Here is a 72089-nt window from a genome sequence, read left to right as displayed (position 1 = left end):
GGTTATCAAAAGTTTATTTAATGAAAATTGGTTTTGAAATGGCTAAGATATCCAAAAACAAGGTGAAACAAAGAGATCCTAATAAAAGGCGTGGCCTGTCGCCTTTTATTATTATTACTTTTTTGGATATCTCAGCCATTTGAAAACCAATTTTCATCAAATAAACGTTGAATCCTTCTAAACATTACATGCTCTTTCATATTTCATAAGAGGTTTCTCATTATCTCACTTAGGAATGTTATAAACCTGAATCCCCACCTCAACCGGTACTGTACAGTCCCTTTAAAGGGGAAGGCTAGTAACCGATCAGTGGGAATCAGTGGAAATGCTGTGAGATGATTGTTCCAATCCTTATGGGATTTATTCAAGAGTTCATTGTATATCTATTGTTGTGTGAAAATTATTTGCTTCAGAATGGTCTCATATTCAAGTAATGTGCAGTTTAATGCTTCCAGGTTAGCGTCCCTGGTCAGTGACGGAGCATTAATCTGCACATTACTTGAATATGAGACCGTTCGGAAGCAAATCATTTTCACACAACAATAGATATACAATGAACTCTTGAATGAATCCCATAAGGATTAGAACAATCATCTCCCAGCATTTCCACTGATTCCCACTGATCAGTTACTAGCCTTCCCCTTTAAGGTTGAGGTTGATGTTTACAGGCAAACTGCTGATGGCACATTCACAGGGTTTTTTTGTGGGTTTTTTATTTTTTTGGAATGATCTTTATATTTCCCCATCCTCCACCAGCCTCTCCAGCAGACATGGGAAAAAGTTTGTTGTGTTCATGGCAGAGTGAACAATGCCTTTGTTTGGCCAACAATAGCTTTTTGTATGAATGGCCTTGGAGGAAACTCACTGACAGGGTTATGATCAAAACATGAAGAGGAGAAAGTTGGAGGCCTTTTGGCCAAAAAACTGGCCTCCTATAAAAAACAGAAAAAGGAAAAAGTTGTCCAGAAAATGAAATCAAACACAAGCACTGGAATTTTATGCAATCATATTATAAGACTTCGTAAGACAGCTTCCAAACACAATTTTAAAAAAGCCTAAACCAAAGCCAAATTATTGTTTTTAGTTTCATGGAGATGGGATAATCATAATATGAACATATATTATTATTTAAACCTGTTGAGGATGGACTGTTGGAATGTTGTCAGTGTTGTTTGCTTTGATTTGATAAATCCACTTCCAATATGTTCAACCCCCAATAAAAAACAACAACAACAAAACTACGAACTGGTACAAATTTATGTTTAATTTGTAAATATCTAATGATTACTTATCTGTAATTCATGTAGTGTCTTTACAGTTTTTGCTGATTTAAGCACAATAATGATAGGATTGAATTCCATTCCAAATGCCATATTGAGTTTCATTACCTAGAATAAATAATATTTTATTTTCAGGGTTTCACACAGAATCAGGTCAAATATGCAGCTCTGTTTGTATGAGTAGTGCAGGGGAAATGTGACGATAGTTTCATCGTACTGGCTAAAGTAGAATGTTTGCCAATGTGAAGCTGAAAATATGTAAGTACAGGAAACGCAGGAGAAGAAGACATATCCTATGCCAGCCTTTGAAATATGTGGCTGATATTTAGGAACCAAACACTGCATCATGCTGTAAAAATCAGTAATATGCAAGAATGCTCTGTAATTTCATCATTTCAAGAAATGTGCAGTCAAACTGGAATTTTTTGTCGGCTACCACACACACCAATCCCTAATTCCTGTTTTTTTGATTTACTTGCTGCTTTGGGCAACCTAATGTTACCGGCAGGCACATTTATCTGCCAGCTGATGATAGGGTGGAGATAAAAAGATTAGGTGCATTGATAAAAGATGCATACGGTCGTGGATGCAGAGCTTACGGGAAAACATTGAAAGGGGAAGACTCGCGAGCGAGACTCGAGACATGACGGCCGTGCAGCCGCTGCCAGGGAAGCTATTATGTGAGGCATGAAACATTCATGTGTTACTTGACAAGACAAAAAAAAAAAAAGAAGAAGAAGCCCAGCACTGGGTTCACAGACAGGTCAGGCCACCCTTTAATGGAGGAATCGAAAGAAATTGAATGTGCCAGGAATATCGCCTGCCTAAAGAGAGAGAGCGAAAAAAAGAAAGAACGTTGCGTGAATTTGACGAACGTCGATTTCCTTCAGGCCATGACCATTGCTGCAAGGTAGTGATCGAACGATGATCGCAGGCTGGAAGTGTTCCGACAGGTTTTGAGCCTAAAATTGAGGGAAAGGGGTTATATCTTGAGGACAAATACGTGGGCTATATAGTGCAACTGGTACTGTGACCCATTTATCAGGCAACGAGCTAAAAAAAAAAATAGAACTAAAATCTGAAAATACCACGAAAATCGATGAGACATTGCCTGAATTCGGTTTCCTTGACATTTCCTGTTTTCTGAGAGGATATTAAGAGAGCTGACTGAAACACAATGTGGTAGAAAGGCACTGTGCAGTTTCTCCCAAGTTTTTTTCATCCAAGAAGGAAATGGAAGATGGGGGAATTCACAAATGAATGGCAAAGGAAGAAGATTCCATTTCTTGAAGAGAGGACAGCGACAGAAAAGGGGGAAAATTGAATGAAATGAACGCACTTGCAAATGTTGATGGGGGATGGACAGAGAGCTTTAATTCAAGGTAAAATTCCATGATGTAAGATGGACGAAAAGGCCCATTGTCTGCAATTTGTACAGTATCTTTTTTGAGAGTCGGACATGAGATTTTAAGTGAATGGATGTGTCTTGTGCCACGCCGCCTGATCTTGGATGAAAAACACTCTGTACAGACTCATCATCATGTCCCTGGATTTACCCTTCAGATGTTCTTCGTGTAATGAAATGTTCGATCAGATTTGATTGGTGTGAAACGCCTCTTGATATATTGCACTCCGTGTGCCGAAAGCATGGAGACATTCTGACGAAGCGGTAAAGTGATATGTTTTTATAGGGTATATTAGTCTGAGAAATTGAGTGTTTCATTGTGTCAGTGGAGAGTTCGAGAATGTTGAACTCCTGGTGACCTATAGGGATCTGTGCAAACAAGAGCATAAGGAGAACAAAGAGGGGAGAGAGAGAGAGAGAGAGAGTTGCACAGTGTACAGCGGTGCGCTCGTGTCTGCTTACCATTGTTGTCGACGCGAAAGGCTCCAACGGTGCGCACAATGGCGGATTATTGATCTCAATAATTCATACATCACATTCACCCCTCCTATTTATGATTGAGCTTTCTATTTACAACATTGTTGCCCCCGTACCGCTGGTAATTTAGTCTTGCGGCTGGGTTCCCCCCCCCCCCCCTCCTTTTCAAGTGCAGATTCCTGTGCCCAGAAGAAAAATCACTGTGGTGTAGGCAGGAAGGGAGAAAATTGCAAAGTGCGTTGTTGAAGAAACGTAGCGAGCTATAATGGCGTAGATGGAGGTAGAAAAAAATGGAAGAGAATACGTTTGTGTAAGGGGAAATTTTTCAAGGTGAATCGTGACTACCTCATTAGGCACAAGTGATTGATTGGTGTTAGCCCCCTGTTAAAATGTAATTTGTGGGTTGGATTTGTTGGAAGAGCTGGTAGAATATAGCCATCATCCTTCCTTTTCATGCGAAATGAAGAAAAGTATGGCAGAGAGAGAGAGAGAGGTCAAAACCTACAAGGTTAGAGCCCTTATCATCTGTAGAGGGGCTGGTTTCAAGAAGGACCTAGACAATTGTAGCTTAAAGGACAAGTTGTCTCATGAACCCATAATGATGCTCTCTTTGGCCCTGCAAGCACTGTACCCATTGTGTGACTGAAAGTGCATGTTGCATCAGGGGGTTTGAATCCATGAACCTTGAAAGGAAATGTGTCTCCCATACCACAGAGCTACAACCTCTGTTTTGAATCATCATGTCAGAAATAGGTTTTCTGCTCTTTTTTTTTTTTTTTACTTGAGAAAATGTGGACTTTTTTATGTCGTGTGTGAATAATTCTACTCTTCATGGAATGGACATGGCAGTAGTTTACAAACACTAAGAATCTGCTTCAAAGTGCAATAATCTACTTCCTGCTATGTTACAAATCAAAGAGTGAAGTGGTTGTATTAGAAAAGAAATAAAATGAAACAACATTTTGATGCTTTGCCCTGTGCCTGCAAGGATGAACATTAATAATTTCTCCCAAGGCTGTTGTCAAAATATTTGAGGGAAATTTCTCCCCCCCCCCTCCTCCTCTCTCTACTATTGCTTTGCATGCCAAAGGAAAGGTAACAATGTGCCCTAATTTTTGGTTCGATAAGCTTCGGGTGTTGGATGACTTTGATTTGTGGCGAGCAGAGCTCATCTCCGCATCCTGCAGCTGTTATATGTAGGGTGCGACTGGCCCGGAGAGGGTGCTTTTGAGATGGGTCCCTTGCCTCATTCGCAGTCAGCAGTTGTAGACGTGCTAGGAATTGAGCCCCAGTGGAGTACGCTAACAACACAAAACAAAACATTCCTTTTCATACTCTTGACATTTATGCTTTACTCTTGTATGCTTTACCGTGAAGAATGTTTGTTTGTGGGGGTGGAAGAATGCAATTTTCATGACCCATTTTGAAGATGCTGAAAAAAAAGAAGGTATGAAGTGCAAAACAAAGACAAATTATATGAGAATAGAAAAGCATGTGTTTGTAGGGTGTTTTTTTTTCACTGTTATTTGGCCTGTCTGTAATAAGGGAAGCATGCCAAAGGAACAATATCACAATGTCCTTTTTCTTATGACTGTGCATGGTCTGTCAGTCAGAGCAGGGAGGTGCACCTCCCTGGTCAGTGCAAAAGTATCATCTTCATCATCTTCCATCCTCAAAGGGTTAACCCATTGAGGATGGACTGATTTTGCTGTAACACTCATTTCCCATAGACACCTTCCCGAGTATACTCCGGGACTTGTCCTCAACAATAGGGTAACAATCCATTTTCTGATTATATAACTGGCTGTGATTGTCACTGTGGCTGACTTTTCCTTTGCTAGGTCACATTATGGCTTGATTTATCATTTCAAGACACCAACTTTAAAGGGGATGGCTAGTAACCGATCAGTGGGAATCAGTGGGAATGCTGAGGGATGATTGTTCCAATCTTGTGGGATTCATTTAAGAGTACATTATATCTACTGTTGTGTGAAAATTCAGAACGGTCTCATATTCAACTAATGTGCAGATTAATGCCCCGTCACTGACCAGGGACGCTTACCTGGAAACATTAAACTGCACATTACTTGAATATGAGACCATTCTGAAGCAAATAATTTTCACACAAGAATAGATATATAATGTACTCTTAAATGAATCCCACAAGGATTGGAACAATCACCCCTCAGCATTCCCACTGATTCCCACTGATCAGTTACTAGCCTTCCCCTTTAAAATACCATTTGCTCTGTTTGCTATGTAGAGGCAGGTAATGGTGATCCGAGGTAGCAATGATTAACTTGGCACTGAAACTTTTAAAGGGACCGACTAGTTATTTTCATCATCTAGAAGAAGCCAAATGATATCTCCCCTCTTTTCTGTTCCAATGAAACTGTTACACTCAAGAGACCGCCTCCACTCAATGTCATACATATTTTTAAATGTTATGTCTTTCAGACCGCAGCCCCTCTATGCATGATTACCCGCGTGAAAATTTCACAAATGCTACTCTGACAATGCGTGTAGGTAGATTTTTGTGCACTCAAGGTTTTCAAGGAATAGAGTGGTGTGTGGACATCTATTTTTAGTATTTCAGGGTTCTTTTTTTTTTTTTCTTTTTTAATTAATTAGTGGTTGGCTAGTCGTAATAAAGCAATCAGCTGCCTCTGTGATTTTTTATTAAGCTTCTCTTTTCTTTACGTTTTTTCTCTTTCTCTACAGCCGTCCCGAAACCTCCTTCCTCTGGATCACTTCCCCATGGAAGTCTCTCAAGTACATCATTTGGCACAACTACAAGTGGTACATCTTAGGGTTCCTCCTCCTCCTCCTCCTTGTCGCTTTCATCGTCCTCATCATCTACAACGTTCCCGGGGCCGGGGTCAACAGGATCTTCGGCAACATATAGCCAGAGTCGTCCAGCTGGAACATGAGTCTCGCTCGATCCGACGCTTCCTCTTTGCATTGTGCCTCGGAAGTAAGAGAACAAGGGAAAAAAAAAGACTCAAATTCTGGGGACTTGCAAAAGAAGAGTGAGTCTCTTGGGCGAGGCTGAAAGCTGGCATAAAAAGCAGACTAGCTTGGCAAGAGCATGACTGGTCTGTCATCAAGTCTCGGCATAGGTTCGCGATGGATGTTGCGGATGTCAGGAGTAGGGGGCGGCTGCCCCGTACAGGTACTCATGAGTAGCTGTTTGATACGAAGTCTAGACGAAGGGAAGAAGTGGCTATTTGTTACTTAAAAACAAGAAGACGCGGTCGGTGTAAACATGGTGGTGGGATGTACATGTCGATTAGATTTCATTGCGCAACAGCGTGATTCTGTTTGGGTGTCGCGCATGTTGTGATGACCGCCTCTGGCAGCGCTTCATTTAGAACGATATTAGGAGTGATTGATGGCGTAGTTCAGTGGTGAATCAATTCTTGTGTTGTGATGCAGGATAATAAGAGTATGAATGGAGCATGATTGTCATTGATGGCATAATCGCATGGCTATAATAAGCTCTCACTTTTGAACATTGATAGTCTTCCAACAATAGGAGGATCAATCATCTTATAAGAATTGACATTAATGATGATTACCCATATGATAACAAAAGCTTGCTAAGGGATCGGTTCAAGTTGTACACTGAGAAAATATTGCAGAGATTTTATTTGGACTCAAATGATGAATGAGGAGATAGTTAAAGTATAGTTGACTATGATTCAGGTATCAAGAATAGAATAAAAAAGCATTTATCGAGTTGTGATTACTTTTAATTTTTTCGTGCATTTAACCTTCTACATGATTCTATGGAGTGTCAACAGCATTTCATACATTATTAGTGGTAGAGACTTCTACCAGGCTTGATAATAGAGACAAAAGCCTTGTGCTACATGTACAAGAAAGAATACACTATGACTGGAAGGTGTAAGAATAGAATAGCTCCTGAGGGAATCCACCATATCCATTATTGAGTATGTAATATTAATTATTGTCATAGTGCAACTGCCATACGATTCAGATAATCTTGGGAGAGCCTCTGCTTCAATGAAAGTTGTCTTCATGTGCATAAATGATGTCACAGGGCAATGTTCTCTTCTCATTACAAATGTGAATGTACTCTATTTTTTGTCCTTTATCTAAACCAGCCAGATAATACAATTGAATGGTCATAATGAGATCGGTATCCACGAAGAAGATGATATCGTCAATCAGACTCTGCCAAGAATAAGGAACCTCTGTTTCTGTTTGGTTGTTGGGGACTACTGCACTTCTTCTCATGAATCACCGTAGAATTTCTGCTTACCAAACTTGTAGTTACCATGGCAGTAGTCTACCAACAACCATTCAACTGTGTTCGTTGCATTGTACTCAGTGCCGCGAAAGCTAGAGTGATAAAATAGTAGAATAATTGCACGATGTCTGTGTAAAACAGGGCTCTTGTGTGTCTGCCTGTTAGATGTGGGACTGTCATGAAAGGTCCATTGTTCAGAGAGTCACTAGGTGATTCTTTAAACATGTACCTAGCAAAGTTGATAGGGGTGTTCAAAAAACTGTGCCTACGTAAATGAAGAAGCAATTATCAAATACCGAAAGCAATATTTGAATTGTCACTGCCCTATGCATGACTCACAAAAGTCACCGATGGCCAAAGAAGCATGTGACAGATTTTTGGGTGGTTTTGTTGCTTTTTTACAGCATGTGTGCCTTCTACTTGCATCAGTTTAATGTCACCATGTATAGAAACTCCATGTGGGAGATATTCAGCGTTTAGTTTACATCCACACAGCATAAGCTGCAGCGAATCAGATTTTCATTTGTCATTTCAATGGATAAACTATGTTTTGATTTCCAAATCATGTTTCAGCAAGACATTAAGAAATTTCTCAATCAGAGCTTATGAAGTAGAAGTGTACAAGATAGCAAGTGTAATATAGTGTTTATCGTGTTGCCTAAATATGTTATATTTTTGTGAATTGAACTCTACTTTCTATGCCACAAAAGAATTAGACAAAATCTAATGACAGTGTGATAATCTGAGATCTTCCAATCATCGATGTGGCATTTGTCCCTAATCTATCTACTTTTTCCGACAAGGAAGTGAGAATTGAGAGTATGTGTTGCTTGAATGTTTGCATGGTGAAGTAAATGAGCTAGAAAGGGTTGCGGTAACACCATGCACACGTAGTCCTTGTGAGGATCGTTGCTTGACGGAAGAAGGGCCTATAGAAAGAAGAGAGTTTAAGAGAAAAGCGACATCGTGAGACTGTGAGGAAGGCTTATAGAGACAAGGGGAGGGGGCAGCGGTGAGCTGGAAGTTGAAGTTGCACTAGTGGAGACAGGAGAAAAGGGGACAGAAAGAGTCGTAAGGAAGACTGGAGTGAAAAACTTTTTAAGTTCGATCTCTTGCTCTGTTTTATCTAACACTCTTTGCTCAGTCATTTTCACTCCACTTCTTTCTTTCTCATATACCATAGTCTGTTTCTCCTCCATGTATCTCTTTCCTTCTTCTTTTATTTCTTGTCCTTTTCAGGACCACCTCATTATTTGACAGTTTCTTCACACTTTATTTCTCAGTGCTTTCTACTCCTCAGAACTAAACTTGAACTTTATATTCTCTCCCATTTCCTTTCTTCCACATGAACATTTTCAGGACTTAACTTTCTTCATTATTATTTTTTCCCTTTCTCTCTCACAGCATTAACTCCTAGCATCCACTCAACCCCCTCCCCTTCACTTTCTCAACTTTAATTCCTTTTCTTCTTCTTTCCTTTTTCTTACTCTCTAGTTTCATCTCTCCATGACTTCTTTCCTTTCTGATTTATGTCTTCTCACCGTTCACCGATTTTGTTTCTCTCCCTTGGTTTCGTCACACTTCACATCTCTCTCCCATCTCCATGATTTTCCAACCTTTAATCTCTCCCTCTCCCCTCTCCTTTCTATTTCATCTTTCTCCTGTCAATGATTTCTGAACCTTTTTTCCCCCCCTGATTTTCACTCTTTTCTTCCCAACAACTCTTTCTGTCCCCCTTTCCTCCAGTCTCCGCTAGTGCAACTTCAACTTCCGTCCCACTGTTACCCCCCCCCCCCCACTTATCTCTATTTGCCTCCCTTACACGCTCCCTATGTTTCTTCCCTCTTCAACTCTCCTCTTTCTAGGCTCTTCTTCTGCCAAGCAACGGTCCCAACTGAGACCACATACACATGGTGTTACCGCAAATCTTTCTTCCTCGAGTGGAGAGTAATTTTGCATCTTGAAAAAGAATGTGAATGAATTTCAATTGATAAATTCAAATTGTGATATGTATACTGTGTATAATCATCCTTTTTTTTTATTATTATTTTAGTTGTGGATATGTTGTGCGTAGCAACCATGCTGTGAGCTTTCATTTTTGATTGCACAAATATGCAGTGAATAATGTTTGATTTTGCAGAAAACATTTGTGGATTTTGAACAACATTATGGTAGAAAACTTAGACATTTGAATGTGCAGGTTGAAGAAGGTATAGATCACAGAAATCCTGTGTATAAACAGCACGACTTGTGGTTGAGTATGCTTGTAGATATAATTTTGGATGCTTGTATCCAAATGTATAGTTTTAGTTCTCTATTCAGGAACAAAAGTGTATCAGCAATCGTTAAGTCCTTATGATATTAGAACCGGTAGTGTGCTTCATATGAGGGAAGTTTATTGATAGCTGTTCTTTTTTCTTTTCTTTTTTTAAAGTTATTTGAGACATACTGAATGAATTTTGAGTAGACATGAATTTGTGTACAGTGACTGGTTTAATCGTCTTGATAAGGTCACAGTTCTTTGTTTTGGAAATGATGAAGTGACTAATTCGCTGACATATTGAATGAACTGACAGAATGATTAGATTACTTGCTACCCTTATTTACTCATTATCATGCAAAAGAAGTGATGATAATGATAGCGCTCCTGGCTTAGTTTTCTTTGGATGAAGCATGCAAGCATTTTATATTAAATATAAAATTTTGTTCATTTATAGGAGAGTATGAATTAGAGTGGAAACAAAGGATTGAGATCTGAAATCCAGATTCATAATGAGCAAGACACTTACGCACTGCTGTAGCAGTGACTAATATTCATGAAATGGCATATTTCTGAGTAGCCTCAATCATGCCTTGATTTATCACATGCCTTAGCAGAAACATTTCATATATATTCTGAATATAATCATGCACGTTTATGATTCACAGATAACAATATCAACAATTGTGTGTGTCGCATAATTGCAATATTCAACAATAGAAAATACAAGGGCCAAAGTTTGTATATTTACTATGAAATTACCACATTTTTCAAATACTCTATGTATCCCCATGTTTTTATTCAACCCATAGCTTATACGTAAACTATGCTATATAATCAGTTGATCAGCCGTTAGAATAAGCGGCAAAGGTTTAAAGAGGAGTAGAAAAATTCTTGGCTGAGGGATGCTGTACTGCAGACATGTGTTACAGAGTTTTATTTATTCGAATACCGTGGTGGACCTACACTCTGCAAGAATTCTCTCTTTGATTTACGTACGTTTCCTTCCTTGAAAAGAAAAAAGCAGTTTATTTTGTAATGATTAAGTAGCCCATGTGGTAATAATGCTCTCCAAGATGGAAAGCAACAATAATTATGGAGTTTGAAGACTGTATGTAGAATGTATTTTTTTATATCGTTCATGTATGTGTCATTTACGTACAATATAGTTTGTCTGTTGTTGGGTTGTAGAGGCCAACTTTAGTCTGGAACGGGTATAGACTGTTACTGTCTTTGTTCTTTGTACTTTCATTTGTAGATCACAACTTGGTCCATTAAAGAGAGAGAGAGAGAAAAAAAAAACAACCTTTCTTTCAGTATGATTTGTGTGTGTTTGTGTGTGTGTGTTTGTGTGTGTGTGTGTGTGTGTGTGTGTGTGTGTGTATCTCCCTGCATAGGAGGTGTGTTGAGAATGAATGTTGAATGTGTGGATACAGAGAACTGAGTGAATCCGTGGTGGACATGTTTGAGACGGAATTCAATCTCCAGAAAAACTTTTTCATCACCTTTTACATGCACGTGGGAATGACAACCTCAATATCATGATTTTTGTTTTCTGTTGGATACTCGTACCACGTAGAAACCTGCATTTAAACACAGTAAAATCAACAGAATAATCGCATGAGGTTGATAGTGATTACGACTGTGGTATATAACCATTCATTGGTGCCACTTGTTTTTGTTTATTCATAATTTTAATGTTAAGGGAATAATGTCAGAAGTAAGGAACCTATAAATCACAGGAAAACATATTTCTGTATTCAAGATTATTTTGATGGAAGTACGTGTAATCAGAGTACATCAGGAAGAAGGGTATTATTAAGTTTGTATACATAAATATTGCAGACTCTAATGGAATTCTTGAAAATCCCGAACAGAAAACACGGGTAAACTCGGGGAAAATAAGTTGACTTTAATATAATACGTATTCCTCGTTATTGTAATTTGTGCATTCGATCAATATCTACTGTATATTAGAAGTGAAGCCACACAAAATATAAATTATGTGGTGAGATCAAAGTATGATATAACATTTTAAGAACATTTTTAGGGAGGTACTGTAATTTATGCAAAACCCACATATCTTTAAATATGGTGCTGGCTATTTGATCAATAGAATTATTCCAGGATAATCTTTAATCTATGATTACTCCTAAAAATTTCGTTCCTAAAATATCAATTTTCTTATTCTTAAAACATAATCGCAAATTATAATCTATCATAGTTCCGTATCAAATGAAATGTAATTAGTTTGATCTATGTTCAAATTAAACTTTGTAACTTCCATCCAATCACTGGAATTGATTAATTGACAATTTACACATTCATATAATTCACTTGGATCTGAGCCTTTACAAAATACACTGGTGTCATCTGCAAATGAAATGAAATAATGATGATGAGTTGCAAGAGACAAATTATTTACAAATATCGAAAAAAAAAAGAAGAAGATGGCCTAAAATTGATCCTTTTGGCACACCACAAATAATTGTTTTGATATAGGATTCAATTCCACGTACTACAGTTAATTGTTGACGATCTTTAAGATAACTACTTCAAAGTTTAAGTGGAGGGCTACGCACACCACAATAATGCAATTTCTTTTTTTTTAAATAAACTGAAATCTATAACTTCAAAAGCCTTCGTAAGATTGCTCAAGTGTATCATTTATTATCTATTGCATCATTTTCTTTGATTACAAGGTCTAATATTGCTGTAGCTGTTGTATTGCCCCGCCCAAATCCAAAGTGACTTAAAATCAAAATAATTTATTTATCTGTAAGTTTAATCTATTAGACATACATTTATCTAATCTTTGAAAATATAATTAAACTGATGTTGGTCTGTCATCATTAACATCATTGCGGCTACCATTTTTTATGAATAGTTGTTACACGTGCAGCTTTAATTTTTGATGAAAGAACAACAACAAACGTACAATCATTAAAAAGAAAACGTAATGGTTCATATATCATAGGGATTACAAACTTTACACATATATATTTATACCATCTCTGCCGAAGCTGATATCACTTTTTATTTCTTGTATAATTCTTTTTTTTTTAATATTTGCTCAACAATACTATTTTCGTTTGGAAATTTCAAATATGGAAGTGTTTTGGCAATGCCTAAAGATAATTTCATAACGCTTGGTGTATATATATATATATATATATATATATATATATATAATATGTATATATATAATATGTGTGTGTGTGTGTGTATATGAAGAGTTTGTTTGCAAAAACCGATAAGTCCATATTTGCCAAATGGAGATATTTGCGATTAAAGGTCAAGAAAAATAAAGAGAATAATAAGAACATTTTTGCTTCTTTTGACCATAACTTCAAAAATGTACCTTTATATGTAGTGACCAATATATCATTTAAAAGGTATTATTTTGTACTTTATGACAGAGACTGTATCATACTTCAAAATTTTCAAAAATGGACTTATCGGTTTTTGCGAACAAACTCTTCATATATATATATATATATATATATATATATATATATATATATATATATATATAGATATATATAGTTATACAAATCCCTCAACATAAGTTCTGCAATTAAAATTTGATATAACATATTTCTCCAATACCGGCATTATCTTCGTTGAATATGTCATCATATTAAAAAACCTGATTATCTGTAAAATGACACCTAGCTTGCTATGATTGGTGAGTATGGGGAAAGATCAAAAGTGAAAAGTCGCAGCAATTGTTGTGCTTATTGATATAAGCCATGAATAAGCAATGCTGAAATAAAAGCACTTTCAAAAACTCCCATTTCATAAACATTAGATGACTGTTTTATCAACCTTTATGTTTAATTTCAATCTGTAGCTACTATTGCAGTTTTTTTTATTTCATGCATGAAGCCTGGAATCTAATGGCAATCTCACAATGCAATCTTTTCAAGCACATGCCTTCCCTGAAAAGACAAAACAAATGGGGATTATACTGTTTGACATAACACGTTTTCTCCATTTTGCAACATTTCACATTTGACCTTTCCTCATACTCGGTCGTACTATGCATTCAAGGAATGTATAATGTAAAAAAGTGAATTGTCATTGTAAAGAAAATGAATCACATTTTCTTATGATGTCACATTTGAATGAAATGTTATCGTTTTAAGAGAGAAATTTTGGGCCATATGGGCTTAAAGGTTAAAGGTGAAGTGAAAATGTTCTTTCTCCATATCTAGAAAGTGGGTCAAGATATTAGGCCCTACTACATATACAATATGCCTGATGATGATTTTCGTGGGAATTTTTTAATCATAGATTATACTGCCAAAAAAATGGTGTGTTGTATATATAACCAGATAGTAATTATTAAGAGAAAGTTGTTGACTATAAGGGGTCATTGGTCAAATGAAACTTTGTGCAAGAAATGGATATATAATCACTCAACACAAATATTAGGGTTGTGCCATCAATCTTTCAAGCATGTTATTTCATTTTCTTGCCAATCGTGTGAAAGTGTCGTCTCATATTGTCAAGATGTGCTGTAGGCCTATGAGGAGAGTAACGCGATATAGCGGAGGCACATACTCAGTCGCCATAACGTCATTTCTAGTTTTCAGTAATTAAGAGATATCACATTTCCTAACCTTTAAGAGACACGTCGATGCTAAATCAGACTAGTACATAAGCATTATGTAGATATGAATAAATAATGACCAAGCGTTCCCCGAAATAGTTTTTATCATCGTCATACGATGTTCGTGTTTTGTTTTCAGAGGAGAACAAACGAGCACCTAAGCAAACAAACAAGAAAGCAGTTAACTAGGTTATAGATGTTTGGTCGAAGTGCTACTGGTTTGCACGCACTTCCGTCATGAGTGTGCAACGCATGGAATAATTTCCGTTACTTACAACAAAATTTCCTTTCATTGTATAATCTACCGCTGGTCATCCGGATGGTGTTCGTTATTCCCGAGGTTCGTAAATGCAAAAGTGAAATAACTTTTCCGAACTGAATTCCGAAGGTTCGTTCTTTTGAAACACACAAATTCCCTATACACAGAGGTTCGTTAATCCGAAAATGAAAAAAAAAAAGGTTCATTAATCTGAACATTATTTTGACGTTTTTCCAAATGTTCGTTATGCCCGAATGTTAGTTAAGTCCGAAAATTGAAAAAGGGTTCGTTAATCTAAACATTAGCAGCGTTATTCTGGAGGCTCGTTAATCCGAAAATGAAATAAACTTCGTTATTTCGAAGGTTCGTTTATCCGAAATGTGCATGAAGACGGTAACGAACATTTGGAATTGAAACCTAATTTCGTTTTCGGATTAACGAACCTTCGAAATAACGAACTTTATTTAACTTTCAGCTTTATGAACTTTCAGTATAACGAACTGTAACCGGTCATCCAATAGTCTAGCAAATCTTATCAAAAAAAAAAAAAAAGAACGAAAAGGAAACTGACAAAGTAACACGCAATAGGAACACCTAAGTGTCGACAACGAGGTAGGTAGCCTCTATTCTGCTGAAATCGTTTGATCAATTTATTTGTTCCCGTTAAGAAAAATTAATCTCAAGGGTGGGGGGGGGGGGAATCCAAAGAAAGAATAAAAGTATCACATATATATATATATATATATATATATATAATATAATATAATATAAAATAAAAATATTGACGAAATACAGAACTACGAAAGAATTTTTTTTTTTTTTTACAAGGATATCACTTTACATGATGAGCCAGATCGTTTTCCAATGTCCTAGAAACAGAGCAACCTTAATAACGTGACTGATTAGGTCTTCATTCTTAACATGAACTCCGCATCTATTATGTATATGAAATTGCATTTATCATCTCAAAGTAATTGTCAACTGTTGACTTGCCTCGTTACGAGACAACCTTTCCGACAGATTAAGTCGTTTCCTTAACCCTATAAAGCCCAAGGGGGGGGGGGGGGCACATTGTGCCCCCTAACATATTTTCGTTTGCCACTCCTACACCCTTTACCCGATTTCAACCAAATTTGGTGACTTTTCCTAAAATCTTATTTCAAACATTTTGACGTATAATTTAGCTATGTACGATATTGCTGGTTGCCATGGCAACCGTAAACTGACAACAATGTTCGTCAGATTTTGCATGATTTTCTGTTCCAATTTCAGTTAACAATATAATAATTGATGAAATGGGAGTTTTCTTGGCTGTAATTTGCCAAAGGACCAAATGGGGAAGTAATTATGGTTGTGAATTACTCTGAAATGGTTTTCTTATTATTTCCTTTATTTTTATATGACATACTTGTAGGCATCAAACAATGGATATAATAGAAATAATCGAAAATACAGCATTTTCCAAAGACTACCCTTTTATTTTGTGTTATCTTTACAGAAGCTTTACTTGTAATATCATTTGTTTATCATATTATCAATCTGCAAACTCAAAATTTCAATATTTTGGAAATATGAAATGTGATACTGATATATAATGTATTTATTCCAAGCAATACATCATAGGTTTCATATATTTCTTTATATTGTAGTGAATAGCGCCCCCATATGTTGACTTTGAGAAATTTCAACCACGACAAATAGTGAAGGTTGACTTACTTTTCCTTTGTGGTAAATATGAAAATGATTGATATGAAATAAAAACATTTATGCTTGGGATAAAGAAATACAAAGAAAAAACATGATTTCAGCGTATTTCCCATGTATTTCTTTATATTTTGGTAGATAGTGCCCTCAGTGAATGACCTTGAGAAATTTCAAATATTGGGTCATGTAGAGTATGAGTTGCTCTATCCATGTGCCAAATATGACGGTCATACATCATATAATAAAGAAGTTATATAGGGGGCACAATGTGCCCCCCCCCCCCTTGGGCCTGGAAGGGGTCAAAATAGCTTGGGCTTTATAGGGTTAAAAACACACACACATACACACACACACACGTTCTTGTCACAGCATACTCTTGTAGGACACCCACAGTATAAAAATTCGTCCCATAAACGTATACTAAATAAAGCCAAAATCTATTCTTTGCAGTTGTGGGACCATTATTTACTCTTTGTGGGACCATTATTCTGAGGAATTTCTTTTGTTGCTTGTCCTACAACAGTATGTCATGCCAACCCACACACACACAAGTACATGTACACACACATCTATAAATGCATAAAATATTTTGCTATCAATTACAGGTGACGTTTTAGAGTTAAAGCAAAAAATAGCGTTATGAAAGATGCGATACCGCAGTAACGTGATCAAGATATATGGCACCTGTGTTTCGAGGTGACCATTCGAATGCAACACCAAATAAATTAGTTCACCAGGTCAAAACTTTCCTACAAAAGCTTCTTCGTTAATCTGTTGCCTACAATAATTATTTATGCTGACTTAGTTCATGTTTTTAGACTGTGTCCTTGCTGTAAGTCGTCCTTCAAGTGAGAAGGGAGCGAAAGGAAATTTGATTAACATTATTATTTCTCATTTCTACACCACAAGGGGCTTTGATATGAAACCTGGCACGTCCTGTTACGCTGCTGCAGTTGCAAGCGACAAATGAAATGTCATGGCAATTTCTACAGCTTTATACAAAATACGCACAAAAAAAAAAGGAAGAAGAGAAAATGTTTTTCACACAGATGTTAAACGCGTATCACGGAAGACTTGGAAAGGGAGGTTCAAAGATCAGAAGGGAGGGAACGTAGGGACTTTCCAACTAAACCAAAGTACATTAGCTCACGTTTGCGCAATAAATCTTTTTTTTTTTTTTTTTTTTTTGGTCCATAAAAATATTACCTTCTCTGATCATTCAGTCTTTCACGTTGTGGACGACAACAAGTATTGCTATATTGTGTCAGTCTATCTAGCTATTTATATACAATATGTCTAGAGACGCGATGTTCCCCCAACATAGAATTGTTCAAAAGGAGCCTATGATATATGTGTTTTATTATCGAGATTTTTTTTTTTTTTAATCAATGACGAACACTTTCACAGTTTTATCGGTTGTTTGAATTGTGCAATGAATGCTATTGTTGTAGTTTTTCCCAATTCATTTTTTTTTTTCATTTAGAAACGTTGTAGTATTTACATGTCTTTGAAATTGTTCTATAAGCGTTATATGTTTGATTTTGATTGTATTGAATGTATATAATATTTTTTTTTCTTTTTCTTTGTTTGTTAGTAACTGTAATTCTGGAATGTTTTATGTGTTGTGTTTTTAAAGGGCCCCGATGAAAACCAGCCAGTGCTGACTTGGGCTACCCTTTTTAAAGATGTGAAATAAATAAATAAATAAATAAATAAATAAATACGGTCTCGATGTACTGGAAAAACAAACAACAGAAAGAAAGATTATAAGATTTCATAAAGTGGTATTGCAATGTTATGATTAATCGTGCTTCGTTTTAGCACCGCGTAAGTTCATATTAATTGCAGGAGACGTATTCCTGATTCTTCTATACCGGTTGCCACGAGAAATACATTTCTTTGTAGGTACCAAAGCCTACTATACGTAGTCCCGATTACTAGTATTTTCCCCCAGAAATCAGATCATTGTCGCTCAGAAATTACCCGTATTTCGAATCTATGCCAGACCTGACCTTATTCCCTTTTATTTTATAGGTGGAACACATCTGCGCTTACTCTTGGGTATACTTTGGAGGGGCATTAGCTGTTATTAACTACAGTATACAAGCAAAGAGAGGACATTAAATTGGCATTCATAGACGTTTGATGTGTCCTCTTTTCATTTCTTATCTTCTGATTTCATCGATTATGACTTGGTGATTTGGGTTAGATATGTAGGTGCTAGGTCGTAGTAAAACGCTTTCGGCAAGTACACAAACACTCTGTTGTTAACGTTGCCATACTGCACTGCGCTTTCATTATTATTCACATCGAGCATAAAAAGCAGGCGACAAAAGGATGTCAAATTGTGTGCTCTTACTTAATCGGGCATATGTGTTGAAAAATGGAATAAATCGCAGGCATATACATCATGATGAGATCCTATTTAACAGGTCGCGTTTTTCTGAACACGAGTTAATTTGACCGTATTTCTCTGTCTATTAGAGTGCATCAATGACATTATTAAAAGTATCGTAAGTATTCAAAGTGCACGTGCATTTCTATGACCTTCATCCCATGAGTAATAATACCTCTGTATGGCGGCCACTCGCTTTACTGATATTTGTTTAATGTTCAGCTTGTGTGTGTATAGAGTGGCCATTCGAATAATTGACCCTCAAGTGGATAGTCTGAACAACCTGTTTATACATGTATATGGCGGCCTATATAGAACGTGAATAACATCCGAATAATTGTATAGCGACCAAAACAGAGTTACCGCTGCAGACATGGACAGCAATTTAAAGAAACGCTGCAAGAAATATATTGTAACCCGGCAAGGACAACACTGGAGAATAATTGAACCGACAACCGACCCAAAATATTATGTCCGTTTGTGTTGTCGACCAATGCTTCGAGGTTGTCCTTTTGATATTTCGACGCTGACATCCAAGTGGTTCTTATTTCCGCAAAATAGTAAATCCCTCAGAGATAATAGCATTTCACGCAGGGACCATCTCCCTGCCACTAACAAGTACACTCACATACTCTCACCCTCTCTCCCTCTTCCGCGCTTAACTTTACGTGAACTCTATCATATCCGTTGTCATTAATATTGCAGGGGCGACCACGATACACGAAAGGGAAAAACCGACTATTTTCCCTGACTCATCTAATAAGAATGCCATTGTATGTCACAGGGTAATAACTTGCCCATCCTGCTATTTCAACACAATGTGTTGTTCTAGAAAATATTTTCGAATTCCAGCAGGCAAGTTATTTTCCAACTTGATTTAAAGAGGACACGTGATATTAAATTTATGTGTCCAATTTTGGCGTCCTATTATACAGATCGAGAGACATTTCCATTTTCTCCCAGAGTTCAGGCATCGCCATGAAGTTCACGGGCAAAAAAAAAATAAATCTCATTCTCAATTGAATGTTGCAAGTTGAAAGATGGTAATAAAATGTAATGAAGCGTATGAAATGATTATTCCTGAGAGCGTGCGTTTACGAAGTCCCCCCCCCCCCCCACACACACACACACACCCACCCACCCAAGGTAAATGAAGAGGCATCACGGGGAATACCATACCACACGGTACAGTACCTTTACACTTCCCTCCGTTTTGATGTAGAAAAAGCGCTCTTATTATTAGCTATTTCTGAAAAAAAAATCTCAGTGGGTATATGAAATCAAAAACTATTAGCTATTATTAGTTATTTCAGTAAAATATCTGTGGTATTTGAAATCAAAAACTATTAGCTATTTCAGAAAAAAAAATATCTCTGTGGTATTTGAAATCAAACGTTAAAACGTGACTAACAGCATCTCAGGAATGTTGGAATTTAAAGAAATTTTTGATGTAAATATTCGTTCCAGAGCCCGCTGATATTCTATATATTTTAAAGCAGTTGGACATATTTACAAACATTGCTTTCATTATTTAATTTTACATCCATTAGTCACACAACTCAGATGTATACAGCCACATCCTCACACAAACATACACACGCAGTAGGCACACACGCAATATGACATCCTCTTTAAAAATTAGTAAAAAAAAAAAAAAGCAAACAACAATGCATTATACCCAAGAAGAAAGAAATGCCCATTCCGAGAGAAAATTTTCACACAGTGACTGACTGTTAATATGCATAAATATTTTACTGAATAAAAATGATAGAAATATATGATACATGAATGTTCAAAACACAACTGTCCAAAATATACAGAATTATAATGATATTCTTACGATTAGTATATGATAATACCTCTAGCTGAACACCATAGATATGTCCCCTGGTCGCAGAGAGACCTATAGGGTGACACATATTCAATAAAGCTCAAGCCCAAATTTAACATGATTGTAGAATCACAAACAAGTTCATATAGATATATCGATAATATATTACATATAACATGTGCTAAAATCACTACTATATAACTTTTACAGGAAAAATAAACTTCTTAAATATCTATTTCGTTCACCTCAAAATCAACCGGTTTATCGCTTCGCTGGAAACAACATGCTTCAGGTTTCGGCTGACTTTTAGGATGATATAAATATAACAGACTTTAACGACTTGCATCTGGGTTAAGAAAATCCTGTAGTCGAGTGAATAACATTATTCTTCAGGAATCTTAATTCGTTGAAATAAATACTAGTTCGTTGGCTTTTTATTATGTCATTCAGGGCAGAGGCATAAATATTGCTCTTGCAAATTTTTCTAAATCAACTTTGTTGAAAATCTCTCGTTTGGAGATATAATATAAATCGTTCACTAAAGCATTCATTAAGATATTTATACTTTAAAAACCAAAATCATTTTTACAATACGTGGGAGTTTCACCCTAGACGGACATATTTCCAAAGATATATCTAAGCAAAAAAGACTCTTTTTAAGTTCAAACAGTCTTTCAAGCTTTTGTTTTTGTCTCTTTTTATTTTCCCCTTTTTTGCCAATTTGTTTGATACGTTTGACGCTGCTATTTTCGCTTTTGGAATTTTACCTCACGAAAATGTAAAATCATTCCATAAATTTCCTAGAAGTTCAAGTCATAAAGGGCAATTAGATCACAAAGACAATTTTACGATACACATTTGACTAAAAGACGTCTTTGGATTTAAATCCTCCTTTAAAACAATCACAATAATTATCATTATTGTGTATAAAGTTAAAAATCATAAACAAATTACAAATACTTTGGTTCCCAGCTCCAATCATAAATACAGCTCACAGCAACTGTGAAAAGACGGTGTCGATTTCTCTTATAATCAAAAGGAAAATAAGTTAATTTTAAATATTTTTTGTAAGTCATTTTGTCTTCATTCTGTAGTTGCAATCACAATTCATAAACTAAAGTCTTTCATCACAAATATTGAAAACCAAGCGTTCGTCAACCTAGGCAATTTCGATTGGTAGGATTTCAAAACATGAGGCAATGATTTGCCCAAGCAACGGAAAGCAAAAGCCACACGAGTAAAACGAGGTCGAACTTAAATATAATAAATGGCGCACGTTGGACTAGGTAGTTTCTGTCGGTATATAGAGATACTCACTAATAAGCAGGAACTCCCCAGCTTCTGTAATTAATTTCAGCCCATCATTACAGCTGAAATGTCTTCACTACGACTTGAAAAATGGCCAAGAGGTAAATACAGCCGACCCACTATTCATAATTCCAGGCAAGGCTTTCCTTATCGCCCAAGAGCACGATTAGCCCTGCGCTGTATCATCGGAGCTTAAAAGAATTACACTAGGATACTGAGCACACAATAATATATCGATATATCACGGAAAACACCACAAAACGTTCTTTCGACTTTATCCCTGCAATAAAATACACCTCAATTCAAATCACTATACTTGTATCATATTCAGTGCATATCATTCAAATCAATACTGCAAGTTTCTGAAAAAAAAAATAACGAACGTGTCCAAACATTAAGTAAACAACATCTCATCTTCGGCAACGAATCCTTGTAAAATCTCAGTAAAAAAATCACATCTCTCAAATAATGCATGACACACCTTAGTCTTAAGGTCACTTCATCATCATCCAATTCTTGAATGATTTTTACCCAATATTAAAATGACAAACATCATATCAATGCATTCTATACTTTCACGCCTAAACGTATAGCGACGCCCTTTACCTACCGCAAGCCATGTTACATTTGAAGTGATCCTACCACGTCCTACACATAACAGAAGTCAAGAGCACTAAGATACACTTTCAAATAACCACGCGTATGGATTATTGGTAATGAGTGAACAGAGTTACATTTCTTTTTCACTCCACACCACTTCTTTTCACTTTTTTTCTCTCCTCAAAAAATACATATGACATTACAAGAAATGATGATCATGATATATCTTACCATGCCGTGATGAAACTGTTTCGGAATATCTGAAACTACTATATCAAGAACACAAGTCCGAGGTGCGGAAAAGTACCAATCATATGCTAAAAAGTTTGTTGCTGCTGTTGCCTAATTACAGCAATCGCAGGTGACATGCCTGAAGTGGTATTTGTCGTACAGTACCCTCTGAAAAGAAGCCCTAAAGGCTGATATGGACCGCATCGCATTATGCCTTAGACATAAAGAGTTCAGTTTTGAAACAGTCTATTAAAATTCCTTGATTTTAAATACACAAGACAGTCTTATTCGAAATTTTGTGTCTCTTTCACATAGGACAATGAGAATCATTCTGCTATGAACTTATGCAAGGTCAATTCGAAATCAATTCTAACAATACAAGTCTCGAGGAAACTGAACTACCTACACCAAAGAGAACCTGCCTACATAGCGACATAAATGCATTTCTCCATTACACCAAAAACTACCATAACTTGATAACAAGTCTAGCCTACCGTTTCAGAAGGAAAACATTCGAATGACCACTTGTAAATACCCGTTTTGTCTGCAAACACACTTAAAGAATCTTTTCAATGTCTCTTAAAAACTAAACATGAATAATCATCTTACGTTTCGTTCTTTTACGTTTGGCAATATCTGTACATCTTCACGCACTTTGAAGTCAATAAACGTCGTACACCGCCTTATTCCCATGCAATTATGACGGGAATCAGTGGTTGAGATAGATAACAAATTTCAGCACTTTTTTTGAAAAACTACAGAAATACGACAAAATGCAATTCTTCCGAGCTTTGATAAAAATAAAGCTTGAATCTGACTGGCATTTGAAAATCAACAGCCACATACAACTAATGAACAAATTACAACCAAACCCAAACAAACAAGACAAATTTCTTGTAAAACAACATGAGAAAAAAAAAAAAAACTCAACCGAAGTCGGTAAAGACTTTTTCAAAATTATCACCTGCATTATCAGGTCCGTTTCTTACCAACTGTAGTACATAAATATATGATTTTTTTTTCAAAATATTGCTAATACAGCATACCTCAGTGAACATCGTTCAATGTCACACAACACTCAAAAAATCTTCTGTGGGTTGTTGACAACGTCAAAACCTGCGGTTTGGATTTACGTAAAGAGGTGTCCATAGTGACTTATTCTGTCGACAAATCCGATTGGACCATTATGTAGCTGGATGGGCTTTCATTCTCTTGTGGCGATCCTAGGAGCAAATGAGGCTCGAGCAAGAACTCTTTGAAAATATGAATATGGGATCATAAAGAATAAGAGGAAGAACAGAAAATAACGAGCAAATAAAAACAAGAAAATTAATAAACAAATAGTTAGCTTCTCAAACACACGTTCCCTCTTGAAGAAAATTCACGATACGCAAACTAGAAAAGAATATTGCAAATGCATAAAGAGTCTCACTTCGAATTCTTCCCCCTTTCTGCTGAAAAGGGAGCCGACTCAAACGAGCCTGTTTCATTTATTCATGCTCCGCTTATGGGGGGAAGTTAGATATGCAAAACCACTCTCATCACAGACCTCAATTACACAAGACACACCACTATTCAGCCGTTATCCACAAGCAGAATCATTCAATAACCGTAACTGGAAAGACGTCGAAGATATGAATCTATGTACAGTGTCTACACATCAGTGACATCATTTAGTGAAATACGTTCATGTTTGAATGGTACATTTCTGAATTCACTTTCTGCAATGAATACACTGCTAACATTTAAGTATATCTTGCTCTTTTCGCATTTAATTCCTGTGAAACGAAACGGAAAGGTGACATATTGTTTATTTAAAAATCGCTAGCGCATCATTATCAGTTGTGTGTAGTACGGCTAGACTATCAATGATTAAGCAGAAAATTATAACCTACTGTCTTCAACAGGTACTAATGTGATATTGGAACAGATAACAGTGTACATTTCAATTATGTATAGTAAACAACAAAATGTAATGAATTTGTGCTATTCTTATTCCATCAGTACAGTATCTCATTAGACAAAGACAATACTTCATAATGTAGTATATTCTCATAAATTCACACTTCTCAGGCAATGCCGAAAGATGAATGTACAACAGGCAGTTTAACACACATCCATTACGATACGTATGCCTCTGTATGACGGCAACGAGATGTACATGTATGTTCTGCTCATTATAGTCCATGGTTTCTCGCTGTGAAAGCACACGTTCACGCCGCCTGACAAGTCAGACTTCTCTGCCCGACGCAGTCGGGCGACTGACAGTTCGCCGAACTGGATGCCGAGTCGGCTGTGCACTCGTTCTCGTTCTGGTCTACCAGTTTTAATCTCCTGAACCGCGTGGCCATACCGCACTTTGGCATCGGGGAGGGTATCCACGAGAATTTGATGTTTTCCAAGTCCAAAACTTTGAAGTCGCACATGCGCGCCAGCTCGATGAGGAGGATGCGCAACGTGAGCATAGCAAAGTTCTGACCGATGCAACTCCGTGGGCCCTGGCCGAACACGGGCATCGCGAAGCGACCGTTGATCTTGTCCTCCTGACGCTCCGGTGAGAATCGGTCGGGGTCGAATGTATGTGTGTCGGTAAAGGTGTCGGATAAGTGAATCGTTTCCCTCACACTCCAAAATATGGTCCAGCCCTTTGGAATTTGTTTACCCTATGGGAAAAAATGAAAGATGGCAAGTGTATACATGGTAAACCATGTTACTGCTTCAAACGTGTACGGCGTGCCTTCTTCATAATAGGGCCTGTAGAATTATTCAAGAGCAGCCAAAGCTCTGAATAAATGCTTGACTACACACTCCATGGGTTGGAATAATAATTAAGTCTGACAATGAACGAGATGGGATTTCATGGCTTTGTAAATTTATGGCCCTGAGGGCAGTTTATCTCTGTATACAGTGCACATCACGTTGATAAGGTGTACACGAAGAGCAACGAGAAATTTACAGCTGTATGTTTTAAGTAACTTGATAGAAATCTAAACAATGCTTACGATAACAATACTGTATGAAAGCTTTCTATGATTCCCACTGGGAATTCCAGCAAGAAACGCCACGAGATGCTACCTTAAATTGTAAGTTCGCTCTTTTTATGGACAGGCTGTAGGCCGGGAGAGAAACAAGAAGTCATATCATATGTTTCCATAGATACGCATTCTTCTCCTATATTAAAACATTTTAACGTCTTAATCTTCACTCCCATAATCCACCACTCTTGAGAAAAGTGAGCAAAACGTTAGGGAGGCCAAAAATGTGTAAAAAAGGGAAACAATCTGTGGCCATATACTGTACTTACGTCTAGTTCGAATGTCTTCAGAGCTGTCCTGAACGAGGCGCCCGTAGGAGGCACTATTCGGAGACTCTCTTTCACCACTTGCATCACGTAGCGACACTGGTTGATCTTCTGCAGGGTCAGAGGTGAATAGTCGGTCAACAACCCTTGCTCGTCCAGCTCCTCACGCACTTTCTGTAGGACGCGCGGATTCCGCGCGAGGTGGTAGAGCATGGTGTTTGCCGCCGAGCTCTGCGACGCCATGCCACTCAGGAGGAATTCAACCTGTGCACAAGGATACCGGGGTAAAACACAAGATGGCTTAAAATATTTTTCACACAAACGAAAAAAAGAAAATAGGACTCCCTGCAATTCCGCATCTATTTTATCACGAAGGTTAACGAAGGTTCATTTGGCTCAAAGCTGTTCTTTGGATGTCAACAGCCAACTGTTCCGTTCCGTGACAATGAGGCTTTATATTGAATTCCGTACGTTTGACTGATTTGACCGAACGGCTCACGCATGACCTTCCCCATGCACGTAAGACACGTATCGACACACGCACGTGATCTCACGAGGTACGGTATTTTCTTTTGACTCGATGATGAACGATTTTGCCGTTTCTCTATAGGGTCCTAACTAACAAACAATCACACCGTTTCAGGGTATTTTCTTTTGTTTTGTTGAATATGTGTGCAAATTCGAGGCTTACGTGCAAACTGTACATCATCAAGCACATTTCAGACATAATATTTTCGCTAGACGACACGCACCACTTGGTTTTTAATGGCCTTGTAGTACGTCTCCTTGTCGCATTGGTCGGCGAGGTTCATGAGGATTCGGACGGCATCTTGAGTGTCCTGGCTCGGGTCCAGGCTCGCCTTACGCATCACGTTTTCGTGCATCGTCTTCTTGATGTACTCACATGCTTTCAGCGCCTACATTACGTTGAAAAAAAAAGTACAGCAAAAAACAATAGTCAATCGTTAGAAGGGTAGCTGGATGACTAACATAAGATTCGATGTTTACAACATCGTATCCACAATCAGATTCCAAGTAGATCATTCAGTGGTATCCAAGATCCTGCACTAAATTTCAGAACACTTCACAAAGTTTCTTTTTAAATTAATCTTATATCTTTCCAGGAATTAAAGCAACAAGTATCACGCATAACGTTTGAAGGACAGTTGTCAAATGTGCTACATATCTGCATCCAGGAGAGGTTTATGATGCTATTTACAAACGCGAGAAATACGTATTTCACTCCTACGCTAATTGATGTGTCGGGGAGGGGGTAGGCCTCACTGACATTTGTCCATTCCTTCACCCCATGCTTGATTTTGCCTTTTTTTAATTCTCCCATTTGTGTAAACGCAATGTCATGTTTTAACATTAAACATTATTTTTCCCCTTTTAAATAAGCACTGAACTCAAAGTTGAAATAATGACACTGGCCGAACATTGACGAGAAAAGTGCCACCTCACTTAAGTGAATATCTGGTGCACATTGCATCTAAGCTTTCGTGTGCGTGTTGTTGTGCCAATGATATGCCAATGTGTTTCACACAGCTGTTTCTACGGTACGAATACGCAAGGCAAAGGAAGCCGCCAAGTTTGTCGTTTAATGTATACAAGGCGCATGAAGGATTGGTATAAATTGGTTTCAAGGAGGTACGTGTCTCGTTAAAACAGGCGGCGCCATGCGATCACTCGATTTGGAGTAGGCCTACATTGAGGAGAGGGGGAAAAGTGCGCACTCACTCTTCTGAAGGGCGTGAAGGGAAGGTCGAAGGGAATACTCATGAAGCCATTGAGGATGTCCTCGAACTTCTGACACAACGTGGTCACTTCCTCATCGGTGTAGTCGAACCCGCAGAGCACGTCAGAGGCAACGCGGAAAGACAGGTGGTGGAGGGCGGTCCCCGCCAAGACCTGGTCCCGCTGGCACCACTTCTCGATGGCCTGACGAACCGGTTTCTGCGGACGATGGTGGATGGAGAAAGAGAGGGAAACTAAATACATTTAAAAAACTTTTTCCCTATTTTAGTAACCATGGGCCACACAGTTAATACAAAAACATCTTTTTATTTATATTCCATCTTCTGAGCAGGATCTTTTCATTTCTTAGCTCTTCTTTTTGTTTATGTCTAGTTCGTTTCTTTGTATGCTACGAGCATGAAGTCAGCAAACACATTCCCTTATGCCGCTATTGTTTAGGGCCTACTGTAATCCTCTGACCACTCCACTTCAAAAGTCTCACTGAAATAATGAATCAATAATAGTTCAGCATTTCAACGAAATCCAAGGGATGAACGTTATATTTAAGTTACTTCAATTATTCTCAGACATATCAACAACTTTTTCTTGCTCGATAAATGCGTTGCAAAATGCCTTGATTTTTCGATGAAAGTATAGATCCTGACAACTATCAAATTCATCCAAAATTTGTAGTATAACTGAATTGATATAGATTCTGTAAGAATCCTTTGATGTGTGTTTGTTTTTTAAGGAGGAGGCCTACCTGTATCATGGACACGTAGCCGGCGAGGGCGGAGTGACAGAACGCTGAGAACACCCGTTTCCTCATGAAGGCGTGCTCCTCTCCTTGCGACATGGCCAGAGTGTACTGGCCAAGGACGAGACGCGTAGACGAGGGCCACTACAGGATGAAAGAGAGAGTGGACATTGCATTCGATTTATTCTGACGGATGCAGATTTCAGAAGCATTCATGTGTTGTTGGTTTGTTTTTTTTTTTGCCTCCCCTCACCATCCCCTTTCCTATTTCACATTGGCGTGTGAAACTAAAACTATGGAAAATCCTCTGAAATCTGTGCAACTCGCTTGATGTCCGTCCCTCCTACCCCGTCTTCTGTAGATTTTCATATTTTTGATAAAGTGGACCATTCTTCTTCTTCTGGTTTATTCATTCATATAGGTTAGTTCATGGACTGTTATTTGGCGTGAAATGTCCCTGAAATGGACACAAAGGTGCATATTTTGATTAGCCCCCTATGAATGGTCAGTATCAGCAACTTAAAGGTTATTGGAATGTGATCAGTAGCTGTACAAGACGAAATCATCAATAGCCTAAAAACATACTGCGAGAGAAAAGGATGAAAAGAGTTTATCGGTGGTTCTATACATCAATCTTGTGAATGCATATGTCTGTCATATTGAAGTATAGTGAATAGTACGTGAGAATCCACACGATTTCTCCTCCTTTTGATCGATGACTCTATACTATCAGTACCTGTCTGTTTCTAACCGTTACTTCTGAAAACAATCACACGAATGCCATATTGGGACAAAACAACGTTGCTACAACAATCTCCCCCAGTCCCCACGTCTCTTTCTTTACATTCATCTTGCATTGAAGCGTGTGATTAGAATCGAGAGAAAAGGCCAAATATTATACGTTGGCATGCCCATCCATGGCTCTTCAAAAGTGCAAGTTCAAGTAACTTATCACAATACCCTTTCGTTGCGTTCAACAGTCAAATATCATTTGTCATTGGTACCTGAAGTCGGATATACCTGTCAGGGCTTATTCGTGCCCTCAAAAAAATGTTTTGACACATTATTTCAAACAGATAGAGCAACGCAGACGCACTAATGAGGGAGGAAGGGCAAAAATAAGGACAATTAGTCGATAACAGTACAGACGATGCAACGAAAGACGAAGAAAATTGATGTGTACATTTAAGAGGGGCACGGGATAAAAAAGGGCTGATGAAAGTGTAGCATATATCGGGCGAAAAGTGAGGGCGACGGAAGAGCAATAAGGGCAACAAATTTTTAAACAGAGCGAGAGAAAATCAGGAAGTCTGGATGTTGGCAAACATTTTCTTTTTGGCTTAAGAGTGTGCCTGTTCCCGTTTTAAAAGGTCATTTGGGTTATTTTGACACATACTTCTGCCATTTTCCATTGTGTGCATGGAGCTCATGTGCGGCAAGGTGTATGGACGGTCCTCTAATAGAGCCTTTGAAGTTACCTTATGCCTTTGAGGCATTATTGCATTACGACAAATGAACTAAAATAATATTTATCTGTTCTTCACATCTATGCCAAAGTACATGTAATTGCAACCAACGCAGTGATTTATGCCTGATTTTATACTTTCGTTGAGAAAAACCCCGCATTAAAGGGATACTATAGTATTGGTGGAAGCGAATATTGGGCTTTTAACTTTTTGCGATATCAAGAAACCACTTCTAAGAGTAATTCCAAAAAAAAAAAGTACAAAAAAATGATCTTAATAAAAGGTGGGTCCCAACTTTTATTAGGATTGCTCTGTTTTGGATATCTCAGTCATTATAAAACCAACTTCATCAAATAAACGCTGAATCCCTTTTGGAAATACATGCTCTTTCATATTTCATGTTTCTCATTATCTCACCAATAATGTTAGAAACCTGGAGATAGGTCTCAACCAAAACTATACGATCTCTTCCATACCTTGACAAAGATTGCACGTACCATGCATACCAAATGTTAATTCGATTATCGCGTTCCGACAGGACGAGCATTGTGTAATTTATTCCCCGATATTTTCGTCATTACAGAAGCCAGACTCTGTTCGCAGTGATGGTGCTACAACTGTATCACACTTCTCTCAAGATCGGAGTACATTTAGATCTGCTGTAGGGCAGTGAAACTCGCCCACAGCCTTACCAGCGAACTCTGTCTATGAGTGATCTGGCGATGTTGAAGGCCCCAATGCTTTTGGAATGAATTGGAGCAAAACCGAATGTAGGCCCTAAGGACTTTTGGAGCATGCTAACGAAGAGATTCGATCTTAATTGGCCTGTTAAAGTCGAGCCAATATTTCCCGCCGATTTCTCTTGTTGGCAAGAGAAGGTCAAGGTCTTAAAAAGGGAACATCGTCATCACTTCGTCAGCTGCATTAAAATCGATAGCAACAGCATTGTAGGTGCTGTAAGTGGCGTTGATAGAAAATCATATATTTATAAGACATTTTCCTCTAAAATATTGAAATATCGTAAAGTTTATAAATGCAGAGCCTACAGCCATGTATTCTGAAGTTTTACACCTTTTTGGACACCATGCTTATCGGGGGATGAAATCTAAACTGTTGGGTTACCGCCTATCACCTAATTGTGAATGTGCCATTGTACAACACGCATAATCTCTTATGTTCTTATCACACAAGCAGCGTATCATTTTAGTAGGTCCTATTTTGTTTTTGGGACGAGCAGAAGGACTATTTCGCGCGAGGAATGAGTGTACTACTTGCGCGGAGAGCACAAATATTCTAAAACTTTCGAAAAGGAGGCCCAAAGTGGAATAGAGTACCTAAATCCCTACATTAGATGTCTCACAAACTTTGTTCCTCTTGAAACAAGAGTATAGATAAAGGGGTGGGGGGGGGGGTGGGGCTGATAATGCTGAACTATAGTAATAACTGCAAGGCCCTTTGGAAGGACATTTCTAAGACTGTGTGAGGCTATACTATGGGCGAATGTAGGACATAATTAAAGGTAGTATACTCTCTTCCTTTTCATCATGTCTTTATTTTCTACTCACCAAGGCCATGCATGAAAGACTTAATTTGATTTGTCAATGTTGCATGACTCATCCAGTGGAAGTGTTTGAAAGGTGTCCGTCGAAGACATCCCCGCATCGTATAGAACAAAAGTTAACAAACTATCGATCGGTTTAAAAATCAATCCGAGTGTTGTCACAAGGTTCACTTTGTCGTGATGAAAAAAACAACAACACGGGAAACGTAGCATACGCGATGTGCCATGAGTGTGGCGATCACATATGTTATGTGTGTTATTGTATGGTGATGTGCTCGCGTCTGTATTACGTGTAACGCCTTAATTGTACTGAATGCATGATTTCTTAAAGGACAAGTTCACCTTCATAAACATAAGGATTGAGAGAATGCAGCAATATTAGTAGAACACATCAGTGAAAGTTTGAGGAAAATTGGACAATCGATGCAAAAGTTACGAATTTTTTAAATTTTTGTGTTGGAACCGCTGGATGAGGAGACTACTAAGGCTCGTGATGTCATATGAGTACAACAGTATAAAGAAAATATAAAGAAAATTCAACATATTTTCACTTTTTTTCGCATAATAAAAGAGCACTTGACTTGCCTCTTTCTAAAGGCAATGGGAATAATATTACCCATAACATATGTCAGTAACGAGTCAAGGGAATGTGTACTTTTTTCAAAAGATGAAATTTTGTGAAATTCTCTTTATATTTTCCTTATATTGTTGTACGCATGTGACATCGTACACTGCAGTAGTCTTCTCATCCAGCGGTTACTGCACAAAAACTTCAAAAATTCATAACTTTTGAACGGATTGTCCGATTTTCCTCAAACTGTCAATGATGTGTTCTACTAATATTGCTACATTCTCTCAATCCTTATGTTAATGAAGGTGAAGCAATTAAGTTGATAATAATACATTTTGTGATGTGTAAACTGACATGGTTTTAACGTGTTTTCATTAAGCTCGTATGGTAAATACCTACAACACTGCCAATGAACAAGATGAAGATGCGAAAATACACCTGTTGCTGATAATGTCACTCTCGTATGTAAGTCTCAAAATAAATTGAAAAATACTTACTCTTGACGTCACAATGTCGTTTTCTCCCTGTAGTATTTTGGCGATGTTTTCTGGTCCGTACACTCGCACCGTGGGGTTCGTAAACAGGTGCGTCTTGAAAACTCGACCGAACTTTGCAAACTTTTTCTCGTAGAACGCGGGTCCCTGCAATAGCGGAAGAAAAGTGACGAACAAAATAGGAGATGATGAGTGATAAGATTAGTTTACATATTTGTGGTTTGGAATCGCTGCCGTACCTTGCCAAGAAAACACGGGGAACAGGAAAACACTCAAAAATTTTGATTGCCACCTTCTGAAGGTACAAACAGGGGGAGTAAGTGTGTGCAGAAAAAAATGACAAACGCATGAAGCAACGGTGTGCATCTGGCTGAGAATTTGGTGCAATTCTTCCATAAAATCGGTTCTAATTTTATCGACATACTTTTAGAGCAAATGGGTGAAGATAATAAATAATATGTTTGTGAAATGAAATTCCGTTCTGGCACGTTGGCGCTCAAAGGATATCGGGTGCTGAGCCGACGCGACCTTCACCCCGCCGACGTCGCCCGGCTCATGTCGCAAAAATGACCCAAACTTCACCTCGTTTACAAACAAACACACCGAAAATAAGAAAAATAAACCGACCAAAAGTGGACTTAATGTACACTATAAAAAGTGCAATATCTTCCTTGTCAGAGCTTGTGGTGTCGTGAGCGTAGAGGTTACCACTTTATAGCGCGGGAACATGTTGCGCTATGTATACAAATGGGATTAAGGTATATCACGCATTTTTGTTCGATGCAAGCCGTTTCTGTTTGTGTGTGTTGCGTGTGACTGTGTGTATCCTGCTCATTTTAATAGCGCTACGTTGTACATGATTGTGTATCTATGACCGATTATTACTCGCCTGTTGTGTTGACCAATACAAGAGTGAAACACTCTGACCCTGTGCAATGAATACTGAATTTCTTCACACAAGAAAAAAAAAATGAATACCCACTCATTCTGTGTTAGTAATTCATGAATTATTCTTCTCCCACAACTGATATTCCCACTTCTCCACTATTCATTGCAAAAATGACACCGCTGTAAAGAGGCGAATACTGGCTCTCTCTCCATCTGGCCTGCCTCCCGCGCCGTATAGAGTGGAAATGACATCTGTACGTGACAGAATGACGCTTTCCATCAATCAAATTTCTGCTGGACAAAAATAGCGCCGGAATTAGATACGCACCGAGACTAATCGAACCAGTGGTGATTTCGCGGACGCTCTTTTGCGCATAAAGATATTTCTACAAAATATAATTTCAAATGAAAAGTACACATTCCCAGGCCTTGTTACTGACATATGTCAAGGGTCATATTATTGGCTTTGCTTTCTGAAAGAGGGTAGTCTAGCGCTCTTTCATCATGCTAGAAAAGTGAAAATAAGTTGAATTTCCTTTATACGTGTATTTTCTTCATACATGGTGCGTATGTGATGTCATTATCTGTAATAGTGTTCTGATCCACCGGTCTCGTCACCAAAACTTAAAAAAATCATAACTTTTGAACGGATTGTCCGATTTCTTTGAATTTTCCCTGATGTATTTTATCAATATTGCTGCATTTACTCAATCGACTAGCATTTTGGGGTTTCATTCCAATTTTTAACTTAACCTGTCGTTTTCCTAAATTTCAAAATTCCTACTACATGTTACAGATTTATTCGAACAAACGCGCAATGTAAAGCAACTGCGACGTATTATAGTGGTCGTAAAGCAGGTCGGGTTCAACCCGTCAGAATTAATCGATGCCTCCGGATGAGAACGTCCCTGTATTGCGTCCATAATACTCACTTGACGCTCGCCACAGGTAAATAGCTAGGAGGTAACGCTAGGAGTGTGCGGGGGTAGGGGGTATAGAGACGCTCGCAAAGGCAGCAGTTAACCGCGTGGAGCGTGCAAAAGGGGAGAATTTTGCCCGAGTTTCATTGGTGTGCTGCCGGGGGAAAGCGATAAGGAGTGGAAGTGCGTGAGGGAGGGGGGGGGGGGGGGGAGGAGGGAGAGTGAAACAGGACGTGCCATAGTTTATTACACCCAGCGTGCACTCCGGGATGACGGATTTGACAGGGTTGTAAAGTACACGACAAGACCTCATATCCCTGTTGAAGGAGAGGGTATAGTTTAGGGAAATAAAGGACGGGAGGGCGGGAGTGGACGGCAGATAGCGCGTATGTGCCGTGCACCGGCGCGTCCCCTTCGCTATCAAACGACGGTGTCCGCCACAGCTACTTTCTCCCTTAGATGTGAAATCAGACCTTCTCTAATGGAGTGGTGGTTCACGTTTCCTCACGTGTACACGTATGTCTTGGAGGGGATAGGAAGGAGAGTGAGGAATACCCCCCCCCCCCCCCCAATCAGCGACCTCCGTGCTGCTCCTAGAATTTTGCCTTGAAATTCCCAAGAAAATCGGAATGTATGGGCACGTGGCAGGCATTTGTTTTGAAATAGATTACCCTATGGACGGATTAAGTCGACAAAAGGGCTCTGATGCTCGCACTGAAGGGCTTAACGACTTTGAGCGACAGCTGGTGACAGGCATTGCTTCGAAGCCTAGTAGAGGGGTTGAACATTACTGATATACAATGCTGTATTAGTTTTAGCACTCTGGGTTTAACAAAATCCCTCCAGCGTATGCCAAATCAACAAAACACGAGGGTAACCTGTGACATCGATTACGGATCTGGCTAAAGTAGAAGAATGGATAGATGGAAATGAGTTGGACCCTCCAAGTTGCGTAAATGTTTCCACTCATTGCAACGTCTTGAGACAAGGCTACGGTTCGGAGCTTAGCCAATGTTTTGCAACCCCAGCGCCCCAGCCAGCAGGGCCTGGTAGGTAAACAGCCCTCTCTTCGGCTGAACCTCGGCCGAACGTGACGGCGTAGGCAGGTAATCTCGCACCCGCTGACGGACAAGAGCAAAACAAAGCGCACTGGAACATCATTTTGGAGATGCCAATTGAAGCGATTGATTGCCGTCGAACGCCGTGGAAATGGAGACTCGTGACGAAAAACAGGCAGGCAGGATTGCATCCAGGCACCGAGGGGTGATGGTGGGGGACGGGGAGGGGGTGGCAAATGATGGCCATTTTCTCTCTCGAAGTTTACTCAACGTATCCTCGCGACAAGTTTCCTTGTTCAAGCTCCTTTGAGGGATAGGGGGGGGGGGTAGGGAAGAGGGAGGGGTCAACCCTCTTTGTAAAGTGAGCTTGCACGGCGTTCGTAACAGAAGTGTCTGCAGGCCAAGGATATGCTCACTAACCTAAGCACAACATGCGCGATGTAATGCCTTCTGAAGCCCCCACTAGTCTTATAAAACCATCTTATCGGATGAATTTAATGTCAGCGAAAGTTTCTCCTTCGTCATTCCGCCTTACTGAACATGTTCGCCAAAACCCAGTAACTTCATCACGATTTACCACTTGGCTTGTGGTGGTTGTGAGCACTTTTATATGAGTTTCTAAAGCAACACAACCGCAACTTTAAATTGAATATTGCGGGTTGCGCTTTTTCCCCTCATCTGTTGCATAAGCATGAACATGCATTCTCGTCTCCGAGTTCACTGCCACATACCCGCGGAAATGACAGTCGTACTAAGCGAATGCGTCAGTCCTTGACGTATCAATTTAGAACTAGGCAGTAGGGTGTGTTTCTGCGGATTCTCAACCGCCCGTCCCGCTGCTCCGACCCCTCTACTCCACAGCGTGGTTCACAGCGACTTGGACGTCGGCCAGAGGGGACCCTGGAAAATGACAGGCGATGAGGCGTGGAGCACATATCATTGCTAGCACCCGTGGCAGTGCGTGTGTGTGTACACGTGTGTGTGTGTGTTTGTGTGTGTATTGGCAAGCAACAGAAACAGGGGACACACTCTGGGGTTATCTTACAACTGTATAGTACATTCGAAGTATGCGAAAGGTGTATACAAATTAATATGTGGTTCGCGTATTGCGTGTCATCTTTCACTGTCACACAATACTGCACTGTACAATATTGTGTTGTGTATATTAAACGTACTACAGATGCCACAGTATGTTCTTGTTTGTGTGCGATGCATGTCCGCAGCCTGCTTCGACTATTCGGGGATGAGAATCCTCTGATAAGAACCTTTTTAGTTGTTGAAAACGATGATTTCCAGGAAAATTTGGGCGTGTACAGGTAAACCGATGGCCAAAATGATTCTCGTCATAAATACTAGTTGACCCTACCTCCTTCACCTCCTCGTGAGCACATGACATAATATTTAAAACAATAAATATTACGTCATACATAACTATTGTCCTTTGTTGTAGATGTGGTCCTTATGCAATCGTAACGAGCGTGTCGAGACAGCGAAGGATGGATACACCAGGGAGATGAACGTCTTTCACCTCCCTGGATACACTGTACGAAACGTTGGTTTTGAATGACGGAAATAAGATTCAGACAATTTAATGCATTCAACGTCTTAGTTGAACTTTGTGCAGTTAAATTTCACTGTGCTTGAGCAGTGACTGTGTGTAGACGGTCAAGAAGCCGATGACATCACAAACACACGCACCTCTCCAGGCAATGACCTGATCACATATGGATCTATATCCCTTTCTGTATTCACTGTCCCATAGTCAAAACGCCCATTTGGCTGTGTCTTTGATACTGGCACTACTGTTAGGATTCAATTTTACGTACACCCACACACACACACACACACACAAACACACACATATGTTGTATATGTATACGTGTATGCTATATGTAGAATACCAAGATAATATATAAATGATACATATAATATATATATATATATATATATATTATACATATATATATATATTATACATACATATATATATAATCATGGGGGCTGCTTTATATCTTATATCGTCGCCTGCCGGGCAGAAGGGCCCTAGAAATCTTTAACAGAGCATGCAAGCCTTAGGGCCCAGTCATAGCAAGTTTTAGAGCATGCAAACCTTAGGGCCCTTCTGCTGGGCAGGCAACGATATGTTTGCCTATTTGTATCATAATTATTCAATTTCTCTTTCGATTTCAGCATGACAACATCGAAATAGACACGACAAATCTGTTTCAACGGGCCTGGGGAGGACAACTTTGCACGTAGCTATCTATATTCATGCTGTGAGTGTGAGAGCGAAAAGGATCCAGATGTGGGTTTTGAAGATTCGGTGATCGACGGAAGTCGAATGGAACAGGTGGATGTCGGAAGTGCATCTCAGCAGCACATGGTATGTTTCCCTCCCTGGGCAGCCCTGTCCCCTGCAATTTAGCGTGCATCATTGAGAGCTTATTCAGGACTAATCCTCGACCCAACTACAACTGGCCACTTGAATTAGCGGTAAACGCCACTGCAGCAGAGCCCCGCAAATTTCCGCTAAACCAAGTGTTCCGTCTTGTTTCCGCTGCAATCAATGAAACAATCCCCCAGCAAAGCAAACAGCTGGGGGCAGAAGGGGACCCTGGACTAGAGGGTCTGTGTCCTCTTTTCCAATACAAAATAAAATAAATGAATATAAATAGCCGTTGTTTCTCAGCTCGTAAAATAATTGCTAATAGGGAGAGAGAGAGGAAGACCTGGGGATGGCCGAATAAAGAGTACTAACACTAACTGTCCTTTTGATGTTTGCTGGGAGGATGCCAAATTGGCAGTGGTTTTCAGCCAGCATGTTGTGAATCATCCACCATGAAGTTCAGCCAGGGGTAGGAGATTGTGAAGGGATCAAGTTCATCGGAAAAAAGGGGGGCAGGCAAGCGTGCGAGTCACGTGTTCGATCTCGCTCGATTCCTCGTTCTGCCGACCATGGAGTACGGAATGGCATCGTGACATCAAGTTTTTATCCCAAGTTATTTTTTATTTTCCTGTGTGTGCATTTCTATGTTGTCGTTGTTTTGAAGATTGAAATACCTTTTCTATCTACTTTCTCCCTCTTTATAATTTGTCTGTATTTCTCACACACGTTCTCCACTGTGGTAGCGGTCAGATTCTTATAAATGCTTCTGCGTTGAACACGGCACAAGTTCAACTATGCGGTCTTTTAACTCTCTTGGCTGAACTAGACAAGCCAGCGAAACCCATTCGTGAAAAAGAAGAGAGCAAAGAAACAAAATGAGGTAAAAAGGGCGAGATAAATGACAGCCCGATCGCTCTTCGCGATTTTTCTCGGTTTCTCTCATTTTGAATTGATGAATAGCCTAAAAATATTAAATACATAATTCAGAAAACTTTTGGCAGGGGCAAAGCACACAACTTTGTTACATGAGCTTTGTTGAAATCAGTGGACGTCTTGTTCGGGAATGACCACATTCGTCCAGGATAAGCTACAAGTCAATGAATCTGTACAGATGTCATATCACTAGGAACTGATATTTGACATGACAGACCTCTCCTCAACCAAGACAGGCGGAGAAAGGCATAGCACAACGTCAAAGATCTGATCTCAATTATCCAATTTATAGGTGGACAAGTGATGCGATAACGAGGGGAGATAAAGGCCCACTAGAGTTGAAGACCAGGGCCCTGTTTCACAAAGCTGTTTGTAAAGTTACGAACAACTTACGAGCGACTGGTGATCAGTTCTAGTGCTGAATTTTGGAAATTCTGATAAGTAGAGCACATCAGAACTGATCACCAGTCGCTCGTAAACTTGTTCGTAACTTTACGAACAGCTTTATGAACCACCCCAGAACAAGTAACCATTGAACCGATGACCCAAAACAGGTTAGCCTTCTCGTGAACTATGACAGAAAACAACTTTAACTGTACGCAATCTCCGGGAAGGATACACCTGTGGTATCGTGAAGTACATTGTAGATCTTCTGGTGTCAAGGAACAGATGATGTGGGTTTCACCAGGGAGGTGAGAGAGGTCTCACCTCCCTGGTTTCGCGTTTGTCTTATGTGTATTTTGTATAAATAACACACATATAGTGAGGATCAACTGGAGATGTGTGAGCCTTGCAGTACCTGTTTATTGTCATCTTTCCTCAGTGGCACGCTTAGTGCGGCAGTACTTCGACCAGGGAGTGATCGACTTGCGCAACGGTTTGTTTTTCTTTTTCAGACGTAAATAATGCAACCAGTCCACTGTCATGTGGATTACGAGTGTTATCAGTGCTTCAGTGAATAACGAGGGCTATACGTTATTGATGGTCCTCTGACCCCTCGATCGTTCTCGCCTTCGCTTTGGGGGAGAATAATAACAACAGGGTGCCTATAGTCCAAAAGCTTTGACAAGGATGGACAATAACTGAGCGAGGTTACAACTACAACTATCATTGTCCCAGGCCCTGGGCACTGCGATTGCGTCACAAAGAAACGTTCTTGCAACAACACCGATGGTCTCCTTGAGCGACTGCGTGGACATCCAAAGTACTGGTACATGTACTGCTGTATGGCAGTGCAAGTGTCAGTAGGATAGGTGGGGAAGGTCTTCCGTCAACGCACCTCTGTTTGTGGGTAGCTTTCCAGCTTGTACCCCGGTCTAGGAGCGAAGCGCGGCGTGTGTAAACACGGCCGTAAGGTGAGGTTAAACGCAAGTAAACAACCGAATCCTTGTGATTGCACGAGGCGCTGGCATGCTTCCCCAATACCCGTGGCCCGGGAAGTCCCGATTGTTTTGAGTTTAAGCCGAACATCAGCCTCGGCCTAAAACCACAGACCCGCCCCTTTGATTGAGCTTGACAGAGTTTACCAGTTTGCAAATTTCATTAAGAAAACCCAGGCTCGAAAATTAATGTTCAATGACGGGCGAGTTTACTCGCACATAAAAAAAAAAAAAAAACAAACAAACATCAATACTTATGAAGGAACTCACTGCGAAGGGACTATCCTTACTCATTTTATTCTTTTACTTCAACTTTCCAGTTTGTGTCTGCTCACAGATGAAGTAATAAAGGCCAAGTCCCCAAACTGATACTACAGGTTGCGTCATCTCCACACGACTCGCTTACTGAGAAAATGTGACACTGACTCTCTGTTTACCTATTTGGGTAAACAAGATCAACATTTCTTCAGCGTCCCCAGCCGTGCGAAACCGATCTCTGTAACCACAGTGGTCTGTAGAGTCATCCAGGGGCAGTCAGGGCTTAGGTTGACATCGAACACCACCTAAAAGTCACCCCCTAAACGATGTTCTCACGCACTCCCCTTCGATACAAGGTCCTTTCCACACCTAATCAACTTACGTGCCATCCGCATTCATTTCGCGGATGTCGTGTCGAGTTTCCAGTGAGTAAGCTCCTTTCGTTTCGCGGACCGAACTTTCTTGAGAGCCCGAGGCCTGTTGCATAAAGATGTTTCGCAGTTGCGGCAAGTTGCTTTACTGCAGTTACCACAGCAACAACATCAAATTCTCAAAACGGACGTGTGTTTCCTGTTGTCGTAGAAAGTGAAATGAATGCAATCTGCAATGACACCACACCTCTTTAAAAAAATGGACCTCCAATAGGCGTACATCCTGTACAAACGTCATTAGAGATTTCGCTTGTCATGTTTTGTTTTTTTTTCTCCATGAAACAAACTACCCACGATCAGCACACAAGTCCGTGGTCCAGGATCTACCCTCATAACGGACAACTTTAAAGGTACCTGATAAAGAGAAAACCCCAAAACAAAACAAAAACCCCAAAGCCAAGCGTATTTCAGTAGTCCAAAGGACCTTGCTTGAATCTGGAAGACAATTATATTTGTCTTTCTCAAGGCTCCTTCTAGTCTTGACACATTAGAGTGCTTTCCTTTTCGAAATACTTAAACGACGCCAGTGTTCACTGATTGTTTTCGTTTTGCCCAATTTTGTGGCTGACATGATTCGCCAGGATAAAGAGCTGTTTTGGAGTATTTTGAGATCAAAAGTGTGAAAAAGTTTCGATCGTATAACACGACTTTTCCCCACCCCCACCCCCGAATCGTGTCCGATCTTGCCCTATAAAAATTGCACTAGCATTTCCCATCAACTGCACTGCACTCTCACGCAGATCATCGATGGATGCTGATATTGCCCGATTTGCCATTGATCATGAAATATTGCATATATAGCAACCACGATTGGTTATGCTCTGAGATTGCAACAAATCACTAATTTCATATTTTAACAAGGAAATGAAGGGGAAAAACTGTAGCCTTTACGTTATATTTTTGTGCAACAACCAGGCCATGACTTATAAAAAAGTGGATTGTAGTTAATAAAATTATTGAAGAAAAACAACTTTTGGATTTGTGTGTGTTTGTGTGTGTGTGTGTGCATACACCAGTGGGGAAGTTGCGAGTTGACATTTTATGTCCGAGTTTGATGACACTTCTACCACTTTATTATCTGATTTAACTGTTTAATTCCCATCCACGTGAAAACTATGTGGATTTGCACTATACGTACTCTGTACGTGAATGCTGATGATGCATATGTATAGGGTACTTATTTCTTTATGTGACGTGTACAGAGAAGATGTACAAAAATGTTAAACGTAAACTTTTGCAGCTGTAACTAAAATTGATAAAATAAGGGTAAAATAAATTAATAGAAAATAATATTTTCTTACTTATTCAAGCGTTCAAGTACATTCTATGGAACACTTTTTCTTCAACAGTAACATTGCGAAGCACAATTAGCAGTATTTTACCCCTCATGAACAAGAACATGTTTTCTCTCTCTCTCTCTCTCTCTTCCTTTCGAACGGGTGATAAGGCAACGTGCAGTGGTTTGGTTTCTAACCAAATTTTTTAACTGATTGAAGTCTCGCCACAACCGTTCAGCATTATATAATCTGCACTTTGAAACGTCTGGTGAAATGCCGCGGTTTTGGCTCAATTTTGAAGTGATTGCCTAATCCCAGCGGCCAGTGATTTAGCTTTGGCAAGCCCCAACCTTCTCGCTGGATATTAACTCCCCTCACCTGTCATGGCTGGTCAATTCATTGATCATTTAGAGGGGGACATTATAGGTTGAAGTCTGGAAAACTTCCAGGTCAAATTTCTCTTTCGGTAGAGCTTAACCTCATTTACGGTGAATAATGATAATCATTCATTTAAACAGAAAAGAAGAAAAAAGCCGCAGAGCTCCTACCTCTGTTAATGTACACAAAATTTTCCATAAAGAAAAATTCCTCGCTCTGTTGCAATATCACACTGTATAAGAGTATAACAGAAGCTCAGAGATCCGGAAAAACTTGGTAAACGTCTAAATGTCTCTCAAATCGCCGTTTTATTCCATGTTGCCTCTGCTCTCACCGATGTCAACATTTCCTCTGCTACCTCCATCGAGGGAATAGTAGCGACAAACGGTATATGACGCAATACACCCGATAGATTAGTATATGTTTCGTGAGTATAAAGATTTTGAGATATATCGTTCATATAAAATGACATTTATCAAGTTATCAGCTACGGGATCCTGAAGTTACACAATTTCTCAGAATATACATCTAGTTATATTGGTCATGGCTACAATGGAACAAAATGCCATCCTAGAGTACAATCCTTGTGAAAACTCTTTGTGTATTGTGTATGACACTATATTTTCTATCGTGATTTCCAGTTAATTGAGAAAAAAATATCTCTAAGGCTGCACACTAACCCATTTTTTCTGCCGGTCCGACATGTCTCTGTCGGACCGGTAGATGCCCCATTTTACCATTTTTTACCGGTCCGAACAGAAAACTTACCGGTCAACAACGGCAACCTAAAAAAACATTAAATTACTTGCAAACTTATTTTCTTGTTTTTATGGACGTACCCCCCCCCCCATGTACATTTTACTGATTAATGTCTTTTTAAACTTGAATTATTTATTGCACAAGAAATAAAAAAAAAAATGAGAAAAAAAATAGAATGTTTGTTCGTGAATTACAGTGTAAAATGATAATGGAAAAAAAAATCAGATTGTATCATGCGTTTGTGACTTTTTCTAAACATCGGCGCACGAACTTGCTGCATAACCGTGATTTAATGAATTATTTTAGCTGTGATATTTTCTGATGCACGAGCTACAAGGGGTTCTTTATTTTTCTTTCGACACTCTCTTCGCATTTGTGCATGCGTTCTGAAAGGTACACGACATGCAGGGCCGAATTCGCAATCCTCTTTGCGCCCATTTCTACTTCAAATATCAGCGGGATTGTGACGATTTCATGAATTACTTCGGCTGTAACATTTTATGATGCACGCGCCAAAAGGGGTGAAAATGTGTCCTTTATTTTTTTGCCGATATAAACTCTTCGAATTTCGTAAGTGCGTTCTTAAAAGATGTACCACACGGCCGAATTCATGATACTTTTTGCGCCTATTTTTACCTCAAATATCAGCGGGATTGTGACGATTTCATGAATTACTTCGGCTGTAATCTTTTATGATTCATGCGCCAAAAGGGGTTGAAAATGTGTCCTTTATTTTTTCCCGATAAACTCTTCGAATTTCGTAAGTGCGTTCTTAACAGATGTTCCACACCGCCGAATTCATGATACTTTTTGCGCCTATATTTCTACCTCAAATATCAGCGGGATTGTGACGATTTCATGAATTACTTCGGCTGTAATCTTTTATGATTCACGCGCCAAAAGGGGTTGAAAATGTGTCCTTTTATTTTTTCCCGATAAACTCTTCGAATTTCGTAAGTGCGTTCTTAAAAGATGTTCCACACCGCCGAATTCATGATACTTTTTGCGCCTATATTTCTACCTCAAATATCAGCGGGATTGTGACGATTTCATGAATTACTTCGGCTGTAATCTTTTATGATTCACGCGCCAAAAGGGGTTGAAAATGTGTCCTTTTATTTTTTCCCGATAAACTCTTCGAATTTCGTAAGTGCGTTCTTAAAAGATGTTCAACACCGCCGAATTCATGATACTTTTTGCGCCTATTTCTACCTCAAACAAATTATCAGCGGAATTGTGGCAATTTCATGCATTATTTCGGGTGTAACTTTTTGTGATCTCATGCACGCACCAGCTAAAATGGTTGAAAATGCGTTCTTTATTTTTCTCCCCACAATCTCTTCGCATTCCGTACATAAAGATATACGACACGGCCGAATTCACGATCCTTTTTGCGCCTATTTCTACCTCAAATATCAGCGGGATTGCGATGATTTCATGAATAACTTCGGCTGTATTCTTTCATGATGAACGCGCCAAAAGGGGTTGAAAATGTGTCCTTTATTTTTTCCCGATAAACTCTTCGAATTTCGTAAGTGCGTTCTTAAAAGATGTATGTGTACCACACAGCCGAATTCATGATACTTTTTGCGCCTATTTCTACCTCAAATATCAGCGGGATTGTGACGATTTCATGAATTATTTCGGCTGTAATCTTTTATGATTCACGCGCCAAAAGGGGTTGAAAATGTGTCCTTTTATCTTCTCCCGATAAACTCTTCGAATTCGTAAGTGCGTTCTTAAAAGATGTTCCACACCGCCGAATTCATGATACTTTTTGCGCCTATTTCTACCTCAAATATCAGCGGAATTGTGACGATTTCATGAATTACTTCGGGTGTAATCTTTTGTGATCCACGCACCAGCTAGAATGGTTGAAAATGCGTTCTTTATTTTTCTCCCCATAATCTCTTCGCGTTTCGTATGCATAAAGGTATACGACACGGCCGAATTCACGATCCTTTTTGCGTCTATTTCTACCTCAGATATCAGCGGGATTGCGATGATTTCATGAATTACTTCGGCTGTAATCTTTTATGATGAACGCGCCAATATGGGTTGAAAATGTGTCCTTTATTTTTTTCTCTTCGCATTTCGTAAATGCGTTCTTAAAAGATATACGCCACGACCAAAAATCATAATTCTTTTTGCGCCTATTGTCTCCTCAAACTTCAACGGGATTGCGATGATTTTATGAATTATTATTCGGCTATGCACGCGCCAAAACGGGTTGAAAATGTGTCCTGTATTTTTCTCCCAATAATCTCTTCACATATCGTATACATGCGTTCTTAAAAGGTAGGCCTATACGACACGGCCGAATTCCCGGTCCTTTTAGCGCCTATTTCTACATCAAATATCAGCGGGATTGCGATATTTCATTAATTATTTCGGCTGTAATCTTTTGTGATACACGCGACAGAAGGGTTGAAAATAAGTTCTTTATTTTTCTCCCGATAATCTCTTCACATTTGTGAATGCGTTTTCAAAATTATACACTGCACGCAGGGCCGAATTCGAGATTCTTTTGCGCCTATTATTGTTTACTCAAATTTCAACGGGATTGCGATAATTTCATGAATTACTCTTTGGCTGTAATCTATATGATGCAAGCGCCAAAAGGGGTTGAAAATGTGTACATTATCTTTATCCCGCTAATCTCCTACCATTTAGTACATGCGTTGTTAAAAGGTATACGACACGGCCGAATTCACGATCCTTTTTGCGTCTATTTCTACCTCAAATATCAGCGGGATTGTGGCGAATTCATGAATTACTTCGGATGTAATCTTTTGTAATGCACGCACCAGAAGGGGTGTGTCCTTTATTTTTCTCCCGATAATCTCGTTGCATTTGTGCATGCGTTTTTGATAACCGACACGGCATGCAGGACTGGATTCAAGATCTTTTTTGCGCCTATTTATTTCCTCAAATTTCAACGGGTTTGCGTTGATTTCATGAATTGTTATTCGGCTGTAATCTTTTATGATGCACGCACCAAATTAATATGTCCTTATTTTTTTTTCTCCTCTATAATCTCTTCGCATTTCGTACTTGTATGAGCTTTTGAAAGGTGTACGACGCGGCCGAATTCATGATCCTTTTTGGGACGATTTCTACCTGAAATATGTAAGCGGGACTGCGATGATTTCATGATTTTTTTTTTCTCCCTTGTATTATCTCTTTACATTTTTTTAAGGGCCGATTTCGTGATCCTTTTCGCGCCTATCTTCATAATGAGACCATTCTGAACGAATGAAAATATTCATTTACTGTATCGCTGAATATAGAATATGTTTTTACTTTTTCTAAAAATCGGCACAAGTAAAATAGTTCTAACATGTCAACTGCCACGCAGCTGCGAAGCCGGGATCGGATCGATCTTGCGTAAAAAAAAAAAATCATGAGTAAAATGACCCAGAAATGCGTGCGCTTCTATCAATGCTTCTTGTCTGGCATGACCGCCGATCGCAAGCAAACGAACAAACAAAACGGGATCGGGGAAACAATCCATGCATTTCGACAGTTACATTGTACCGTACATCCTTTGCATGTATTGCATAGCATGGCAGTGCGTGAGCAGCGCCAATGCGCAAGCGAGCGCGAATAAACTGGTCGACTGCTAGTGCTCAAAACTAATATACAATTGTATGTTTACTTTACAATTGCACCGGTAGACATATTCGAAAACTTGCGTAAAACGTGTTGAACAATGCGATATTTTGCATTCTGTTTCTCCCTGATCGGGGCTGATCTTTTTCTTTCTACTGACCCCGCCAATGCTTTTTTTTTTTTACTGGTCATGTCGGACCGGTAACTTGTGGATTTCCTGAAAAGTTACCGGTCCGACAGTGACTTTTGCCGGTCTTGACCGTCGGACCGGCGCCAGTGTGCAGCCCTGCTCTAAGAATCTTGTTCATTTGAACACAAACATTCCAAACATTCATAATCGGGAGCTACCGCATGACTGTACACAAACAATGGGATGCCTGACTGAAGTTTGTAAAAACAGGAGCTTCTGTTTGTGTTTCCTGGGGGATTTTGATAAGTATGCGCTTCAGCTGAATTAATATACATGTATATTCGATCAAATTTCCCGATAAGCCCTAATACTGCCATTTGATAAGGCTTCACTACTGTGGAAACCCATATAAGCATATCATTTTGGTCTATTGGAGCAAAATCGTGCGATGCATTTTGCATCACGAGGTTATTAACCTAACATCAATAGGTGCGCGGAAAGGGGCATGGCATTTTGCTTTCCTAAATACCCCCTAAAGTGCATGCTTTCGAACTTAAATGGTCCATTAAACAAGCAACTATACCATTAAGAAGAAAAGAAAATGGGAGTATGCGGATTCAAACGAATTGTAATAATCACATAAATCATGCCAAATAAATAATTCGATTCTTGCGCTCCCTTCCGCCCGCTTGGATTCACGCGAATTCCTGGCATTGATTCGCTGAACTTTTGACACCTATGCCGCTTTTTCTCCCCCTGAGCAAAATTCCATTGCCAATCGTTTTAACCTTTGATGCTTGTCCACTCATTCAGAATAACATCTATACAAAAAGAAGGAACACTAGAGTTTTCGTACGCGAAGTACGTGTTTTTCTTCACAAATCCTCCATCGTAGCCGCCTCTCCCTCTCTCTTTTCTTTTGGTAACGACTTATTGCAGAGAGAAAGGCAAAGCGTTTGTGTGACAAAATGGCCATATTTATATCCTGACGTCACTGTCAATAATACCGTTTTCACATGTCGCAACAAGTTCGACAAGAGAAAAAGAGAGAGAAAAAAAAAATACAGCCGTTGTATGCGATATGACATCAAACCGTGTCAACATTGCCTTTACAATAGCTTACAAAATATTATTTCAAAATAGGCAATATTACGGTCAATGATTGTAATTCTTCAAAACGATGGTATTTGGTTTCTTCTCCAACAGAAGCGTTGATTTTGCTCTAAACGACAAAAACAAAAACAAACAAACAAACCTGGATGTATTATGACGTTGCATCCGGTAAGAAATATGAAACTATTCAGGTTTCTTTCCGCTTTCTTTCGGCAAGTAAATATTGTAAGGAAATGTGTTGAGTAAGGATAGTAAAGAAACGAGTGCATAGTACGCTGTGTATTGCAATCATTTTGATATCGGCCCGTGCTGATTTCTTCATTTTCCGAGTACCTCGTATACTCTCGAGATTCAAAATTGTGTGTCACGGTAATCCCCCGATTCGAGTGAAAACTTCGCTCTGTAAGTAAACCTGACCTTCGTGGGGATGAGACAAATGCGGGAAAGTGATATTTTCGCTTCATTCATCCTGCGATTTCCCAGTGAGAGCTACTAGGTACGACACGGGTTTAATGACCCTCCTCTCACCCCGGTTTGTGGCAGCGCCACTCGGGTCGTGCTCTCTCCGCGGAGTGCGTTTATTCTTGCGAGGTATATCCGCGCACCGGATTGGACTACGAGTTTCATTGATCGGAAAGGAGCGTGACGCGTGATTGGTCAGCTGTTGTGACGCGCGGATGACGTCAGCGCAACGTCACGATGGTGCAGCGGCTACTAGCTTTAGACATGACTTCCTCCATAAACACACGTGTCTCTTGCTGTGAACGTAGCGTAGTTCACAGGCAAGCAGGCATAAGCCACTAGTACTTCTGGGAAATGCACGGTTTTTTTTTTTTTCTTCAATTCTTCAATTTCTTCTACAAAGAAAAGTTGTTGCAACAAAGCTGGTATTCACGTAGGTTGCATATGGTTTCCAAATAAATACTAATCATGTCTTACAGCTGCGATGTTATTAAACTGAATGTTTATGGTGTCACAACACATTCTCCTGCTTCAGAGGATATGTTGTGTAGCAAAGCACTCAATATAGAAAACGAAGCCTTCTCAGAAATGTATCGTTATCTGTTGATTAAAAAAAATCATGAAACAGACACTTTTGGTTTTGCGATTTGTGAAGACTTGCAATACTGTGCAAATTTTTCTTTTCTTCATGAGCAACACTTTCGAAACGAGTTTGTAAAGTTTCAGATGTGTAGATGATAAAAACACGAAGAATGGGCATTATTCACCAGTTTGCCATTGTTTAGTATAATATCGAGATGATAATGCTTATTTGCTTAATGTTTACCTCTCTAGCTTTTCATTAATTGTAATTTCGGAACAATGTGTTGACCGAAACAGAAAAGGAGAGCATCATCTAGATATTACATCTACACAATGTATGTGTGAATAAAGATGTGTACCAATTCATAGATGAATAATGAACGAAGACCGAGGATCCAGGAGCCGCAATATTAAAGTGTAAAGGAAACTCACCTGGAAAAGAACCTGTAACGTTTCACCCACAATCGGCCACCCGAAGTCGCCCCCGGGCAGCGGAGCTGTGCTGGTCGGGTCGCTGGTCGCACGGATGTAGTAGTACCACAACTTCTTGATCAAGACCAGAAGACAAACGGGCACGACCAGCGACATGAAAGAAAACGGACATTCCATGATCGACGACGATAACGATGACGATGTCGACGGGCAAGGATGGTGACCAGGAAGGAGTTGCGAAGCTAGGAGCGAGGCGGCTGATGACTGCTGAAATTAAGAATCGGAAACGTATCGGAAAATAAACGATCGACGAAGATGCCCACTTTCATTTTTTTTTCCAGAAACCAGGCACACACATACATATAAGACTAAAGGCAAGTTAATAACTGGACGGTTTCTCACCCGCAGTATGAGCATCTACATAAATTAAATACTTCGGATGAATGTGAAATATTTCTTGCCGACAGAGATAGAACAAGTTTCGAATTTTCCACCAGTAAACAATATAATCCACAAAGCCTGTAGTGTCTGGCCTAGAGTTCGGAAAATATGAACATATATTCCCCCTCAGCTCTTGGTGTTAACATGATGGGTGATGGCAGATAATCTCTCCTATATATATTCCTGAAACGTTTATGTGTACATATATTTCGCCAGAAATACAGACTTCGACGGGTGAAAAAAAAAAAATCTGGACCATAGAAATAAAGATGAACATGACATCGAAAATACTGTTCGCCATAGTTTGACCACGGATCAAAAGAATTATGAGTGAAGGGAGCTATAATGATCACAACATATCACCGTCATCAGATGGTCACTTTGAAGCTCACAGTATTATTTTGTAAATGTAGTGCATTGTACTTAAACACCCAAGTAAGACGGGTATAACTTACGATTTTCAACCCCCAAAACATTGACACTTAGGCCTTAATGACAAAATGCAGCAAGAAGGACAAAATGTCATGAAGCAAATAAAATGTTATGAAGGCAGATAAAAAGGCGAGTATGTTTGCGATATAAAATTGAAAAGAGTTTTATTACCTGCCACGGAGAGAGAACAATGTTAAAGGTGCTCCTCGTCAACGTCTAAAATCCACAAGGTAATGTTAGCATGTTCGAGCGGTCTGAAGATCTGAACGCGAAGCAACAACGTACACAAGTCAATGACACCAAGTAGAAGTCGCGAGTACTTAGCGAGAGCACGCCGAAAAACCAGGCGGAAGTCCCCCGTATTAGAGCGTTTGAGTTACACGCGAGTAGGATTTCCCTGTTCCGCACCGTGCTCAGTTCTGTTCAATTCAAATTCCTCATGCGCGTTTGTTATGATGCTCGTATGACGAATTGTATCAGCTCAGAGATCCCCTCCTATTTATATCACCTCGCTCCGGTGAAAACGGGAAAATGCGCAGGGTCCCAGAGATCGTAGAGCGCTGGCAATATCTCCATTTTCCCCTCTCTCTCTTTTTCTTTCTCTCTCATGCTCCTCTTCCACCCTCTCTCTCCTCTCCCTGTCTTATTTGAACAATCTGAACTATTGAACTTCTCGCCCATCTATCACTGTCGCAGTATGTGTTTACATTGTGTAGGTGTTCGCGCTGTTTGCTGGCGTATTACGGACCGTAGCAGTGCGTCGCTTTGACTGATCGATTACGTATGAAACGGAGTGGAGGGGGTGGGGGCATCGCTGGTGAAATATCGCAGTGAGTTCAAGCGAAGTTCAGGCATGCCGATACACCACGAACATTTCGCTCATCCCACTGGACCATATTGCCTTCGCACTTCGCAGCGCAACTCAACGAGCAGTGACCTCTCTTCGGAGGCATCACACATCCGGCACGCGCCGGGGGGCGTGGTCGAAGGCGGGGTTTGCCGGAGAGCGGACCAATGACAGAAGCCGATTATTCTGTGGTAAACTTATCGAAGATGTTATTTATTTCTGCGGTCAGGTGTATCCAGTAATAAGAGAAGGAGCACATTTACTTTAATCGATCCACATGTATACTACGTATTCCAATTTCTGACTCATGCGTATTCGCATATCATATCAGGCAGGGGTTCTGTTTTCAATCTTATACAAAACAATGCTTATCACAATGATGGTGTATTAGTGTTTGTTGAAGGGAGTATTATCAATCGTTTGTATGTGTAAAAAAAAAATGACCATCTCTGGAAGATATCTCACGTTTTAAAGTGCGTTTTGTGAGTTTACTCTTCATAATCATCAACACACCACTGCTTTAAGCTACCGTTAGCAGACTTGCACTGCAATTTAATGCGAGCAGTGGTGACGGGTGTTATTTGATTTTGTCTACATCTAATAACTGATTCCATTACAGATCCACTCTTGAGATGGGAAGTTCTGAGAGAACGCAATGTGTTGACAATCACCCTGAGAAACGTGATATCATTATTTGTGCTAAATACAGACAAACAATTTTGAAAGAATATCGAGCATTTCCTCTGCAGAACCTAGTCGACCAACTATTCAAAAACTACGCCTAATTTATCCAATTCACTACGAATGCTTCGTGCTTGTTAGTCGCGGAAAAGCCTTATCGAAAAATAAATCAACCAAAAAGTCTCATACGATCGCACACTGTTGTAACAAGGAGACATGTTTTAGTCAGAAAAAAAAAGCTAGTGAGCAAATTAACCACAAATAGCCTAATCAACGAGAGGTTTTACAGCATCCATTAGCCTCTTAGCTGATGGCAGGCAGCGTTTTGTATGTACCCAATACACGGAACGACAGAGTGCGTTTGAGTGCTTGAGCGCTAATCCTACCGATAGGTGGCGCCATCCAGACGAGCTGTCCGCAAGATGGCAAGTTTGTGGACCATGGTGGAGTGAAGCTTGTAATTCCGCACGCACATTAAACCTGCTCGATCGCTGAAATCAAGTACATGTAGCTATTTACTACTGTAATAGCTCCTTGCTGAAATCAAGCATTTTTGTATCTAACATGCAAAACCACACAGTGTTAAAATGGGTTTACGTATCTTTAACGAAAAATTCGACGAACAAGATGACAGAGGTCTCATCAAAGTGGCATTTACAAAAAGAAGCAAAAAGCTGTAACGCTGCCAATAAAGCAAACCTCGTCATACTCGTTAACCCGCAAAGGGCCCACGCCGTAAGGTACAGGACAGCAAAACCTCATAAGCCCTCTGTTTTCAAAGGGGCATCCCTTTGTATTCTTTCCGCTGTTAAAATGAGGTCAAGCTATCTATATATGGCAAATGGAGTAATCTCGAGCAGCTTCTGAGCAAACACATTGCGTTAGGCAAAGGTGAACCATTCGTTTGGACATTGCAACCAGCACGTGCAACCTTTTCGTAGTCAGGTGATGCCCACTACATAATTTTGTGTATGGGAAAGAGGGGGGGGGGGGGAGGGGTAGGGAGAGAACAGGAAAATCCGACACGCGAAAATCCTTTTCTTCCGTAATACTTCCGTAAAACTCACCTTTTTGACAATTGTTGATTACATGTTTGAATTAGAGAAATATGCGATAGATTTGGTTTCATTATTTTGTACACGCATAGAGACTATTTGTATGGTATTATGCGTTTCTAAGAACTGACTATTATTATTATTATATTAAATCCTCAATATTTTTTTTCTTTTTGTAGGGAGGGGGGGGGGGGGATGGTTCACTAAAATCACAAACTCTGAATTATCATTATATTATTCTTTTTTTGTTGTTGATAAAACGAACCATATGAATGAATGCGAATGGTCCATGTCTGCAGGGGAAGTTCGCCGAAGAAATTGCCGTTAACTGAAACAGTTCTAATTCAAAAGTTGTCATTATTTTCGTAAGCGAAAGTATCCCAACTTCCACACACACGTATGTTATCACCAACCCATAATTTGTAGCGTCGCATACAATATTTGTTTCGATTTTGCTCGTCCACGCTATTGGATATCACTAGAAGTCCATCTCTATTAATAGGCCTACAGTTGTTCTCGCCAAAGATAAACCTTCACAGGCCTATATTGATTTGCGTTCACAAAAGGGATAAAGGGAGAGAGATGGAAATAGATATCATATAGATAGATTGAGAGAGGGAGGGGGACATCAGCAAAACTGTTGTTAGAAGACTCAGAAAGTGTTCCCATATGCAATTTTCGCCTGCATAATATATCCGGAGCACGTTTATATCCCCCTATATTTTCTATTCTACAACTTTTTTTTTCTTTCAAGTGCGGGGAGCATTGCCATGAGGCGGTTGAGGGAGCATGTTTAGACGGCTCTCTTTGAAAAATTTCACGAAGACCACTGCCTGAGCTATCGCAAAGACAGCAAGATAATAATGGGTAACAGGACATGCTGTGTGTATCGTAAGACATTAGTTTTTTTTCGTTGTTTTTTTTTGACGAACCGTTCTTGCCATTACAATGGGGTGCACGTCACGAGACCGACACACATGAGTCATATACAGCCCACGAGTCATACAATCAACGACTTATGTACAGCCCACGAGCTCGACACTAGGCAAAAGAGGCCCACGAGTCCGAAACTAGGCAAACAAGACCCACGAGTCCGATACTTATCACATCACTGGGCATCATGAAATCAGTGTCGGACTCGTGGGCCTTTCTTTTGCCTATCAAAAGTGTCGAGCTCATGGGCTGTACGACTCACGGGCTGTTTGACTCATGGACCTTTTTTTTTTTCAATATCGAACTCGTGCGCCGTATGACTCATGGGTGTCGATGGGGCTCGTGGGATGACCCAATGTATAAGTATCCTCTCTGAATTTTGTTTTGTTTTGTTTTGGTTTGGGTTTTTTTTTGGGGGGGGGGATGGGGGATTGTTTTGGCAATCGCGCAAAATTTCACCTCTGATATCTGATGTTAGAAAAGTATATCGGTTTTCTTCTCTCTCTTTTTTTTAAATGAAATTGTCAAGAGTATTCAAGACGCTTTGGCAAGCGGAGGCCGGAGACGCAATCCTCCGACTTGAGTTTGAGGATTGCACTTAATTGACTCCGACTTTTCTTTCCCTGGAACCTTACAAGATCTATCTCATTTCGAGCTACTATGGATGAGATTTTTCTCGTCGAGAAAGACCCCGAGATGTTTTCCAAACGGCGGGTTATTAAATTTCACCGCGCTGATGTTTCATCAGGGGTCGGCAAAACAAATACGATTGTATTTTGGTAGTCGTGCGCGCGAAGGGATCGCGTCAAAAAATCGAAAGGTCAAATTCCGTTTAATCACTACGACGACCTGACAGGCTGCGTCCCAGCGAACCTTTCCTCGATATTTTTGAACAATTAGAATCCCGGATTTAGCTTTGTAAAAATGTCGTGGAAAGGTCAAACGAGTTACGCGAAGTTTCTGTTTGTTTGCCCGCCCTTTCTTCATAATATGCTGGGGTTCCAACACGCCTGAACAGGCACCCCGTAAGAAACACTGTTTATCTAAAACTTAAATAAAATCTTTGAAAGCATATTATGATGATATTTTTTCATAGTTGATCGCCTTATCATGTGATAAAAACCATTCAGTACTTTGCATTTACATTGACGAAAATATGAGATGCATGGTTGTTGTCATTTAATTTTGTTTGTTTTGTTTGTTGTCATTTAATTTTGTTTTGTTTGCTTGTTTCTTTTTGAACGATCTAACACAGGCGTTACAAGGATGGTGTTGGTGTTCGTGTTCGTGGTGTTGGGGGTGCTGATGCTGTGAGGCGATACACACAAACCCGCCGCTCACAAACACTGACAGCTCTCGCCCGAACCAAGGAGGTTCTCTCTTTTCACCTCCCTGCCCGAACAAAACTTACCGTCGAAGTTTCCGTGGAATGGCGACATTGGTGTCATGTTAATAAATGAAATGGAATGAAACGTTGAATATTAACGTTCTGTTCATTCTTTTACAAGGAAGACACTGATTTACAGTGTCACAAGTTTATTATAGTAGTAACTACAACTTCATTTCAAGACTGAAGATTCTAAAGAGTGACCTTATCTTTTGGATATCGTGTTGGTTTCCATAGAATAGGTGTGTTTTCACGTACAATCTAGCGGTGATATGAAGGGCAAGGGAAATGGTTAGTGATTCAAGATATCATGAGATGTTTCGGGTTTTGTGGTTGTAACAAGTCGTCACTGGTGAGACTGTCGACGTCTGGGCTGACTGACTGGTGTCACGAGGAGACAAAGAAATGTGACAGACTGACCAGAAACCGATTGAAGAATTGAAGTATTTAGTGAATGATGACCACGAAGATACGATAACAAATTTAGAACATATCGTCCAGAAATGCGGCAATAAAATAACGGGTGCTGTTCGTTATTCCGAAGGTTCGTTAATACGAAACACACACATTCCCTATACCTAGAGGTTCGTTAATCCGAAAATGACACAGGGTTCGTTAATCCGAACATTTGTGGCGTTATTCCGAAGATTCGTTATTCCGAGGGTTCGTTAATCCGAAAATGAAATAGGGTTCGCTATTCCGAAGGCTCGTTTATCCGAAAATGAAATAGGGTCCTTAACGAACCTTCGGAATAACGAGCTTTGTATTATTTTCGGATTAACGAACCTTCGGAATAACAAACCTTATCACATTTTCGGATTAACGAACCTTCGGAATAACGAATTTTCGGAACAACGAACCTTCGGACTAAAGAACCTTCGGAATAACGAACCTTCGGAATAACGAGCTGTATAACCAAAATAATAGTGACACTATGACCCCGGTCCTCTGGGACATGTCATAGTTGTGACGTCACCATTGCCAGGTTCACACTTTACTGTCCAAGAGGGACATAGTGGGTATAGACATCATGTCTAAGAATGTATGTTTCAGGCAGGATTCGAACCGATGATCTTCTGTTTTAAAAATCAAGAGCATTATCCACTATGTCAAGGCATTATCTTTCATATCTATTTATATATATTTATATCTTATGCATTATACTGATGTTTCTGTTAGAAGTGGAAAAATGAAAGAATGAATGAATTATCAGTTCAAAGGTAATACTACCAGTCTTCCGCGCAGCAAAACTGAATCCACCAGTTAATGTGCATGCCTGTGTGTGAGATTGTGTGTGCGAGTGTGTGTGAGTGTGTGTGGGTGTGTGTGTGTGTGGGTGTGTGTGTGTGTGTGCGTGTGTGTGTGTGCTTGACCACCTATAACAATGGAAACATTCGGATATGCAGGGACAATCAGTCCCTCGTCATTCATGCATTCATAATCATTGTTTCTAATCTTTAAAAAATTTGTTGTGTGTGGATTGAAGCAAAGGCTTTAAGACACACACTCGGGACGCCATTGCTATCATTTTATATTGACTGGCAGAGCTGTGAGAACAGAGCTTAGCGAAATAAACACAAAATGAAGAAGACCGTATGATATCAGCTGAAGAATTACGAACGCCGTTTTAGACATCTGGACTACTGCATGTTACTTATGAGCGTTTTACGAGAAACATCAATTTTATCATTCCCTGGTCAAAACCATCGGCTTACGTTCACTCAAGTCCGATGATGCCTTTTTGATGAAACGGAATTTGTTGCAATGGTAGTTGTGTTATGTGTATGGATGAAAAGACTTTAAAGGACAAGTTCACCTTCATAAACATAAGGGTTGGGAGGATGCAGCAATATCAGTAGAACGCATCAGTGAAAGTTTGAGGAAAATTGGACAATCGATGCAAAAGTTATGAATTTTTAAAATTTTTGTGTTGGAACCGCTGGATGAAGAGACTACCACAGCTTGTGATGTTATATACGTACAACAGTATAAAGAAAATGTAAAGAAAATTCAACATATTTTCACTTTTTTCGCATAATAAAAGAGCACTTGACTTGCCTCTTTCTAAAGGCAGGGGAAATAATATTACCCATAACATATGTTGGTAACGAGTCAAGGGAATGTGTACTTTTTTCAAAAGATGAAAGTTTGTGAAATTCTCTTTATATTTCCCTTATTGTTGTACGCATGTGGCATCATACACTGCAGTAGTCTTCTCATCCAGCGGTTACTGCACAAAAACTTCAAAAATTCATAACTTTTGAACGGATTGTCCGATTTTCCTCAAACTTTCAATGATGTGTTCTACTAATATTGTTACATTCTCTCAATCCTTATGTTTATGAAGGTGAACTTGTCCTTTAATATCATAATTGATGGAACAACTCTTCCAACTAAAGATTGGCCGACCAATTTTATTTGCTATAACAGTTTATAACAAATCTTCTAGAATTCAAAAGATTGTGAATTAAGCCAGTGCATATAATAGAAACCAACAAAACCGTGTATCAATTCTTTTGGGAACTGGACTAAATTGGGTTAAATTTAATTGTATTTTGAATGTGTATAGCGTTCACGGCTTGTGGAAAAAAAAAAGCAAAGTGCACGGTGGTGTTGTAATTATGTTTTTGGATGCATATTTACAGTTTTCCGAAGATCACACGATTATAGGATCGTGAAATTCTATCTCAATGTCACGGTGCTGGTATGTTGTCTCCGTTTACTGCCGTTTTGGCACATTACCTCGAATAACGATGCTTCCGCGGTGTATTTTAAGAGAAATATAGACACAAAACTTTGAGAGTTTTTTTTTCCCCCGCTTTCTTGACTGTCTTGTCATGCTGCTTTAAAATCACTCCTTTTTTTTTTAAACAGTCCCAGAATCTTAATTACATCCAGAAACTTTATTACACCTCTGCTCAAGCTAAGACTACGAACACTCAAACAGCTAGCAGGCGCCAAAGCAAGAAGAAAGAAGGAAAAACCCAACAAAGGCGACGAATCGCTTTTAGGCCTTACATGCGTCACAAAGCATGATATCAATCAATGTTGTTCTTGTGTCCAGCTGATAGGAATCGAAATTCTTTCGAATTAATGTAGCATTACAAATTGCTCGGCGCTTTGAGAAGATCTCTTAGCACGATACATCTCGTCGCATAAACACACACACACACACACACACACACACACACACACACACGCACGCACACACATGTGTCATCTTGCTTACTGGTGTGTGTTTACGGGTCATTCTTCGGTCACGGAGTGTATTCAACACACACACACACACACACACACACACAAAATAACATACACTCGCGTGCAATATTGTTTGGCGATGGAAAGACAGCGGGAAAATAGAAAAGATTAGATGGTGGACGCTCTTATTCACGTAAATTGATTGGTTCTCAAAGGTGAGTGTTATTGGGGTCATGATCGAGTGATGAACGAAATAGTGGCATATTCTTCAGCAGAAAAAAAAACTTGCAAATTGAAATTAAAACAAATTACCTGATCATGCTGATACATGTAGATGAAATGCTTTTACCATCTGAAAACTGCACAATAATTACCCATTTTGCAAATGCCGCGTTAATGAATGAGTAGTTCGGTTGGATAAGATCACGAAGATAGGACCAAACATACTTTGTGCATAACATAACATTATATAATTTATGCATTGTCCTTTATACTTTTTGAAGCAATGTTTGAAGATGGTTTTATTCTACCAGCTGAAAACACATCCTATAATGTGCCCCAATGCCCTTATTAGATGCTTTTTCCCAGGGACTCTTGCCTTTTTTCTTTTTTTCTTTTTGTCGCTGTGTGTAGGCTATAGCGTGCCAATCAGTATTTTGATATTGCCGGGTGATTGCTATACCTTTCGCATAGACACTCAAAGCAGACACATGCAACATCAGAAACAGCATCTTTAAATGTGAAATTTTGGGGGCCCGAGATAAAAGCAAATCTAGCAATCCTTTTTGAATCTTATAGATGCCCGATCGGGGCACGATAAGATAAATCTGGTGGCCTGACACCGATTTTTAGTCCCCCGGTCCACCGGGCCACCGATAATGTCGAACCCTGTCATGAGGTACCTTTCACTTGCCTGGTTGTAATCATAAACGTCCTTATATGAATCAATTTATTCGGATCCGTGAGCAGAAAGGTGATGCTCAAATTTGCCTGTCATAATCAAAAGAAAAGAAAACAATCTGATATAATCATGCTATACACGTCATGATTATATCAGACCATGTTTTGTTTTCTTTTGTTTTATGGTAGGCATAGAATTCGAGTATCGCCTTTCTTTCTTGGTGATGGGTGAACTGTAGGTCTACTTCTTATCCGTGCCAGGTAAAAATGTCAGAGGTAAAAATGTCAGAGGTAAAAATGTCAGAGGTCAAAATGTCAGAGGTCAAAATGTCAGAAGTAAAAATGTCAGAGGTAAAAATGTCAGAGGTAAAAATGTCGAGAGGTAAAAATGTCAGAAGTAAAATTGTCTACGGTAAAAATTTCAGAGGTAAAAATGTCAGAGGTAAAGAAAAATTACTTCTGACATTTTTACCTTCTGACATTTTTACCTCTGACCATTTTTACTTCTGACAAGTTTACCTCTGACATTTTTACTTCTTACATTTTTACCTCTGACATTTTTACCTCTGACATTTTTTACCCCTGACATTTTTATTTCTGAATTTTTTACCTCTGGCATTTTTACCTCTGACATTAATTTTTTACTTCTGGCATTTTTATCTCTGACATTTTTATCTCTGACATTATTACACCGAATCATCCATCGTTCAACTGAGGAGGTACTAGGCTAGTACATACCTGGCCTTGGTCATGTTGGTTCGACATTAGCCCTTTAGCTTTAATGCCATTATTTACCATTTGCAGATGAAATAAAAAAAGACCCCAGCTATAGTGCTTCAAAATAGTTCTAAAATGTGAGTTAGAGATAGAAACAACCAATGTAAAATGTTAACCAGTATAATCAATGTTAAGGCTTGTTAAACATACAAAATGTGAACAATAGTTATAATAAGATCGTTTCTAAAATAAGCCGTCTACAGTTATGGTTTGTTAAGAAAAATAGTTATATCTCCTTATATTTTAGGCTTTATTGCATTTATTTTTTATATGGTAGGATGTTTTGCGATACAACTGACCTACACATGTGCATCACATTTTGTGATAAGTCGAACATTTTTTAAATCACCGCTCCCAATGGTAAACAATACCTTTAAAGATGAACTACAGAGAACTACGAAAATACCCACCCCTCCGATGACGTCATTTGGCTTTCATCTCGTCATTACGCAGGTGAACATTGTAATGTATGGACTATAAGCAGAGCATTTGGCACTTCAAACCCATACTATAATAGCACATTATATACGCGGATCAGCTTAGTAGTTTGTAAGCCAATACCTCCCCACCCCCACCCCCAATGCCCGTAAGCACAGTAATCCAAGCAGAACAGCAACCCAACAACAACAACAACACAGAAATGATAACAAATATTGAAATAAAAACAACAAATGTACAACAGAACTTTGTGGACCATGTTCGGGTGTACTGAAAATGAACTTGGAATCAATGTCCCATTTTCTTATCAGCCTTGTGATGTGCCAATAACTTTGTTATTAGTGCGAGTCATTGTCAGCTTTGCATACCAACCTGACTCTGCTGCCGTTCATTATTTTTTTTTCGTTTAATGATAGGTGCATATATCCCAGTGTCACAATCGCATTAACTCCAAACTATTTGATATCCGCGAGTGGTTTATTTATAGCTTCAACCTACAGCACTGATGAATACACGTGTCGTCATTTATATACATGTATCCATATAACATATATATCTTCTTTTTTTTTAATGAGGCTTCTGCAAATCCCCACCCCCCCCCCCCCGTATGGAATGAAATATGTTGACGTTTGTACTAATGGCGATATTATCAGATATCGCGCGATATTTGCCATAGATAACTTGGTAATAATACAGGTACCGACATTGCCTCCAATTCAATTAAGTCAACATGGCCTATACGTGAACCTCCGTTCTATCAAAAGCCGAGGGCCACTATGGGTTGTTTCGACCATCGATCAACACGGGGAATTCGAGAAGGTTGGTGAGATTCTCCTAAAGGTTAGCATGAGTTCAGTGTATTGACCCATGAGATGGGTTGAAGATAAAAGAGAAGCGTTTGGTCGAAGTCCTCTTGCGAGATGGAGATTGAGGGGAAACAGAGAGAGAGAAGGGAGGACGACTGGACATCTTGAGTGAAACTGCGAAATTTCATCATCGTCCAATCCAATATTGATGCACCGGAGATCATAATCATGTCGAATACTAACTTTCGCGCTATACTGTCCATTTCAATTTGCTTTTTACTGCAACAAGTTGTAGGCATGCAGGGCTATTCCTGTGTGAAGGCTGTGTCACATGCTCATCGGACGGCTCCTCCCATTGGTTTATGAAAATTGTGTTCATAATGATGAGAAGAAAAAAAAATGTGCAATCTTTTTTTTTTGCGTGTGAGTTTGTGTGATGAGAACAGAAGATTAACTAAAAAAAAAAAAAATCATGAGCCAGGGTAATCAAAGTCATAATCATCATTATAATCATCTTTATCGTGGGGGGGGGGGGGGGGCGCTGTGGCATAGTGGATAAGACTTCCGACTCCCAATCGGAGGACCCGAGTTTGATTCCCGCATAGTGGTTACTTTATTATTATCATTATTATTATTATTATTATTATTATTATTATTATTATTATTATTATTATTATTATTATTATTATTATTGTTGTTGTTGTTATTGTTATTGTTATTATTATTATTGTTGTTATTATTATTATCATCAAAACTGATATAAAGAAACACCGGAAAAGGTAATTTCGACAAATTTTATTATCGCTAAATGCTCAACTTATACATTCCGGCTTTTTTTTTCAGAGAGGTATTAGATTTCTTTGGATTATACATTATCAAATCCATTGGGGCGCATGAGGACTACAAAACAGGACTGATCGATATGAGTTTGCTGCATGAGTTGACATCAACGGAAATACGTGGACGTGAAGTTTGGATGAAGGTAGAGTACCTTACATGTTTTGAAGTCAATATTAAAAAAAAAATCAATCGTTGCACTGTGTAAGTAGGGGTAACAATACAGCGATCATTATGCACACCATTGATGAGAAGAAAGTATCAGTAGACTCAATAATCCCAAGGGACGAGGAACCTCATTCTATCAACGATCTTTTATTTACAATGGCACTTTATAGTAGGTTCCATCATATTTCTTAGCATTCATTCTCAGATTCCAACTTCATAGATCGACCACTATGTTCTATGTTTGCAATACTCTATATGCCTCCCAGCTGGATATCATGTATTATTTCATTTTGTAGTATTTGATGTATTTTTTTCATCGAGAAATATGAAAATAAATTGAAATTGAAATCGAAATATTCTATGGAATTCTCTACCCTGTGCCCACTAGGCAATTTAAAATCTTTGAATACGTTTTAATCGGATTATTGGAAAAAAAAACCACCTCAATGATTACACCCAAACTTTATAGCTGCACTCATGCCAAGAGTATCATTCCCTTGTCTCTTATGTCGTTTTGATTGTTTTTATTTAATTGTGTGTTTTGATTTGTCTCTGTCATGTTCTGTTCTTACTTTTAAAAGTCTCAGACTCATGCAATATTTATACTTGAAAGAACATTATACCGTATAGATTAGCTGTAAATAAGGGTCATTTCCTTTCTGGCTGCTGCCTACCATGGTACACCTCTCTACATATTTGTCATCCTATTCTGCTATTTTTATTGTTTATCTGATATGTTTCTAATTATATACTGATGTCGATCTGTTTGTTTATCTGATATGTTTGTAATTGTATACTACACTGCAAAAAGTCCGGTGTTAAATATGAAACACCGCGCTGGTGTGAAATTTCAGGTGCTCATTTATGGTGTTAGATTGACACCTCCGGGTGTCATTTTAAAATATAAAATTGTTTTTTGAATAGTTTCTTAGTTACTATTCTTCTTGTTGATTTTGAACTTCAACAAGACGATCAAGAATTTTCCGATAAAGTACTTGATTCAAAAAAAAAAAAGGTTTGAACACATTTACACCATAGTAAAACCAGTTGGTGTAGTCTCATATTGAAGCTGAACGGGCGTTATACCATTGACATTAACACCAGCAATATCAAATCAACACCACGCGGTGTCATTGTTGAATTAACACCAGCTACAGTGTCAAATTAACACCACGAAGTGCCAGGTGAACACTTTTCAACACCATCACAACATACTTTCTACACCTGTGGTGTGGTCCTCTATTGACACTTGATTGGTGTTAGATTTAACACCAATGATGTTAAATCTAACACCGATTTTTTTTTGCAGTGTAATGTCGATTTGTTTGCTAAAATGCTTTTTGTTTTGGTGAAATAAAGAAACTGAGCGTCAAGTACTGTTAGATATACTAAATGTGAACAATAATTTTTATCAAAAACCGTTTCTAGAATAAACCGTTACCGTGGCGGTTTATTGAGAAAATCAGTGGCATCTCCTTATGTATTTGCGGTTTTACTGCAAAATTTTTGTACGGTATAGGGTATTTTGTGGTACAACTGAACTATTACTATGCATCAAATGTGATTAATAATTCTACCATATCTTTTATCATTGCTCCCAAGGTTAAATAGTGGTTCTAAACTTTAAAAAAAGAACACATCTGATTGGCGTTTCTGGATGAGTTTTGGACGAACTCAAGATCAAATCTTACTCGGTGTTTGTTTGTTTGTTTGTTTGTGTTTTCTAATATGGACTTGGAAATATGGAGCATTTTATTACCTCCCTACCTCAGCTAACTTTTCCCATTGTTCACGCCAAATAATAGCATGAAAGTTGTATCACAATATCCTGTTTGTGTCTTTTCCCCCTTATACTTAGAGCTACTCTTGTACACTAACCATTGCTGTAGCCTTGACCTAAGAGATAAAAGTGGAAACAAAATTTTCTATACCACTAGATGATAGCATGTGTCTGTACTGAGATTGTTTTCTATTCTTGTGCACAAGTTCAAACGTGCTTGCTCATTGTTTGTAAACTCGCTTCAACATTTTGTTCAATGCCACGTCTCTTTTGAGTCTTTTGGTTATTGCTGTATACATGTAAATGGTTTGTAAAATACCGTTTCCGCTTCCTCCCTTCCCCACTTTTCTTACCATTGCAACTTCCCCAAAATGTTCACTCGGCTTTTTGACCCCTGTTAGCGTATTTTCCCTATATTGGCCCCTCTTCTGCCCACTGACGGTTTGTTTGTTGGTTTCCCCTCGTCAGTACTCCTTGGCTAAACACGAAAACGACTTAATGAAATGCAGCTTGAACTAAACGATCCCCAGAAACATATTCTTTAAAATATATTTCTTTTCTTAATCTTCTTCTCACATATGTCTCTTTCAATAAGAACGTTTCCGCTTGCTCATGCTTAACTTTATTATTCTCGTGTGCTCTTTTCTCGCTCCGATCTTATTAAAGTACGGCTGTATATATTTCTGCTGTTGTTGTTTTGTTTTGTTTTTGGAAGAAAAGGTCGAGTGGACGTGAACTTCAATTAACCTTTGGAGCGTTAGGCAATAAAATGCCGGTTCGATTTGCGATCGCCGAAACGATGCTGCCTGCTTTTCCCCTGGATGACAATTGCTCGTGGGCTTTTTCGTTTTGGGTATATACACAATCACACAAGCTCTTTTAGCACTCAAAACGCCGTCATTGCTGCTCGTTGACCTATTAAGAGACCATGTTATTTATGGGGTTGGCGTTCTAAAAATAGTATAGGGCCTATGATTAAACCACTTGTCAAAGTTAAGTACGAATTCACATAATTCTCGTGCTCCCGGTTTTATTTGAGGGGCTCGTCTTTGTTAAATATTGTCGTTAACAGTGGGTCGATCATTCCGGTTATTGTAAACTTCGCATTTGTTCGTCGATCTTATCGCTTACCTTGTTGATATAAGACGCCGTTGAACTATTCTTTAATTTTTTTTTTTACCTAAAGGAATTAACATAAAAGTGATGACTATTTCAATCATACTTCATTTTCTCTTTTTTAATCGAGATTTAATCGAGATTTATGCAAATGATTTAATCGAGATTTAATCGACATTTATGCAAACTGGCTTTGATTTGTAAGAAGATGGCCGAAAAAGATGGGTAGTTTTAATGTGTGTGTGTGTGTATGTGTGTGTATGCGCGCGCGCGTGTAAGGTTTGTGTGGCCTACGAAACTGTATACTAGTAATTTGAGACACTTAGCAGCCAATCTTTCCGCCAATGGTTTGAATTATTTTAAATGTTTTCATTTATAAGAATGAATGATGGTACTGAATGGTATTGCTCGATTATGTTCTATATCTGTGTCTTAAAATAGATGAATAATCATATCCAAACCGCATATCAAAACAGCGAACAAACTTGAAAATTTGAACCAAGTATAAAAACAAGAGATCGGTGTTTCATTAAAGACAGAACACACCACGGTAACAACTGTTGCAGTGATGGAAATGCAAATTGACAATAATTCCCTAAAAGTTGTATTATTACTAACATCATCATAATTATCGTTGGCATTATTTCATTGTTGCTGTTCCTTTTATAATGACTATTGTTTAAACATTACCAATATCCTTTTCATTATTGTATTAAGTATTGCTCATCTGCCTCTAGAATTAGGCCTATTGGAAGCACCCAGAAGGCGTGAATTCCGGGTAAAATACGAACCGCTGAACTTCCCCAGAACCAAGTTTTGTGGTGCGGGGAAACAAGTGGAAAGCAGAAAAATATGTTAATTCTTATCATCTTAGTTGCCTTTCAATAGGAGATATTGCGAAGGAAAACGCACCCTATTTCAGAACACTTCAACCATGAAGTTCAACTGCTCAGGTCAAAGAAACCCGAATGAATGCAGACTGTAAAACTTTGATTGAGCCGTCCTTTTCTTTCATGTCACAACCCACGCAAAACCCGTCAATATTCATGAGAGGGAGTGACTTCTTTTGTTCTTCTTTTTCTTTTCCTTCTTCTTCTTCTTTTTCCTCAGCTACCAGCTGTTTCCTTAAATGCGCTGAGACCTAGAATTACAAGATTTTTTTTCCAGAGATTTTGTTTTCTCTTACCTGCCTTTTCCTGTCACACTACGATCGTGAATCACATTGTCGACAGAAACACATTTACATACCATCTTGTAACTTGAACTTGTGTTGAACCCTATTTGAAACGTCATGTCCTCAACGCCAGGTGATTTATGGGTGGATCGAAGGGGGGAAATTATGCCGAACAAAAACGGGCAGTGATAATTCCCCGTCGGATGACAGTGATTTATTCCTGAAAGGTGTTTTGTTCCAGCCGGCTCCTCAGAGTGATCACATGATCTTTTAATTGTCCATTGTCTTGTCACGTGGTATTACCTGTCCGAGTACGTGTTACCACGTCGCCAATTGTCCCATCTGCCGAATGAGGGAAATATCTCGGTGAGGTATTTTATTATTATTATTATTATTATTCATAATTTGACGTCGTACAAGGGAGGTGCAGAATGAATTCCTATACTGACAGTATAATATTTACCATGATAAAAAATACAAATAATTGAATTGTGTTATATGCATTTTTCCTTTCGGTTCGAGTTCAGACCCATCTTTATGAGACTTATAAACTGAAAACTGATCACCTGGCTGTTTTTTGATCCACGAGAGGCGTCCCTACGCAGGAAGATGTCAACCTACGGGCAACCGACAGAACGATCTCCCTTTGTCTGTATTTATGTCTGATTGTCTGTCAGTGTGTTTCTCTCTCCCTCCCTCTCTCCCTCTATTTCTCTCTCTCTCTCTCTCTCTCACTCAATATATATCTATCCGTCATTCTATCATGTTGTCTTTTTCCTAACCTTAACAAAGTAACCACCTGATTAAATCGTCATAACTGCTGGCGATAATGCGTTCTTCTTTGAGTATCAAGTTTTGGGTTTTTTTTTTTTTTTTTAAGATACAAACCATCAACAAAAAATTTCTTTCTCCCATTTCATTTTTTGTTCCCTTCATTTTTATCTTCGTCTGCCTAAAGTCACGTTCATTCTATCAAGTTATCTCTTTCCTAACCTTAACAAACTGACGACCTGATCAAATCGTCATAGTTGCTGGGGCAATAAGTTGTATCATTTTTTTTTAAGATACAAAATACCAACAAAAAATTATTTTTCCCATTTCATTTTTCCTTCCCTTCATCTTTATCTTCGTCTGCCTAAAGTCACGTTTATCTATCAAGTTTTCTCTTTCCTAACCTTAACATTCTGACCACCTGATTAAATCGTCATAGTTGCTGGCGATAATGCCTTCTTTTTGAGTATCAAGTTTTGTGTCCTTTTTTAAAGATACAAAAACCAACAAAAAATTCTTTCTCACGTTTTATTTTTCTTTCCCTTCATCTTTATCTTCGTCTGCCCAAAGTCACGTTCATTACGAATTTGATTGACAGTTCATGTCCTTGGTCGTGGCCGCTGGAGTTGCACGAATCAGCCTTGATATTGAAAACCAATTACCGCATATAATAGAAGGCAAATGTTCGGTCAGATTCCTCCAAAATCCAGACGAAATTTATGAAAAGAGGGGGAAAAAAGTCACCCCATAATCTCGACCAATCTTCTGAATCACTGTCGAAGCATGCGCTATCTATTTCGTTTTTAGATCTCCGCCAAGTATTACTAAAGACGGACGACCCATTTTCCCTCCTCTTGTGCTTAGTGCGGAGAAGAGAAGTCGACTTTCGTGCAGGGGCTGGCGTCAAGTTCTTTTAAAGGAAAAATGCGCTACGTGCTAAACATGACCTTACCGCCCACAAAAAAAGAGAGCAAAGTTTAAGAAAACAAAATGGGATAACGAAAGTTCATATAGATATCGGACCAAGCAGAATGAGAAAGTCTAGATGGAATTGCAAATATTTAGATAGGCCCTACTTTCGTGAGATCGTGTTAGATATTATAATTACAATGCATTACTTAAAAAATATTATAATCAAAACGCAAACAAATTGAATAAAGCGATTATTTCATTTCCTTCCATGTCTTTCTCTGTCTTTCATGAAAACCAATATCTTTTTCCTCTTCCAATGTTCCTTGTTTGACTTCATTCATTTTATTTCATCCAAGTCAACTCGGATGTGTGTGGTATATGAAGGTCCTTTTCTGCTCGTTATTTTAGGCCTATTCGTTTTGATGCAACTGTCGCTCTAATGTCGAACAAAATACACGTAGCTGTAACATGAAGCATGCCGTCAGGACCTGTGAAGGGGCATACACACATAACTATAGCTGCAATGATGCGACCTACATTGAGAGGGGAATGAGGTCCACACGACATGCGAGAGGGGAAAATAAAATACCGCCTGGAAACAAGGCTACGCTGGCGATGAAAAATCAGAGCCAGAATTTGAAGTGACACTCCACTTCAACGTTCACGCCTTGCTACTTACTGTCGTGGCGAGAATCAACGACGCCGACAGTTTCGCTCAATTATCAAGAACTTGACGGGATCCATTTTTCCTGTCAATCGAGCGAATGTTTTCTTACAGGTTGTATGACGACTTTCCCCTGACCCTTCGCAAAATTTCTATCAAATGTCATTTGTATGATGACAACTTGCTGTTAGACTAGCATGATTTTGGCATCAGAGGACCTCCCGCCCGCACTTCTCTTATCTTTCATTGCGTGTGTTCGGAGAGCTGTGTTATTAATCGAAATAATCTTGTCACAGATGGAAATAGTTCTTGAATTTTGGGGAAATTCTTTAATTTAATTCGAGTTCTCTCTCCCTATCTATCTATCTATCTATCTATCTATCTATATCTATATCTATAAGATTATATGTTTGTTCTTTGAAGTTATCTATCTCTAAAATTCTCTTCATATTTGTCCTTTATACATCCTTCTCTCCTTGTGCCAATTCTCTACAGGCCCGTCATTAAAAATGATACACGTTTTCCAATGATGTTGCATACTTATCACTGAAGCATTAAAGTTGTGTGAATACGTATAGGGCCTATTTGGCATGGTGCATAAAGCAGTCGTGCAGGTCCCGCTACAGTAAATATTACAAAACAATACCAGATTTCTTGTTGCAGTACAGATACCGCAAAAGCCGTTTTGTCAGTAGCGTTTGTACAAGGATGGCCAAAATGGGCAGCATCGAGTTGTTGTGACATTGTCTGGGAACTTTATTAATTTGATAAATACTTTAATGGACTTAATGTGCTCTTCCGGTCTGTTATCTAGAGCAACATCATGTCATCGTGCCAAAAGTCTGTGCCACTGTCTGATGCGGCCCGGTCAGCGACCAACAAAGTTTTCACAGTGATCGATCGCTAGCTAGTATCGACATGTTCTCACAAGGGAATTGCTCAGTTTTCAGCAGGTTCTTATTATGGTTGCCGAAGTTCAGGAAAGTCCAAGATTTCACGTTAAACAGTATGTAATGGATGTTCTTGTCCAGACGTGCTCAACTTCCTTGATTATTTGCGCTTAGTATTCACCATGAAAAGGCATCATATATTCCCACAGATTTTTTTTTTTTTTTTTAAATCCGTGTTTATTGCGTATTACTCCATCATTCGTTGAACATTTTCTTTATATTTTGTGGGTCTGATGAGAACGGCCCACTATCATTCTTACTGTTCTCTTGCCATCACGCAAAATGTTTAACGCATAGGATAGGGATTTACAAAGGAACAGTCCACAGAAAAATGCACAGATGCTCTGTGAAATTTGCGAATTATTGCCACCAACATGTGTGAATTTTATTGTTATCATAATTTGTAGCGTTGTGGCAAATCTTCATCTGTATATCTAGAACCGGTAAGCCGGGCGTTGTTCGTCATTGTGATATGCGCATTGTTGGCACGACTACGCATAATTGTGCGAGACCATGCCTTTGTGTTCCAAACATGGCGTCGTGACCAAGATTTGACTGCTGCCATCAATTATCGAATTGTCGATATTCTAGCTGTCCTACACCCATCCAATTGCATGCCGGGGGATAAATGAGACGGACAACGAACAGACGATGACAACAGCTGCCGCGTCCTTGGAGTGGTAAAATCGAGAAAAGAGGGGGAGAGACGCTCGTCGATCTGCCAACAAAAGTAGATCAACATTTTTAAGTTGAATTCGAACTTCTGCCAAATCCTCAATCCTGTGTTTGCAGGGGCCAAGGTGAGGTCTAATTATACCACCACACGGTTTAAATTGGACAATTCCTCTAGGGGCTACCGACTTGAATCGGGAATGAGAGGCGCGCCAGGCAAAATATCCCGGGGACGAGGTTGACTGTCCCTGCTTGGAAAGGGGGGGGGGGGGGGTATTGTGAGATTTCAAAAATTAAGTCATGGCTTTTGTCTTCATCACTTTGTTCTTTTGTCTGGCATTTTATGAGACAAAGTCCAAGGAAGACAAACAGCTGAGTAGTCACTGCAAATGACACAATGCTTAATGAACATGTCATGTCAAATCTCTGATTAACTTGTCTGTGGCATAGATTGCCAGACGTATTGTCAATGGAGTTTCAAAGTTAATGGTCTTGAGAAGTTTGACATGATTGACAGCTCTAAGCGATTCAATGAAAAAAAAAGAGACATTTTCATTGCTGAAGAAATGAGGGCAGGGCGTCTACAACATTTGAACTAAGACGGAGTGGACGAACGTTTTACAGTTATGACCAACCTTATTGGTCATCCATAACATTCCGAAAATTCTTTTCTATTTAGGTGATGTTCCTTATTCCGAAAGTTCATTAATCTGAAAATGAAATAAGGTTCGCTAATCCAAAAATGTGAAGACGGTGCGTACTCACGAACCTTCTTAATTACGAACTTTATTTCATTTTCGGATTAACGAACCTTCGGAATAACAAACCTTGGGAGTAACGAACCTTTTTTATCTTCCCAAAAGCGAAACTTTAGAATAACGAACCTTATCTTATTTTCAGATCAACGAACATTGATTTTACCGAACCTTAACGAACCTTATTTTATGTTCCTATGTATATCATTCTTAGCTTATACACAGTGTATGATATCAGGACCCAGTGAATCCTGCGTCATCTCGGCTTACTTAGACGCGCTGCCTTCACAATTGTGCTCAAGATGATTTTGCACAAATTTTCGCCGCTTTGTAACCATCAATTTGGAAAAAAAGTTCAAAACAATGCACATTTTGGTCTCTGTCTATGCAAAACCGGCGAGGATTTTGCGCGAAAAATAAGGATTTCCAGGTGTATATGTTTTCTAAAATCGACGGGCTAATCATTAAGAGGAGTGAATATAGACACGTTTGTTCTCAATTCGTTTAACATGGATTCATAACATCAACAGACAGACATATAAAATTATGTATGTATATATATACAGTGAAAAAACTTTGAGCAAAGAAATATATGTATATATATATATATATATATATATATATATATATATATATATACATATATATATATATATATATATACATATATATATATATACATATATATATATATATATATATAAAGAGAGAGAGAGAGAGAGAGAGAAAACACAGTAATTGTATCTTTTATTATATTTTCTGCATTTTCTATTTCCATCTTTTTAAGCCCGCAAGTTTGTCAATAGGTGTGAATGAATGTAGTCAACGGATAGTCAATAGGTACTGAATGTCGTACATCAGTTCAATGTTTC

The 72089-nt window shown here is 39.0% G+C and overlaps 2 protein-coding genes across 3 annotated transcripts in view; one reads left to right on the top strand and one right to left on the bottom strand.

The window, feature by feature from the left end:
• Nucleotides 1-7970, top strand: part of LOC140241652 (myoferlin-like) — a 188884-nt gene extending 180914 nt beyond the window's left edge. Inside the window, exon 51 of the mRNA XM_072321395.1 lies at nucleotides 5884-7970. Within this exon, the coding sequence (XP_072177496.1) occupies nucleotides 5884-6067 (184 nt within the window). The 3' untranslated portion in view covers nucleotides 6068-7970. The remainder of the gene's footprint in view (nucleotides 1-5883) is intronic.
• Nucleotides 7971-22748: 14778 nt separating this feature from the next.
• Nucleotides 22749-50843, bottom strand: LOC140241682 (cytochrome P450 26A1-like). 2 transcript variants are annotated; one of them, XM_072321424.1, is made up of 8 exons: nucleotides 50568-50843; nucleotides 49524-49790; nucleotides 32529-32672; nucleotides 28440-28577; nucleotides 27680-27895; nucleotides 26692-26856; nucleotides 25943-26203; nucleotides 22749-25301 (listed from the first exon to the last, which is right to left on the bottom strand). In XM_072321424.1, exons 2-8 carry the CDS (start codon nucleotides 49698-49700, stop codon nucleotides 24852-24854), a joined length of 1551 nt encoding a protein of 516 aa, XP_072177525.1. In that variant the 5' UTR covers nucleotides 49701-49790; nucleotides 50568-50843; the 3' UTR covers nucleotides 22749-24851. The 2 variants fall into 2 exon arrangements, with proteins under 2 accessions (XP_072177525.1, XP_072177526.1); XM_072321425.1 differs by having other exon boundaries at nucleotides 49524-49787.
• Between the last annotated feature and the right edge of the window lie 21246 nt (nucleotides 50844-72089).

Source organism: Diadema setosum, chromosome 18 (assembly GCF_964275005.1).
Source record: "Diadema setosum chromosome 18, eeDiaSeto1, whole genome shotgun sequence".
Classification (NCBI taxonomy): Eukaryota; Metazoa; Echinodermata; class Echinoidea; order Diadematoida; family Diadematidae; genus Diadema; species Diadema setosum.
This window is presented reverse-complemented; position numbering and strand designations above follow the sequence as displayed.

Bases quoted from the DNA above. Each gene is read 5' to 3' on its own strand.
- LOC140241682 (XM_072321424.1), bottom strand. From the start codon at position 49,700: ATGGAATGTCCGTTTTCTTTCATGTCGCTGGTCGTGCCCGTTTGTCTT. The intron at 32,673-49,523 runs GTGAGTTTCCTT...CCGCTATTGCAG, and splicing joins CGTTACAGGTTCTTTTCCAG to GGACCCGCGTTCTACGAGAA. The intron at 27,896-28,439 runs GTAGGCCTCCTC...CATCGTCCGCAG, and splicing joins GCTACGTGTCCATGATACAG to AAACCGGTTCGTCAGGCCAT.